The 72,089-nt window shown below is 41.8% G+C and overlaps 1 protein-coding gene across 3 annotated transcripts; it reads right to left on the reverse strand.

Moving 5' to 3' along the window:
- Positions 1–5,861: 5,861 nt before the first annotated feature.
- Positions 5,862–42,486, reverse strand: SPIB (Spi-B transcription factor). Of its 3 annotated transcripts, none has more exons than XM_040327562.1 (6): positions 42,328–42,486; positions 30,520–30,547; positions 26,488–26,575; positions 17,565–17,737; positions 13,514–13,658; positions 5,862–8,438 (listed from the first exon to the last, which is right to left on the reverse strand). In XM_040327562.1, the coding sequence occupies exons 1-6, from the start codon at positions 42,348–42,350 to the stop codon at positions 8,110–8,112; spliced, it is 786 nt and encodes a 261-aa protein (XP_040183496.1). In that variant the 5' UTR covers positions 42,351–42,486; the 3' UTR covers positions 5,862–8,109. The 3 variants fall into 3 exon arrangements, with proteins under 3 accessions (XP_040183496.1, XP_040183497.1, XP_040183495.1); XM_040327563.1 differs by having other exon boundaries at positions 13,514–13,637; positions 26,488–26,578; XM_040327561.1 differs by having other exon boundaries at positions 26,488–26,578; positions 42,328–42,485.
- Between the last annotated feature and the right edge of the window lie 29,603 nt (positions 42,487–72,089).

The following is a 72,089-nucleotide window of genomic DNA, read 5'->3' on the forward strand; positions in this document are numbered from 1 at the left end:
TATAGACCTGGCGCACAGCATTTAGAAATAAAATGAAAGGGTTTGGGAGGGAGTTTATTAGGGGGGGATGTGGGGTGATGTGGGCGGGAGCAGAAATTACGGTGATTCACGCACGCTGCTTCACTACGTCGGCAAAATCTTGGTAAATACCAAGCTGCGTAGCTGCCTTTGTGCGGCTTGAAGCAGCGCACGTGAATTCCCGAATCGTTTTCAGCTTACGCTAACATTGAAGGGGAACTCCTTGCCGTTGGTTGTCGGGGTATGCGGGCGGGGGCTTATAGGAATCTGGGAGCCTCCTTTAATAAGGTGGTCCCCAGATGCCGGCCCCCCACCCTATGTGAATGAGTATGGGGTACATCGTACCCCTACCCATTCACCGGGAGAAAAAATGTAAAGTTAAAAAAAAACACTACACAGATTTTTGTAGTAATTTATTAGTCAAATTTATAAGTCAGCTGGGGAGTCTTCTTTAAGCTCTTTTGCAAGGGGGGGTAGGCCCAGTCTTCGCCGTTTTCTGCGGGGGGGAGCCGGTCTTCTCTCTTCTGCCGGGCCCCCAGGCTTCTCCTCCGCTGTCTTCTCTCTTCCCTCTTCTGCCGGGCCCCGCGTGGGCCCGGTCTTCTCTCTTCCCTCTTCTGCCGGGCCGTCCGGGCTTCTCTCCACTGTCTTCTCTGTTCCCTCTTCTGCCTGGCTCCACCGCGGTTGCCGGGGCTTCTCCGCTATCTTGTTCCTTCTTCTCTTCGAGCGATGTTGACACGACAAGCTTTCCCGCTGTAATGCCGTCTGAGCGTTGCGCAACGACTTATATAGGCATAGGGCGTGGTCACCGGGTGATGCCCCGGGAATGTGATGTCACAAAGGGTGGGGTCACCGGGTGGCATCACCCGGTGACCACGACGCCCTATGCCTATATAAGTCGTTGCGCAACGCTCAGACGGCATTACAGCGGGAGAGCTCGTCGTGTCAACATCGCTGAAAGAGAAGAAGGAACAAGACAGCGGAGAGGCCCCGGCCCCCGCGGTGGAGCCAGGCAGAAGAGGGAAGAGAGAAGACAGCAGAGAGAAGCCTGAGTGCGGCCCGGCAGAAGAGGGAAGAGAGAAGACAGCGGAGAGAAGCCTGGGCGGCCCGGCAGAAGAGGGAAGAGAGAAGACATTGGAGGAGAAGACCGGACCCCGCGGTGGAGCCCGGCGGAAGACAGTGGAGAAGACCCGCCAAATGTAAAAGAGCTTAAAGGGGGGTGGGGGCCCCGGCGGAAGACAGCTGAAAAGCCCGGGGGGGGGGTGGCACACCCCCCAGCAGTAAGCGACGAAGACCGGGTGCACCCCAAATGTAAAAGAGCTTAAAGGGGGTGGGGGCCCCGGCAAAAGACTGACTAATACATTATTTAAAAAATCTGTGTAGTGTGTTTTTTTAACTTTACATTTTTCCGCCAGGTGAATGGGTAGGGGTGTACCCCATACTCATTCACATAGGGTGGGGGGACGGTATCTGGGGGCCACCTTATTAAAGGGGGCTCCCAGATTCTGATAAGCCCCCCACCCGCAGACTCCGACAACCAACGGCCAGGGTTGTCAGGAAGAGGCCCTTGTCCCCATCGACATGGGGACAAGAGTACTTTGGGGTGGGGGGTGCAGTGCCCCTCCTGCCCCAAAGCACACACTCCCCCATGTTGAGGGCATGCAGTCTGGTACGGCTCAGGAGGGGGGGGCGCTCGTTCATCCCCACCCCCCATTCCTGACCGGCCAGACGGCGTGCTTGGATAAGGGTTTGGTATGGGGGGAGCCACCACGCCATTTTTTCGGCGTAGGTTTTCCCCCTTACAATCCATTCCAAACCTAAGGGCCTGGTATGCTCCTGGAGGGGAACCCACGCCATTTTTTTGTTTTAAATTTGGTGTGGAGTTTCCCTTCATGATCAGCGTCCCCCACTCTCCCCTGGTCCCGACGCGGGTGCCTGGCGGGTGAGATCATTGCCGTGCACCCGCGATTGCTCTTTACAGAGCGAGAACCGTGAGTTGTGTGTGTAAACACACAGCTCCCGGTCCTGTCAGGGGGACAAATGCCTGATCGTCTGTTCATAAAATGTCTTATTGACCCTGCCTCTCTCCATAAAGAGGACCTGTCACACACTAGTCCTATTACAAGGGATGTTTACATTCCTTGAAATAGGAATAAAAGTGATCAAAAAAAAAAAACGGCCAAAAAAGTGCAAAAAGAAAATCAGTTTGTAGTAATGATGTGCAGTAACCTCTAGCAACTAATTAGTAAGCAATAATAATGTGTGTAGTGGACAGTGTAGGAATCAGGTGGGTCAGTGTAGTGGTCAGTATAGGAATCAGGTAAGAATCAGGTAGGTCAGTGTAGTGGTTAGTGTAGAAATCAGATTGGTCAGTTTAGTGGTGAGTGTCGGAATCAGGCAGGTCAGTATAGGAATCCAGTAGGTTATTATAGTGGTCAGGTAGGTCGGTATAGGAATCAGGTTGATCAGTACTACTGTACTAGCAGAAGGGACTGCTAAAAGTCCGCAGGTTAGGGGCGCAAATCTCTTGCCCTGCCCTGGGTGCTGACAACCCACGCTACGCCACTGTGTACACCCCAAATGATTAGTTAGTTTGGGGTTTAGTAAAGGCAAAGCCACTCTACAGTACAAGCGTAGTCTCTGAAAATCAGAGGGGAAGCACTGATGATTTTAACATCCAATCCGGTAGAAGCAAAGTTTTTTTTTTGTTTGTTTTCTTCCTTGCTTGTCGACTTGTAGTGCAAAGTGGATTTGCCTTTAGTAAATGGACCCCAAAGTCCAAGATCCATAATAATTTGGGGTGTACACAGCAAAATGCTAGAGTGCAATTTACATAATGGGAAACTATTTAGATTGATCTGTGTGTCCCCAAGAAAATACATTAGTAAGGTTTTACCCTCACTTCCTGTTTGGCTATGTTACAGGAAGGGAATGAATTTGAAGTAGAAAGTGACACAATTTGTGAGGTGTCTTCACCCTATCAGGGGTGCAGACATCCCCAAAAAATTAGCAGATGATACTTATTTGCAAATGAAGAATATTGTTTATTTAAACATTGGGTGGTGTTTGTGGGGGTCCCTAACACACATTCATACATATTAGCAATGCTGTATCCTGGCATATTGACATGGTTATATTTTTTTAGTCCTCGCAATAAAATTATCAGAAATTTGTGCTTAAAGTAGAACTATAATCAACATTTCATTTTGGATAGAGTGAGGGAGGGAGGGTTATAGCCCCTGTCAGTTTATTTTGTACCATCCCTGTCCAATTGCGGAGATTTGCCTTCACTTCCTGCCCCATAGCCAAACAGGAAGTGAGAGAAAAACTATGCAAATTAAGGGAATCCAGTGCCCCCCTCCCCCCCAGAACTAGTGTGTGTGTGTGTTCCCCCCCCCCCCCCGAAAATTTCTGGGCGGGTCATAAAAAAACAGGGTGTGGCCTTGACAGGAAGGGGTGGATCATGTTTCTATAAGGAGGCGCAGAAGTTTAGTTTAGTCAGGCCTAGGGCAGCACAAAACCTAAATATACTACTGCATATTAGGGCTTATTTAGACAGGATCTGATTTACAGCATGTTTTTAGATTGTGGGAGGAAACCCACGCAGGCACAGGAAGAACATGCAAACTCCAGGCAGATGGTGTCACGGGCGGGATTCAAACCAGCAACCCTTTTTGCTGCTAGGTGAAAGTGCTATCCACTACACCACTGTGCTGAACGAACATGATTGCGGCTGAAAGCATGAAATCAGTGTTTTTTTTTTCCGATCTCATGCTTTCCAGCCTGGAGGACAGATGTGGGGTCTTATTGACCCTGCCTCTCTCCATAAAGAGGACCTGTCACACACTAGTCCTATTACAAGGGATGTTTACATTCCTTGTAATAGGAATAAAAGTGATCAAAAAAAGGGCCAAAAAAGTGCAAGAAAAAAAAATATTACGTAAAAAAAAAAATTAAAACGCCCCTGTCCCTAGTAGCTCGCACTCAGAAGCGAACACGCATGTAAGTCCCGCCCACATATGTAAACGCCGTTTAAACCACACATGTGAGGTATTGACGCGTGCGTTAGAGCGCAAGCAATAATTGTAGCACTAGACCTCATCTGTAACTCTAAACTGGTAACCTGTAAAAAAAAAAAAAAAGCGTTGCCTATGGAGATTTTTAAGCCCCAAAGTTTGGTGCCATTCCATGAGTGTGTGCAATATTAAAGCGTGACAAGTTAGGTATCTATTTACTCGGTGTAACATCGTCTTTCACATTATCCCTAAAAATTGGGCTAACTTTACTGCTTTGTTATTTTTTAATTCATGAAACCGTTTTTTTGGCAAAAAAAAAAGGCGTTTGAAAAATTATTGCGCAACTACCGTTGGAAATAAAAAAAGTTAATGACCGCCACTTTATTCCCTAGGGTGTCTACTAAAAAAAATATATATAATGTTTGGGGGTCCTGAGTAATTTTCCAGGAACAAAATATAATTTTTACATGAAGGAGAGAAGTGCCAGAATAGGCAGGGTATGGAAGTGGTTAAAGTGAAACAATAAAAGTGAAATATTCCTTTACATTTCATAGGGGGGGGGGGGTATAGCATGCCTGTGAAGTAGCGCATGTTTTCCATGCTTAGAACTGTCCCTGTACAAGATGTAATTTCTGAAGGGGAAAAAAAGTAATTTAAAAGTACTCATGGCTATAAAGAATACCGTCATTGCTCATAAAAAAAAACACGTGGGGGTCCCCCCAAATCCAATTACCAGGCCCTTCAGGTCTGGTATGGATATTAAGGGTCCACAACATTTTTTTTTACATTTTGGGTGGAGTTCCCCTTAAAATACATACCAGACCTTAAGGGCCTGGTATGGATATTTGGGGGGAACCCCCAAGTCATTTTTTTTTACGACGGGGTTCCCCTTAATATCCATACCAGACCTGGTAATGGAGTTTGGGGGAACCCCACACTTTTTTTTTTTTTTTTTTAGGGGTGAATTCTCTCAGAATTGCACAGAGCCGACAATTCATTATAGCCGCGAGTGATTTTTTTTAATTACTTTTTTTCCTTCAGAATGTCATTTTGTGCAGGGACAGTTCTAAGTACGGGAAACATGCGCCTTTTCACATGCTTACTTTACACCCCCCCTAGGTACGAAATTTTAAAGAAATATTTCACTTTTATTGTTGCACTTTAAGCATTATTAAATTCACTGCTCCCGAAAAAACGGCCATTTAAAAAAATAAAAAAAGCATTGATACATGTCCCCTGGGGCAGGACTCTTTTTAGGACAAAAACTAGCATATTAACCTTTAAAATTAACACTTTTGATTTCTCCCATAGACTTCTAAAGGGAGTTTGGCGGCTTTATATATTACTTGCATTGCACTGGCTGCTGCGCAGGTGCATGCACCTAATTAAGGATTCATCCGGCGCACTCATTTAGCCATGAACCAGCGCAGCGCACTGTTAATAGTAAATCAGCCACATAGTGTTCAGCAACAGGAGGTAATGGAGAAGGAAGGAGGGAGGGTAGTGTTGTTTACCACTTTGTGTACGCCTACAAGTGTGGCTCTATAGTCATGTGGGCTGCAAAGATAAGAAAAAGGAGGAAATAGCTTAGAAGGAAACTGAAAATGAGCATGCTCCGTAGAGCACTACAGCTGGTCTATACAATCTTAATCTGCAGTGGGGACACAGAGAAGATGGCAGGGACAGCTGAAGGCAGGATCAACCGGATATATTTTGCTCTACACAAAACAAATGCTTTAGTGGCTATGTGAGTATGAACACTCTTTTATATAGCATATAATGAGAATTTTTCATAATCTGGGTTTAACAACACCTTAAAGGACACGTATATTTAACACACACTCACTCAATTTATTTGGAAAAATGGATGACAATTTACATCTATTTATATATTAACATACTTTTTTCACAAATATATACATAAAACCTATAACAATGTTCATATTATAAGGCAGTATAGCAAATTAAGTTTGTAAATATCAATCATTGCTTGTATTCCATTGTGACTAAGGAAACAATAAAATGTTGCTGATTGTAGAGAAAGAAATAGGACAATCTACTCTGACATAGTCACCCTTCTTTGTTCCACTGCAACAGCACTCCTCAAGGGAGCTACACTCTTCTTTAAAAATTTGAATGAAGTTTTATAAATTTTCTGAACTCTTGGCCTGTGATAGCACATCTTCTTAGGGCAGCTTCACACTGTCCCACTGCGCTTTGGCCACAGGGCAGGTGTAGCATTGCGTACCTGCAGTTTTGGTGCAGGTAAGTCTCACTTTGCCATAGACTTTTTTATTTTTATTCACAGATTTGGCACATTTTATGATAGTGCACCAAAAATCCTGCATGCCAAAGCGCAGTAGCTCAGGGTGATGTTGCCATTACTGATGGGCACCACCAATTCTTATTAGAGTTACAGATTGTGCGCCCTATTGCATGACAAATACCTTACATATAGCGCAAGGGTAGGAATGTATTTATACAAGCCCCCAGGGCTTATGTGTAAAAAGTGTGTTAGAAAAAAATGAATCCTTGTTTAATTTTCAACTCTGGACTGTTGAAATAACAGTTGGAAGCTGAATGGTTGCTATGTACTATTTTTCATTTAGCACACTGCTCATAAATAAGACCTTTCAGGTTTTGTTGGTTTGAATGTCTGTCTACAGTTTGACTTCAATGCAAGTTGTTTTAAAAAATAAAATCAATTTAAAAGGCTGCACCTTAGTGGGCTCCATACAAAGATTGATCAAATTTAATCATACATTTATTAATTTTAATATATATACTCTTGAAGAATAGCAAATGCACTCATAGTAGCAGCAGCCATATTTTAGACTTAATCAACATTCATGAAAATGTGACCTATCTGTTCAACAGAAAGTGATAGCAGTGAAGATTTTATTACCAAAATGGCTTCAGTAATGTCACTTTCCTAGTCCATCATAATTTGATTAAAACTTATGGCCGTCTTGTCTCATTGATTTTATAAAAATTAAAAAATTGACAAGCTATTGGTTTATGAATTAAAATGACCCATGCTCTGTTTAAAATAATATTACTTGTACAGACAGTCTAAATGATTAGTATTTGTTTACGACTTATCCCTAATCTATCCAATATGGAAGAAAGGAAATGAGAAAGATATGTGAAGAATTAAATGGCATCACCCGAAAAGCCAAACCTGTACACAATAATAAGATAAGGAAGAACATGGTTAGTGGCAGGGCTAGTCTTCAACTCTGCACCTTAGAAGCCACCATTAAAAAAAAAAGTTGTGGCGGATCCATATGATCCATTCAATTCTTGGCAAATTCCTATGGGGTTGATGAAGATTTGTTTTAACAAAGTCACACTATCAGTAATATCCACATAAATAACTGGTAGTTTAAAGACTTAAAAGAGGTTTCCACCTTCAGATGACTATAGATGGTACATGTTTTGTTTTGTAACATCTACTGAACACATTGCTATTACTCTAGCTACATTGTGTTATCATAGTAACTTTCTAAAGACAAGAAAATGTGTTTTTTGTACATGCCATAAAATAACACATTTATGCTGGAGAGCATACTGGGACTGTGTTGTATCCTACTGTAACAAAACTACTATCTCTAAAAATGTATGTAGCTTAAAAAAAAGCTTAAAAAAGAAGGAATATATTTAGTTACCATTATTCAATAGCACATAGAAGCCAGATGATTAAAAAGCACTGGCAGTTATAGATGGCACAGAACATTTTGTTTGCATAAAAATATCCAATGATATCATGCATCTATTTATTTGTGGTCAAATCTCCGTAAAGAGTTTATTTTCTTGTACAAGTCATTGCTTTGCTTTTGGTTTTTCTATACAGAGTCCTTCAGAAAGCCATACACCACAAGTGAAGAAGATCGATTGCCAAAGCTTGCTCCTTCCCTTCCATCCAGCCATTAGTTAGTGAATATGCCCCTGTGGACTGCCATTCAGCGATGCTACTGATAATGTAGTTAGTCAAATTTACTTGATAGCATAATGCCCGCTAAACTTTTCAGATACAAAAAAAGCTGCAAGAACAGAGTCTTGGGAAGTGCTGGATGGCTTACAAGTGTGAATGGATGGTGGTCTCTGTCTTCCTGTCACCGAGCAACACACTGTCAAACTGATAAGTCAGCTTCTTCTTGACTTTCCTGATCTCTCCAGTCTTGCCATAGTTCCTCAGAGCACGTGCCATCTTCTGGTAAGTCATTTTTTTGCGATTTCCTTTTTGCTGACCCCATCGATGAGCAAGCACTTCTTTGTGCTTGGATGAAAATTGGAAGGTCCCCCTCTCACGGTCCAACCACCATATGCAATCTCGCATGTCGCCATTCTGTAGGAGTTCCAGAAGAAATTTGTACAATCGAACCTTCTTACGAACACCTTCAACACCTTCAACAAAACAAAGATATTACATAAAAAATGTAATTTAATTTAATTAAAAAAGGAAATTAAACATTTTTCAGATGGCACCAAAAGAAACGTGCATGTTTAGACCAATGGCATATTACAGCTGGGGTTCGGCTTTATGCCAGGGTAGTAAGTGGGCCTTGCCAAGTCAGTAGTACAAATAGAGGCTTTACAAAGGGAAAAAGGAGGGTGTAAGGGATCTAGATTTAAATAATAATAAAAAAAAAAACATGTAGCTTTAGGAATATTCTCTGTATGTAAGTAAATGAAGAATGATAATTTTCCCAGTGGTTTTTAATGGTTGCTTCCCCAGAAATAAAAAAAATAAGAAATATACAGTATTTCACAAAAGTGAGTAAACCCCTCACATTTTTGTAAATATTTGATTACCGTATTTGCCGGCGTATAAGACAACCCCCTAATTTTCCAGCTAAAAGGTTGGTTTTGGGATTTACAGTACTCGCCGTATAAGATGACCCCCTTCTGACTAGTCTGTCTAGAAGCTGAGGGGTAGCCGGAACAACCGCTGACAGGAACAGGCTTTACTTTTTTCAAACCTCACTGTGCCCATTGCATGCCTCACCTCACTGTGCCCAATGCAGGCCTCACCTCACTGTGCACTGCATTGCGGGGTGGGGGGTCAGCCTGTCAGTGCTCAGACCATACGACGCACACTGCATCAAATTGATCTGCATTGCTGTCATCCCAAAAGAAAGCCTCTAATAAAGATGAAGCACAAGAAAGCTTGCAAACAGTTTGCTGAAGACAAGCAGACTAAGGACATGGATTACTGGAACCATGTCCTGTGGTCTGATGAGACCAAGATAAACTTATTTGGTTCAGATGATGTCAAACGTGTGTGGCGGCAACCAGGTGAGGAATACAAAGACAAGTATTCCTTGAATACAGTCAAGAATGGGAGTGTCATGGTCTGCGACTACATGAGTGCTGCCGGCACTGGGGAGCTACAGTTCCATGAGGGGAGCCATGAATGCTAACATTTGCTGTTACATACTAAAGCAGAGCATGATCCCCCTCCCTTCAGTGACTGGGCCGCAGGGCAGTATTCCAACATAATGACCCCAAACACACCTTCAAGATGACCACTGTCTTTCTAAAGAACCTGAGGGAAAAGGTGATGGACTGGCCAAGCATGTCTCCAGACCTAAACCCTATTGAGCATCTGTGGGGCATCCTCAAACGGAAGGTGGAGGAACACAAGGTCTCTAACATCGACCAGCTCCCTGATGTCGTCATGGAGGAGTGGAAGAGGACTCCAGCGGGCAACCTCTAAAGCTCTGGTGAACTCCATGCCCAAGAGGGTTAAGGCAGTGCTGGAAAATAATGGTGGTCACATATAATATTGACACTTTGGGCCCAATTTGGACGTTTTCACTTAGGGGTGTACTCACTTTTGTTGCCAGCGGTTTAGACATTAATGGCTGTGTGTTAAGTTATTTTGAGGGGACAGCAAATTTACACTGTTATACAAGCTGTACACTCACTACTTTACATTGTAATTGTACAAAGTGTAATTTCTTCAGTGTTGTCAAATAAAAATATATAATAAAATATTTACAAAAATGTGAGGGGTGTACTCACTTTTGTGAGATACTGTATGTACGTAATGCATTCCAACTTGTTAGTTTTAGTCATGTATTTTATATAGTTATAATTAATATGTTTTGAATGAACAAACTTCTAACATCTGCATTAAGTCCTCTCTGAAGACCAATGACCATTCATAGAAGCAGATATTAGGAAAATAATTGGATTTATGTAGCAAGCTGTATCAACATTTACCCAGAATTACCAAAGAAATGTAAGAATTTTAGTATCCATCTGTCATTTATAATTAAATCTGATAGTTCGGTGGTTCTAACATGGCATGGAGCTACTAGATATAATTTAATTATTTAGGGCCAGATCCACATACATTGCGATCGGCGCAGCGTATCAGAGATACACGACGCCGCCGTACCTTACCTGGCGTATATTCGAATCCTCAGCGAGTTTGCGCCGTAAGTTATAGCGGCGTAGTGTATTTCTGGCGGCGGATTTCAAATTGGGCGGGTTGGGGGCGGGTTTTATTTAAATGAAGCGCGTCCCCGCCCCGAATGAACTGCGCATGCGTCGTCCCGAAATTTCCCGCCGTGCATTGCGCTAAATGACATCGCAAGGACGTAATTTTTTTAACTTAGACGTGAGTTACGTCCATCCCTATTCACGGACGACTTACGCAAAAAATAAAAAAAATTCAAATTTCGACGCGGGAACGACGGCCATACTTAACATGGCAAGTCTATCTATACGCCACAAAATACCAGCTTTAACTATACGCCGGAAAAAGCTGACTACAGACGACGTTAGAAAATGCGACGGCCGCGCGTACGTTTGTGGATCGTCGTAAATTGCTAATTTGCATACCCGACGCGGAAAGCGACGCGAACTCCACCCAGCGGGCGCCGAAGTATTGCATCTAAGATCCGAAGGCGTACGAAGCCGTACGCCTTTTGGATCTTACCCAGATGCCGTCGTATCTTGGTTTGAGGATTCAAACTAAAGATACGATGCGGAGGATCAGTCTCCGAACACTGCAACTGCCAACAGACAGAGGAGGGCTATCGGTCCCGCATCCGTATAGCTATTTTTTGGCGGCGCAGTTGCAGCATTTGGGGGGGTGTAGCATAGAGGGGGGAGGTAATGCAAGTGGGAAAATTATACTAAGAGGGTCTCCTCATAGATCGGTAATAGAGACCTTAGAGGCCAACTCTTTCTCGGTAAAAAGTCCAACAGTAAAGATGATGGTTAGAATATGGCAAGTGGGAAAACTTGCCTTGGGCTATAAAGGATTAACAGAATACTCCCCACTATGGGAAAACAATAACTTAAAAGAAATTTTGGCCATGGGAAAATTAAAAGAATGGGATAAACGTGGGATAACCAGAGTGGCACAACTCTATACAGACTGCACATTAAAACCCTTCTCAGAGCTAAGTCGGGAATATGGCATCCCAAATTCTATGTTTTTTGCCTATTTGCAGGTTAGACACGCATTACAAGCCCAATTTAAATTACAGCCGGTAAGATGGCAAAAGCTCACGCATCTCCAAAGACTAATCAAGACGGGGGTCTTGAAAGGTCTTATATCAGAACTGTACGAACGGATCAGCGATCAGTTAATAGGAAAAGAGAAGCTGAGCAAGAAGAAACAGAGGTGGGAGGAGGATATTGGACTCATAACAAATGACCAATGGGACAGGATACTGGAACTAGGGACAGTGGTTTCATTAGCCCCCTCACAACGGGTTTCTCACTTGTTTCTCCTCCACAGGGTCTACTATACCCCCAAGAAATTATATGGATTTGGATGGAAGTCAGATGACAAATGTCCCAGATGTCAAAATACAGGGGACCTCATCCACATGATGTGGAAATGCCCAAAACTGCATAGATATTGGGCTAAGATTCTGGACATTATAAATGCAACCTTTGGAACCACTCTGGAACCTGAAGCCAGGGTTTGTCTATTAGGATGCATTGAGGAGGGAATGGGGCAGAGGGATATATTAGTAGCAGTTATAAGATGCCTGTTCCAGGCGAGGAAATTGATCGCACTAAAATGGCAAGCACAAAATCCACCCACAGTAGAGGAATGGTTTAACGTAATGAATAGCACAATTGGGAAGGAAAGGGGAACATGGATTAGAAGGGGTAACCTCAAAAAATTTAAAGCAATATGGGAGCACTGGTTATGTAAAATAGGCCGCTCACTTTAATCAGGGAAAGTTAGGTAAAGAATAATTGGTCAAACAGCCACCATTTTCATGCTTAAATCTGATTAAGAGCTAAACCATTTTTTAATTGGATATTAACATTTGGAGGTAATAACACCAGAGATTGGTGATCCAGGAAATATCCAAGATCATTTTTCTGCTGCTGGTGCAAATTGGATCATGCTTCATAGTTTTTTTTTGCCTTCCTCTGGATCGAACAGCTACGTGTATAGAATTCTGTATATGGTGGTTTTCTTTCTTTTTTTTATATTGGTTGAACCAGATGGGCTTGTGTCTTTTTCCAATCTGACTAACTATCTAGCTAGATAATGATCATTCTCAATACTCAATACACATGCTAATACACAAGACCATGTGTGTTAAAGAATGACCCTCTATCATCAGGTTGTTAATTTTTCAAAAATGCTTTCATAATCCCCTAATATACTGCTGGTCTATTGCAGTTTAATTAGTTGGATTAGCTTTAGGCATCAGAATGTGTTTTTTTTATTTATCTCCCCCCAAAAATGTTTTTTTCAATGGCTTGGACAAAGTCCACTGTAAAGGATTTACATAGCTATGTGCTATATTGCTTTATAATAGCCATATATAATACTGATTTATTGGAACATGATGTTGTTCATTAGTCTGTGATTTATGTGACAGCCATATAATCATCACTTTTCTGTTTTATATTTAGTTATCTTGCATGCAGAATATAAATATAAAGACAGCCAATCAGTTATCACTGTCAACTGTTTGTGAGGTCATGATTATCATTTTTGCCCTTTTGAACACTACAGAAATTATGTTAACTGATAAACAAAGGGATTAAAAAGGCTGTAATGTAATTGTTTCCCTGTATTTGTTTCTCACTTTTCAGAAGCTCCAGTAAAGTTTACAGAAATGCAAGTCTGGTTTTCCTATAGATTATTAATAGAATATTGATCGATTAGTATCCCAAAGGGGCACAAGCTTTACAGCTGAATAAAATCAAACTGAAAAATGTGTCCCCCTTCACCCTTCTTTGTACAGCTTCAGCTAAAGTAGAGATAGTCGTAAAGAAAAAAGCTACTGTTGTGCTCTCTTTTCAGAAGACATACCATAGAATACTCTGCAGATCCTGTGTCATGGGTGTACTATGTATCAAATGTTTTAGTTAAAAAAAAAATTAGAAAAACCTTGTAACATAAAAAAATAAAATAATTCAAAGACCAATATATTTATTTATAATAGTTATAGTAGTTTTAAAAGTGTAAAATAATGTAATAGATTAAATACCCGGTTCATAGCATGCTTGCGAATCATCAGTGTCGCTATCTGACACCTCTAGACTTGGTATCTCCCGAAAGTCTTCTTCCTCGGACAGTGATTGGCTGCTGACATTGCACAGTAACTGATAGGCCTGTGGGTATAAGTTGATTATCTGGGGGGAAAAGTAAATATGCGATTGTTTACATGACTTGAGATACAGGACTGTGTTATCTGAATAATAAATCTACAGCAAATATTAAATTCACCCAAAACCATTATAGTTTCTGCATAACAAGTGCAGCTGCAACATATGTGGAAACAGATAGGCAGCATAGTTACTAAGATGTAATAATCACTTGTTTTGTTCTACCATCAAATAACCGAGCGTTCGTAGCATCTGCCCACACTAAAGTCTGCCATAGACGTTTGAATCTCGGCCAGTTCAGCAGGGATGATGTTTGAATCATGCATAGGCAAGCTGATTGTACACACGTCAAGCCAAGTCAATATCCCCTATATACATATCTATACCTCCACTATCTCCTCCATCACAGCATCGCTGACCTAAGACATATTGCCACGGGAAAAAAGTACATGCAAGGGGAAGAGTGATTTAGAGAAAGAGCTTGCTCCTGTTATGGTGGGGGCGAGCAATAACAGCCAGGAGTGCCTTAGCTACATTATATAGCAAGGCAGGACAGGATAGTGCCTAAGTAAAGTATTAACAGTGAGAAAATGTTCTATCCAACTCTGATTGCAAAACAAAAGCAACAGATTCCTTCCTTTAGTTAAAAAAACAAATATTCCAGTTGCCCAAACCACTCCACTCATGGTAAAATCTGATGCCAGTAAAATTAGACGCTAAATATAGGCAAAGATCATCACTCAATCCATATAAATGGCCATATAAATACGTCTCATGTATAGTATCTCACATTTTTGTAAATATTTTGTGACAACACTGAAGAAATTACACATTGTTACAATGTTAAAGTAGTGAGTGCACAGCTTGCATAACAGTGTAAATTTGCTGTCCCCTCAAAATAACTCAACACACTCCCTGGTGGTATGATTATGTCTGATTTTTTATGCCTAAAGCGGTACATAATTCACTTAAATCTGTCCAAACAAGAGTCTAGTAGACTTTGTGTTTCAAACTTTATCATACCCGGGATGTATGATAAAGTTTGAAACACAAAATCATAAAGTATAATATAATAACTATAAATAATTATAACAAATAATAATATAATAATAATAATAAAATGTATTCAATAATGTAATCAAATCAAAAACACTGAAATTTGCTCAGTTGCAGAATTGTCGCTGTCATTACTTTCAGTGTTTGATGATGAATTTCCCCTAAAATAACTATTACTCAATTCTGCAAGTGATTTTAATTTATTATTGCTGTTTTCTAATTGGTCTAAAAGCACTTTTGACGTTAAGGGACACTATTTGGTTGCAATGGACAATCTCCAGTTTCCAGGCAGAAAGAACAGTATATATATATATATATATATATATATATATATATATATATATAGATATATATATAATATATATATTATAAAACTGCATGCAGGGCACTGGACAACTAGGGATGTGAAACTATTTGATACAGTAATGTAATATATAATATGTATTGTGTTTTTTTTTTTACTTTTTTTATTTGGCGCCAAGCTCCGTCCCCTGTACATCGCTCCGCCCTCAGGGAACGGAGCTCGGCACTGTGAATCGAGCAGAGACATGGCTCCCAGACACAGCGGGAAGACATTGAAGGATCCAGGGTACAAGGTAAGTAAGCTGTACATGGATCCGGCGATGCAATCCCAAGTGTGGCTCAGGGTTACCGCTTTTGGTACTGAAAATGCACCCAGAGCCACACTCTGGAATACCGCCAGGGAGGTTAATGTCTAAACCGCTGGCAACAAAAGTGAGTACACCCCTAAGTGAAAACTTCCAAATTGGGCCCAATTAGCCATTTTTTACTCCCCGGTGTCATGTGTGTTACAAGCAGTGTTAATTTTGGCAGCAAATTTCGATTTAGTTTTAGTCTTAGTCTAAGGACTAAAATGGCATTTTAGTTTTAGTCCCATTTTAGTCTTCTGCAATTGTTTTAGTTTTAGTTGTATTTAGTCAACTAAATCTTTAGTACATTTTAGTCGACTAAAACGAATTTTTGTCGATTAAAATCTAATGGGTATAATTAAATTGTAATTACAATTAGTGAACATTTCTGTACAATTTCCAAACTCATTATATACTGCTGGAGTGAAACATCTCATATGTTATTATTAATGGTATTGTGGTATAAACATGCACTACAGACCAGTGTAAATTTTGATGTAAAATTTCACTTTAGTTTTAGTCTTTTGACTAAAATGGCATTTTAGTTTTAGTCCCATTTTAGTCTTTTGACTAAAATGCCATTTTAGTTTTAGTCATATTTTAGTCATCTCAATTGTTTTCGTTTAAGTCGTATTTTAGTCTACTAAAATAGTATTCATTTTGTTGACTAAAATGTTTTAGTCGACAAAATTAACATTGGTTACAAGGTCTCAGGTGTGAATGGGAAGCAGGTGTGTTACATTTTGGTGTTATCACTCTCAGTCTCTCATACTAGTCACTAGAAGTTCAACATGGCACCTCATGGTAATGAAAACTCTGAGGATCTGAAAGAAAGAATTGTTGCTCTACATGAAGATGACCTAGGCTATAAGAAGATTGCCAAGACTCTGAAACTAAGCTTCACCATACAGCAGTTTGACAGGACAGGTTCCACTAAGAACAGGCCTCACCCTGGTCGACCAAAGAAGTTGAGTGCACATGCTCAGTGTCATATCCATAGGTTGTCTTTGGGAAATAGACATATTAGTGCTATGAGCATTGCTGCAGAGGTTGAAGGGGTGGGGAGTCAGCCTGTCAGTGCTCAGACCATATGCCACACACTGCATCAAATTGGTCTGCATGGCTGTCATCCCAGAAAGAAGCCTCTTCTAAAGATGATGCACAAGAAAGCCTGCAAACAGTTTGCTAAAGACAAGCAGACTAGGGACATGGATTACAGATGGTGTCAAGCGTGTGTGGTGGCAACCAGGTAAGGAGTACACTGACAAGTGTGTCTTGAATACAGTCAAGCATGGTGGTGGGAGTGTCAGGGTCTGGAAGTGCATGAGTGCTGCCGACACTGGGGAGCTACAGTTCATTGAGGGAAACATGAATTCCAACATAACGACCCCAAAAACACCTCTAAAATGAGCTATGGTGAGCTCCATGCCCAAGAGGGTTAGGGCAGCGCTGGAAAATATTGTTGGCCACACAAAATATTGACACTTCGGGCCCAATTTGGGCACTTTGGAAATTTTAACTTAGGGGGTGTACTCACCTTTGTTGCCAGCAGTTTACACATTAATGGCTGTGTGTTGAGTTATTTTGAGGGGACAGTCATTTTACACTGTTATACAAGCTGCACACTCACTACTTTACATTGTAGCAGTGTAATTTCTTCAGTGTTGTCACATGAAAAGATATAATAAAATATTTACAAAAATGTGAGGGGTGTACTCACTTTTGTAAGATACTGTATATCCATACACATTTGTCAAATCACTGTGTGATTTTGGGCTTGTATTAAGTAATCAGATGATTTTCTATTTAATGTACTTTTTGCAGAAGGATAGCTAGATTTTCTTGTTACAGGCAATAGATTATTTTTATTATTTTTTTTATAATTAAAAAATTAAAAAGACACGAGTACAGAACATAGTAAAGTCATACAATTGGGATTTTATGACTCAACTCATATTTGTACATAAGGTAGATAGTCAGGTGTACTTCTCAGATTTTGAAAATTCATAGATATCTTCAAATAAGTCTCCTACACGTGGTATCTTAATTTGCCAATTTCCATACATCTAATATTACCCTGCTGTTGCTTGATTAGAGTTCTACTATGCAACTTCACATATACTGTTGCCTACTAATTATAGATAGGCATCTTCACAGGCAACAAATTCTTATACCAATCAATTAGGACATTGAAACCTGGAACTAGTGTATTTATCGCCATCCTTACCTCAGTGTTGTACAGCTCTTCTGGCATTGGGCATGGTGTTGGACAAGGTGCTGTGCCATCTAGATTTTGGCCGTAGTGGGGGTAGGCTTCCTGGGGATAAGGCATCTGGACGTTCCAGAGTGATGTAAGTTGATCACTCTCAATAACTTGTGGCTCAATCCAGTTCACAAAGTCTGAAAGAAAAAAATTGAAAGAGTCAGCAAACAAACATACTTGGCAGTAGAATTTCATTTGAACGTTCATACAGAAATTCAGAAAATTTGTTTTCAGAATATTTGATCTTGCCATCATCGAGTCAACTAGATTCGCTCAAAATCCTTTAAATGTTTGTCCAGTCTTGCTACTTGAATTGAATTCACAGGTTTCTTTGTGCATTCAAATATATACAGTAGATGCTCATCACAATATGTACAATTTTTCCTGAACAAAAACCACATTGACAGTTAAAATTTTGTTCATTCAAGAAAGATTTTTTTATTCTTGTTCTTTGAACTTACTCATCCCTATGCTCAAAAATAATTATTGATTTGAGCCCACTAACCATAACAAGGATGGATAAAAGCAAAAAATGTCAATTTCAACCAAAATTCTACTTTAAGTTGCAAACTTAAAGTCAAATTCAGGACAAAGCAGGGGCGGACTGACCATTGAGTCACTCTGGCACTGCCCGAGGGCCCCATGCCACTAGGGGACCCCATCAGGGTTGCCAGGCTCAGTAAAACCAGGGACAGGATGTAAAAATCTATGTTTTTTTTACATCTGTCCCTGATATGTCCGAAACCGACATGCTTTTGATGTGAAAATCCCAAGATTTTAGCTTCCCCGCCTCTGCACTGCCTCCTGGCGTGGTGGCCATCTGTAAGCCCAGGGGCCCCAAAATCTTCTATTGCCCGGGGGCCCCATGAGTTGTCAGTCCGCCCCTGGGACAAAGCTTTTTTTATTATCTTGGATAGAGTAAAGGAGGGTTATAACCCAACTTTTTTGCCATCTGTGTCTAATTGGGGAGATTTCCCTTCCCTTTCTGTTCCATAACAACAACAAGAAGTGAGAGAAGATTCCTCCAAAGTGAACGAAACACCTGTCACTGGAACTAGTGTCCACATTGGAAGATTTCCCCTCTTCTTGGGACAACTTGGGATTTTCTTTACTTTACAGTAAACATGACAAATAGAGAAAGTGAATCCCCTAACGGGGGCACAGACAGCAATAAAAGCTGACAGGTGTTCTAATCCCTCTCCGTTCTATCCAAAACTAAAAAAAAAAAGACTTTAGTCATACCTTAACCGATTGACGACAGGCTCACGCCGATATACGTTGGCAGAATGGCACAGATGGGCAGATTGACATATTTATACGTTGCATATAAGATGTGGCATCGTGGCCGTGCACGCCCTGCAAGCTCCGTGACTCCGACCGTGGTCCCGCGGACTCGATGTCCGCAAAGATACCCGCGATCATCTCACGGAGAGGAAGAACAGGGAAATGCTCATGTAAACAAGCATTTCCCCATTCTTCCTAGTGACACTGATCACAGCTCCCTGTAATCGGGAGTGGTGATCAGTGTTGTGTCACACACAGCCCATCCCCCTTACAGTTAGAAGCACTCCCTAGAACACACCTAACCCCTTTCAGTGGCCCTTACTGGTTAACACATTCCTTGCCAGTGTCATTTTTACAGTAATCAGTGCATTTGTATAGCACTGTTCGCTGTATCAATGACAATGGTCCCAAAATGCCGTCAAAAGTGTCCGCTATAATGTCGCAGTCAAGATAAAAGTCGCTGATCACCGTCATTACTAGTAAAAAAAAAATATTAATAAAAATGCCATAAAGCTATCCCCTATTTTGTAGACGCTATAACTTTTGCGCAAACCAATCGATAAACGCTTATTGCGATTTTTTTTATCAAAAATATGTAGAAGAATACGTATCGGCCTAAACTGAGGGGAAAACAAATTGTTATATATATTTTTGGGGGATATTTATTATAGCAACAAGTAAAAAATTTTGAATTTTTTTCAAAATGTATAGCACAAAAAATAAAAACCACAGAGGTGATCAAATACCACAAAAAGAAAGCTCTATTTGTGGGGGGAAAAGGTGACATCAATTTTGTTTGGGAGCCACGTCGCACGACCGCGCAATTGTCAGTTAAAGCGACGCAGTGCCGAATCGCAAAAAGTGCTCTGGTCTTTGGCCAGCCAAATGGCCCGGGGCTTAAGTGGTTAACTAATCACCCTATTGCATTGCTTACAGTCCATGCAATGGGGTCTTTCTGAGTGCTGCTGAAGCCATGTTTAAAAGAAAATGTAAACCGTGCCTTGTTCATGTGTTAAATACAATAACCGATTCCCTGATTTACATTTGACAATCGTGTATTTTAAAGAACTGCAGCAATTTAAATCTAGCCTGTTGTGTATGTTTTCTATGTGACAGGTAGCTTAGAAGTTCTCCCAAATGTATATTTATAAAAGAACAAATCATAATTTATCATTTGTTAAACTTTGACACAGCAAACCAGAACTTGTAAATAATAATAATAAAAAAAAAATACCTACAGGTATTTAAAAAGTGCTGAGGCTCACAGATGTCACTTTATAGCTGCCTATATGGCACTCCTACAGCAATTTGCATAAAAACTGCTGAGTGATGATTTTACAGGCAGGTCTGTTTGGTGGGAAGCTGGTGCTAATAAGCATACAGCTGCTGCTGGGCAGAGCAGTCAAACAATGGCGTGACCCTGAGACAGTTACATTCAAAATATAAATAATGTACTTTTAGGAGAGGTCATTGACTGACAAATAGCTGTTACCTATACTGTGTCAAAAATGTAAAATGTACAAAGGAACCAAACACCATTGGATTTATTTAGGAATCTGCATGTTCATTCTGAAAGCACAACTTCAGATTTTTTTTCATTGTTCCCCATCAAAAAAATAAAAATAAAAACACCAACACCATCCTCCACAGTTCCTGGCTATGTCTCATCTTTTGGGTTGAATGACGCCCAGTATCATTCAACCCACACCATGTATGCCTAGGCTGTCATAGGCACACTCTCTGGAGCTGTGCAACCTGCGGTCACAGAAGAATACAGCAGAGAATGGAAAAAAAGAATAGAAGTAGAAATTCTAAAAACTAAGGGCCAAATCCACAAAGACCCGGCGTAACGGCGAAATTCTAATTTAAGTTACACTGCCTTAAAATTTCTACCTAAGTGCCCGATCCACAAAGCACTTACCTAGAAATTTCTGGCCGTGTAACTTAAATTCCGCCGGCGCAAGGCGTTCCTCATTTCATGGGGGCGATTCCCATTTAAATGAGGCGCGCTCCCGCGCCGGCCGTACTGCGCATGCTCGTGACGTCATTTTCCCGACGTGCATAGCGCGAAATTACGTTACGCCGGGCTTTGTGGATTGCGACTTAATACTTACGGAGAAAAAACGAAGCAGAAAAGCTTCGTGGATCTCCGTAAGTGCTCATTTGCATACCCGAGGCGGCATTTCGACACGAAATGCCCCCAGCGGCGGATGCGGTTTCCACCTAAGATCCGGCAGTGTAATTCAATTACACATGCCGGATCTTCTCCCTAACTATGGAAAACTGATTCTGTGGATCAGTTCCATAGTTAGGACCAGGGATACGACGGAGTAACAGCAGTTACTCCGTCGTATCTCTTTTGAGGATTTGGCCCTAAGGACTAGATTCAGAGAGAATTTACGCCGGCGTATCTTCTTTCTGTATTCAGAAAGCAAGATACGCCGACATTAGCCTAAGATGTGACTGGCGTAAGTCTCTTACACCGTCGTATCTTAGGGTGCATATTTAGGCTGGCCGCTAGGTGGCGCTTCCGTCGTTTTCGGCGTAGAATATGCAAATGACCTAGATACGCCGATTCACAAATTTACGTACGCCCGGCGCTATTTTTTTACGTCGTTTACGTTAGGCTTTTTCGGCGTAAGGTTACTCCTGCTATTAGGAGGCGCACGCAATGTTAAGTATGGCCGTCGTTCCCGAGTCGAAATTTGAATTTTTTACGTCGTTTGCGCAAGTCGTTCGCGAATAGGGCTGGACGTAATTTACGTTCACGTCGAAACCAATGACGTCCTTGCGGCGTACTTTGGAGCAATGCACACTGGGAAATTCCACAGACGGCGCATGTGCCGTTCTGGAAAAACGTCAATCACTTCAGGTCACCAAGAATTAACATAAAACACGCCCCCTCATCCACATTTGAATTACGCGCGCTTACGCCGGCCCCATTTACGCTACGCCGCCGCAACTTAGAAGGCAAGTGCTTTGTGAATACAGCACTTGCCTCTCTAACTTATGGCGGCGTAGCGTAAATACGATACGCTGCGCCGCCGTAACAATGCGCGCCCCTACCTGAATCTAGCCCTAACTGTGGCAGATTGTTTGCCAGGGTAGATGAAGAAGGGCTGCTCAACGTTTAATTGTACAAGGGATTTATTTCCTCCTTTTTTTTTGCTTTGCTTCCTTTGTTGATGCCTTTAAAACTGCCTTTAAGTGGACTTTCACTTTTTTTTACATATTTATTTTTATTTTACTTATCCTCTCACCTTTTTTTTTGAATGGAGGGATCACATTTTCTGGGATACTAATGTCAGGCATCCCAGGAGGCATTGGGACTACGGTATGTAGAATATACTGCATATTAGCAGTGGCCCGTTATCAAGTGCTGGCTTCTAGGACCTGGAACAAACAGCCAGCCTCCTGCTGACGTCAGCAAAGAAGATGGGTACATTGGCCCAGATTCTCATAGAATCGCCTATCTTTAGGCGGGCGTAGCGCATCTGAGATACACTACGCCGCCGTAACTTAGAGCGGCATGTCCCGTATTCTCAAAGAACTTGCGCTTTAAGTTACGCCAGCGTAGTGTAACTGGGCCGACGTAAGCCCGCCTAATTCAAATGTGGAAGTGGTGGGCGTGTTTTATTGAAATTAATCTTGACCCCACGTAATTCACGCTTTTTTCGAACGGCGCATGCTCAGTTTCACTTCGAATTTTCAAATTAAATTGCGCCCGCTCAATGACTAGTCGACGGGAACGTAACTTACGTCCAGCCCCAATCACGGACGACTTACGCAAACGACGTAAAACGTAAAAAATTTGACGCTGTTCCGACGTCCATACCTAACATTGGTACGCCTCATAGAGCAGGGGTAACTATACGCCGACAAAAGCCTTACGCAAATGACGTAAAAAAATGCGCCGGTCGCACGTACGTTTTGAGAATCGGCGTATCTAGCTCATTACCATATTCGATGCGTAAATCGACGGAAGCGCCACCTAGCGGCCAGCGTAAATATGCAACTTAGATACGACGGCGTAAGAGACTTACGCCGGTCGGATCTAATAGAAATCTATGCGTAACTGATTCTAAGAATCAGGCGCATAGATACGACGCCACAAACTCAGAGTTACGACGGCGTATCTGAAGATACGCCGGTGTAACTCGTACAAGAATCTGGGCCATTATGTACAGTGGCTTTCAGTGGATTACGGCAAAAGTAGTGTGTCCTTTGGCCTAGAAATGTTTTGCTAAAGGGTGTCCTTGTTAGCCACCTCCGAACGTTGGGTATTCTCATAGACATAAGATAAAAATTGGTCCATCTATTTGTCAGTTGGATAATGTAACAATCTAGTGTCTAGTGGTTATACAGGTGATTATTGCTTTATTTGCCTAGATAAAGTGCTAGCAGTTGTCAGCATGCATCTTTCCTCTACCCAATGCATGCACTAAACATGTCAACTCTCTACCCAATGCATGCACTAAACATGTCAACTCTCTACCCAATGCATGCACTAAACATGTCAACTCTCTACCCAATGCATGCACTAAACATGTCAACTCTCTACCCAATGCATGCACTAAACATGTCAACTCTCTACCCAATGCATGCACTAAACATGTCAACTCTCTACCCAATGCATGCGCTAAACATGTCAACTCTCTACCCAATGCATGAGCTAAACATGTCAACTCTCTACCCAATGCATGCGCTAAACATGTCAACTCTCTACCCAATGCATGCACTAAACATGTCAACTCTCTACCCAATGCATGCACTAAACATGTCAACTCTCTACCCAATGCATGAGCTAAACATGTCAACTCTCTACCCAATGCATGAGCTAAGCATGTCAAGTCAAACATTTGTATTTAGTGATTTACCAGCAGACATAACTGGCTTATGCACCTTGATACCCTTTTTGTGGTTAGGGGAACCTAAAACTCACTTGATCTGGATTATAACCAGAGATATGGGCAAACCAAGGCTGCATATAGCTTGAAAGAGAGTGTAGGCTCCAGTAATGAATGGGTTATCTCAAGTTTATTTCACCTGTTCAGGAGAAGGGGGATGAGATAATAGCAACACACAGAGATAGTGATAACTGGAGTGCTAGTGACAGGGTTCAGGTGCAGGTAGGAGACACTAGTACCTTTGTTTTACCATGTTATTTATCTGCCAGCTACATTTTTCCATACAGCACTCTTGCAAATTTTCTAGAGGGTCATTTGCATGACACCTCAAGTCGTAACAAGGTCTTTGTATTTGTGCCTTAAGCAAGTGAAGAGCTTTTTAGTCATAAGGTAAGGTCAGATATTAAGGACAAAGTAAATAGACACAGGCAAGCCTGTATCTTTATATATACGACCCGTTTTAATGGGCATATGCCACTTGCCTAAAAGCTTACTGCTGCCATGATATTTTAAAGCTGAACTCCAGGCAGATATGAAAGACACAAAAAATAATGTAATCATCAATACACACACTATATATATATATATATATATATATATATATATATATATATATATATATATATATATATATATAAACAATGTTAGTACCTGAACTGTTATCAGCATCATGCAGTCCTTGTACAGCAGAGTACAAAGAGGAGGAGTGAGAAACAGCACAAGGAGCTGATCAGATATGTTGCAGTGCAAGGAGCATGCTGATGGGAGGAGAGAGCAGAGTGACAGACAGTTGAGCCCAACATCTTGTTGCGCTTCCTTTCACTGTCCGCTGTCAGGATAGGAGTGAGTGGAAAAGATTGTGTCCTCTCCCCTGCCAGGTAGGACTTTGCTGTTTGGCAGAGCTGTGTGAGTTTTAGGACTAAATAAACAGAAATACAAATCCTTTGTCAGGTAAAGCAGCTTCCCAATATCTGTGTATTTAGCTGGTTGCCTGGAGTTTAGCGTTAATTCATCTCTGCGCACCAAAGGGGTCCTTGTTTGGCTACAGACAGTGCCATAAGATTAGCATAAAGACTAGTAACAGTCATCCAAAAAGTCCCCGAAAACAGGGTATGGCATGGGATTTTAAGGATGCATGTTGGAATTTTATTACAACATGCATCCTTAAAATCCCATGCCATACCCGGTTTCGGGGACTTTTTTGATTATAATCTCATATAGGGATATAGATGCAGTTGGACGTAACCGTTTATTAGTGCATGCTCTATAATTTACTTATCTTTAGTAACAGTAATATGTAACCCTGAGAGCCCCTTACAGCTTTTATTTCATAAACAAATCTTATTCCACACCAATCCATCAACAATATACTGTATTAGAAAACGATTTACTACCTTTTAGAAAAGCTAGCAGCCATAGTATAGTCCTGAACAGAGCTATTGCTTCCAACCCATTCACCCATAGTGAAGAAATGAAGCCCCATCATCCCACGTAAGCTTCAGGTCAACCTGGTCAGAGCTTACACAGGGTAAAAGATTCTTAGGTGGATTCAGAAAGAGGTAGGCCGACCTAACTCGGAATCTGCACCGTCCTAAGTTTAAGTGTATTCTCAAACTGAGATACACCTAAACCTAGCTAAGATACGACAGCCTGCGCCGTCGTATCTTAGGGTGCAATATTTAGGCTGGCCGCTAGGTGGCGCTTCCATTGAGTTCAGCGTAGAATATGTAAATCACTAGATACGCCTATTCACGAACGTACGTGCGCCCGTCGCAGTAAAGATACGCCGTTTACGTAAGGCATTTTCAGGCGTAAAGTTATTCCATCAAATAGCTGGACTAGTAATGTTAAGTATGGCCGTCGTTCCCGTGTCGAAATTTGAAAGTTTTACGTTGTTTGCGTAAGTCGTCCGTGAATAGGGCTGGACGTAATTTACGTCCACGTCGAAACCAAAACGTCCTTGCGGCGTACTTCACTGGGATGTGTACACGGACGGCGCATGTGCCGTTCGTAAAAAACTTCAATTACGTCAGGTCACTCCCCGTTAACATAAAACACGCCCCTCAGCCTAATTTGAATTAGGCGCGCTTACGCCGGCCACATTTACGCAACGCCGTCGTAAGTTAGGAGGCAAGTACTTTGTGAATACAGTACTTGCCTATCTAACTTAAGGCGGCGTAGCGTAAATACGATACGCTACGCCGCCTTAAAGATGCGGCGGTCTTTATGAATCCACCTATCTCTTTCCAACACTGGTGCCCTGAGATAGGATATTTGATCACCCTACACTCAACACTTGTACCCTGTTGGCTTTCGAAATGAGTTTGTTCATATGCAGAATTAGGATATGAAGCAATAAAGTTTGCTACACATAATAGTATGCTGTCTCCAGATATCATCCTTATTTAACTAACAAATCCTCATGATGTTGGTACTCAAATACTAAAGGCCTTTTTCACATCAGATGCACTGTCATGCCTTTAGCTGCAAACTCCTGCAAAGGCAAAATGCATGGACATAAGAAATGTAATTCTAGTTCTCGTTCACAAAAAGCCTTTGCATTTATAAAAGGCCTGTCGTAGTTTGGAACCTGCATTTTTTTTTTCTCTAGTTAAGAAGCCCTGATGGCTAGGAATGCTGACACGTTGCTATGCAAGTCCTAATGTATGCCTTTTAAAAGATGGATAAATCTTTACCTATGTGAGGATCAGCCTCGTTGGTCTGTGGGAAGTTATTATGGTGTTTAGGAAAAGCTTCCAATTCCTGAAGCATCATATCTGGATACTGCTAAAGAGAAAAGCGAGTAAAAAAAAAAAATGAAAATTAGAATAGCTTTAATTATATTATGAATATTTAAAAAGTGTCACAGAAAAATTATAAAAAAAAAAACAATATATATATAATATATACACACACATCTTTCCTTCCACTTTAGTCTAGGGTGCCAAAGGAAATACCTAGTACAAAAGTACATGGACTATGTCACATGCTCCTTGATACCCATACCCAAAAGTGTTGGGCCAGTCAGCGCTGTCACACGAGGAGCCCTGTGTAAGTTATAACTCCAGTGGCATGTTGTTTACACATTGCATAAATGGAAGCAAAAAGGTATGGACAGCCGCACTCCGATAAATGTAAAAAACAATAAAAGCCTTTAATCCAGTAATATAGCTGACGTGTTTCACATTGTTATACAATGCTTAGTCATAGTCAGCTATGACTAAGCATTGTATAACAATGTGAAACGCGTCAGCTATATTAATCCACCGTTTGCTGTTTCTCTGTTTGTGCAGTGGCTTTTTACTGGATTAAAGGCTTTTATTGTTTTTTACATTTATCGGAGTGCGGCTGTCCATACCTTTTTGCTTCCATTTATGCTTCGTGTATTGCCTGCACCCATTGGATCTCTCTGAGTTCAGACTCACCACCGGAGTGCACTCATCTGGAGCGGCGGTCTCTTTCCCCTACTGGTTTACACATTGCTTTTGCTCATGGTGACTGAACAGAGCAGCAGGGAAACAAAAGGAAGGCAAGTATGATGCCGCGTACACACGACTGTTTTTCATGACGTGAAAAATTTCATTTTTTAAAATGGTCATTAAAAACGTGTAGGCTCCAGAGCATTTTTCTCGACGTGAAAAATGGGCATTAAAAATTTAGAACATGCTCTAATTTTTCACGTCGTTTTTCACGTTGTCGTTTTTCACGTTGTCGTTTTTCACGTCGTGAAAAATGGTCGTGTGCATGCTCAGAAGCAAGTTATGAGACCGGAGCACTCGTTCTGGTAAAACTAGCGTTTGTAATGAAGATAGCACATTCGTCACGCTGTAACAGACTGAAAAGCACAAAGACTGAAAAGCGTGAATCGTCTCTCACCAAACTTTTACTGACTCGAAATCAGCAAAAGCAGCCCAAAGGGTGGCGCCATCTGAATGGAAGTTCCCCTTTATAGTGGCGTCGCGCTTTGCTCGAGCATTTTTTTTTCACGATCGTGTGTATGCAAGGCAGGCTTGACAAGAATTCTAGAACATTAAAAATGGTCGTGTGTACACGGCTTAAGAGTTAGTTCAACCAAAACCAATATTTTAAATTTTGATAGATGTTTGAGTAATAGACTATTGGATAGTTTCTTAGATCACTTGGGCACTCTAATGGTGAGAAACCCAGTCTTGATGTTCTCAGTCTGCTCACATGATATGGCGATTGTTATGGGTTTCAGCCTTCTCAGCTAGCTTTTTTTTTTTATTGTGAAGAATACAACAGGAAGGAGCTGAAACACATACAGGTGGTCAGGTACACCCTAAATCTTAGAAAAACTGATCCCATTGTTTGAAATTCCAAGACATAAGAAACCAGTTTGACTCAGCCCATCATGCTTTACCCATACTTTCAATATTGGATGTGCATGAACTGAACCTTTAAATTCCAAGTACGTTATGGAAGAGTTCATGTTGAAGGATCTGAACTTATAATTTAGTACTTATCATTTGCCATATCTGTTTTGGAAACGGAGTGCTATATTATTCACACAGAAAACTCTGTGTATAGAAGTATGATTTCAAGGTTCAGTGACAATGACAACTGTAGTAATCGGTGGTAATGGATATACAAATATCCCTTTACGTAGGTACATCAAATGTTACATATGCACCAAAATGGCTACAAAAAGATACCAATGCACAACAGTCTGAATATGGCATAGCAAGTATATTAAACAGAGCAGCGGGCACTTTGAAAAATGTTTTGTTGGGTACTCAATACCTCCTATTTCTGGTACCAAATGTCCAAACTTAGGAACCTCTGGGGTCTACTAGCTGTAATATGTTACATGTTTTACTGCAACTTTCTCTTCAAACTCTGCAAGTCTGACCAACTGGTTTAGGATGGATGTCTTGGAGCTAGAAGATGTGAATTGGATTAATGCTGGTCCAAAGGCATGTGCACTTTGCATACTATTTCCCTCGTAGTCCTGACCCTACATTTAAGTCAGTCTAGAAACAATTCCACCACTTGAAGAATTTGAATTCACCCAACATGAAGTTATTATTTGGTGCGTAGCATTCAAACACCCTATGGGCAGTGAATGGGGATGGATACTTACAACCAGGGCTTTTTTTCAGGTGGAACTCAATTTCACCACCTCAGGCTCAGACCCTTTGGTGCCTGTGTTTTGTCAGATATGGCGACCCGTCAGAAATGGTAACGGAAGTGACGTTCCAGCGCTGCCATCTTGCTACACCCCGCACTCATCCATAGTAAGGATACTCTGAGGCCCCGTACACACGACCAAGTTTCTCGGCAGAATTCAGCCAGAAACTCGATCGGAGCCGTATTCTGCAGAGAAACCCGGTCATGTGTACTCTTTTGGCCAAGGAAACCGACGAGGAACTTGTCGAGCCAAATAGAGAACATGTTCTCTATTTCCTCGTTAGTCAATGAGGAAACTTGGCTCGCCGAGATCCTTGGCGGCTTCACAAGGAATTCGACAAGCAAAACGATGTGTTTTGCCCGTCGAGTTTCTCGGACGTGTGTACAGGGCCTCAGAAGGGGTAAGCGGACATCTTGTTACACCTACCGGAGTTTTACATTTTACACTTATATTTAACAGTAAAGTGAGTTTATGTACTGAAATTGAGTACTTAGAACTCCGTCTGACTGTTATGATGTTGAATTTTAAAAGCAGCGGCAAACCTGCTAATCTCATAGGTTTGCTAATCTGACAGAAGTTCGCTGCTTTTAAAATTTAATATCTAACCAGTCAGACAGACTTCTAAGTACTGTATTTCACTATATAAACTCACTTTCCTGTTAAAAATAAGTGTAAAGTGCAAAACTCCGGTGGGTATAACAAGATGTCTGCTTTCCCCCTTCTCAGAGTATCCTTACTATGGAGGAGTGTGGGGTGTATCAAGATGGCGGCGACAGAACGTCACTTCCATTACCAATTCTGACGGGTTGCCGAATCTGATGAAGCACCTGCTCACCATAATCACTTGTAAACACACAAGTCCGGTTTCTGTGTTTACAAGTGACAGCTCTGCACTCTGCTCTGTGTGTAATGCAATCCTGGTATTTAATGCCCCTTTAAGACCCTCCTACTGTTTGTGAAATCTGACCACACCCACAATTTGATGTGATTTGGAGGGTGTGTGTGGGGGAGGGGTTTTGAGGGGGAAACTTGTTTGGGGGAGATTTACTAAAACTGACGCACTCAGAATCTGGTGCAGCTGTACATGGTAGCCAATCAGCTTCTAATGTCAGGTTTTTCAATTAAGCTTTGACATTCAGGCTGGGTTCACACTACTACACTACTTTCATCCTACTTTGCTCTGTGTTCAATGTTTCCCTATGAGAGCGTCTTGTAGCGTCCTACACAAGTCGGTCCGACTTTGAAAATGCTCCCTGTACTACTTTTGGTCCTACATTGATCCTACTTCAGGCCCACTGAATATCATTGAAGTCGGACCAAAGTAGTATCCTGTTCATGAAAGTAGGATGGATGTAGGACCAATGTAGGATAAATGTAGGACCAATGTAGCAGAGCAAAGTAGGATAAAAGTAGTGTAGTAGTGTGAACCCAGCCTAAAACCTGAAAGCTGATTGGTTTCTATGCAAAGCTGCAACAGATTTAGTCAAGTCCAGTTTTAGTAAGCCCCCCTCCCGTTGTGTAACACACTGATAAAGACAACCATAAATAAAATATATAATAAAATAAAAAAAATACTTACTGAGCAATTAAAGGGGAGATTGTCAAATCTGTAGAAAGTAAAACAAATATAAATTGTTAGGTAAACGTTGAACATTTTATTACATGTCTTCATTAAACATTACATTATATGTCTTCTATTATATATCAGGGGCTATTACAGGATAATGCTTACTATACTCACTAAAAAAAGTTTGTGACTTTCTGAAAATTGTATTTTCATGTATTTTGTTGTTTTCTAAAAGGGTTCAGTACTTCCTGATATACCAACTAAAGCATGCGGATTAGGAGTCCTGATTTCCATCACTGCCTCGGTGAGGTCGGTGAGCATTACATCTGAAACCAGAGACAGCCAGACAACTAACATCTTCAGAAGGAAGTCAGATGTGGTAAACCCCCATAATCATAATCACAGGCAGGGCTTTTTTTCAGCGGGAACGCAGGGGAACGCAGTTACGGCACCTCCTGGACTGACTGTATGTAATGGCAAGGGGTGCTGGGGTGTGCTTCAGGGTATTGATGCTCACTGCTGGGGATCTAATTTTGCCGGGGAGGTCTATTGTTGCTGAGGAGGTCTATTGTTGATGGTGGGGGACCTATTGTTGCTGGGGGGTCTTATGTTGCTGGGGAGTCAGTTGTTGCTGAAAGAGATCTACTGTTGGGGGAGGGGTCTATTGTTGATGGCTGCCAGAGAGTCTATTAATGCTGGCTGTGCTGATGCTACCGGGAGTCTATTGTTGCTGAGGGGGGGGGGATTTTGTTGTGGGTGGTCCATTGTTGTTAGGGGGATCTATTGTTACTGGCTGCATGGGGATCTATTTTGCTGCTTTTCCTAATATCATTACCAAATTCCATACAAATTACTTAGCACCACAAATATATACTTGATTCTAGATTGTCTAGAAGGGGCAGTACTGGGAGGTGGGTAGAGGGCGGAGAAAAGGGGTGACCCGGAAAGGGGGAGTTCCTGTACCTATTGTCTGAGGAAAAAAAGCACTGATCACAGGATTCCATTAGGTCAAAATTGCAACTACCTGCTGTATGCCCATGATGGCACAATTTAGTCAGAACATCATAATAATTTTGTAGTGATAGCATTAACTGGTTTCTATTTCAGTTTCTTCTTTGTCTGTTGCTAATTAAATGCTAACAGTATTAATTATTACCATTAAAAATGTAATAGAATTCTGGGCAGAAGGAGCTTTTTTTAAGAGAAACCCCTGTATTTCATTGGTATTTACTTTTTGTTTCCTATGTATCCAGTTACAAACTTCTACATCATGGGTCTTCAAACTTTGGCCCTCCAGTTGTTCAGGAACTACAATTCCCATCATGCCTAGTCATGTCTGTAAATGTCAGTGTGTTACAATGCCTCATGGGATGTGTAGTTCTACAACAGCTGAAGGGCCGTAGTTTGAGGATCCCTGTTCTACATTTTTGGAAAAACACTTTTTAATCTCTGCATCTTCCACAAGCTAATTCTCAGAAGAATTGAAGATGATTGTAGAAAAATAATAATCTCTCAGCAATGTTTTTGGAATTGAGAATACTTAACAAAAAAAAAGATGGACCAACAATAATTACAGTAAAAAATTCTTAGCCAGATTCAGGTAGAGTTACGCCGGCGTATCAGCAGATACGCCGTCGTAACTCTGAATCTGCGCAAATTGAGATACACTTAAATCTAGCTAAGATACAACCACCTGCGCCGTCGTATCTTAGCTGTCTATTTAGGCCGGCCGCTAGGGGCGTGTACGCTGATTTACGCCTAGAATGCGTAAATCAGCGAGATACGCCTATTCACGAACGTACGCTTGCCCGTCGCAGTAAAGATACGCCGTTTACGTAAGGCGTTTCAGGCCTAAAGATATTCCACCAAAAAGATGGTGCAGCCAATGTTACGTATGGACGTCGGAATCGCGTTGATTTTTAAAATTTTTACGTCATTTGCGTAAGTCGTCCGTGAATGGGGCTGGCCGTAATTTAGGTACACGTCGAAAGCAATGAGTCTTTGCGGCGTAAGTTGGAGCATGCGCACTGGGTTACGTCCACGGACGGCGCATGCGTCGTTCGTTAAAAACGTCATTTACGTGGAGTCATGCTTTATTTACTTAAAAACACGCCCACCTCTTCACAATTTAAATTAGGCGCGCTTACGCCGGCACATTTACGCTACGCCGCCGTAACTTAGGACGCAAGTGCTTTGTGAATACAGCACTTGCCTCTCTAACTTACGGTGGCGTAGCGTATATGAGATACGCTATGCCTGCCTAACGTTAGGCACGGCTACCTGAATCCAGCTATCTGTGTATAGCCAGCTTTTCACCTATTGGAGGTATTTCTTTTTTTTGGAACTGCATAAGAATCAAGGAAATGGACAGTCAGAATTCTTGCAAAATGTAAAATTCTGATGCAATCATTCTAATTCTCTAGGTCAACAGACACAAATTCAATTTGTTTTGACTGGATTGATCCCTCCTGCTGTGCTACTTACACTAATTGATACCTAACAAGCTTAATAAGTATTGTGCTATATGGGGAGGGCTGTTCTCTGAAAGCTTGATAGTTGGTTAAAGTTGATCATAGGCATGAGGGTAGTGATCTAGTTATCTAGTTATGATACATCCATATGGAGTTGAAGTTTTATTTTGGACAAACTTTAGGCATAAATTTATAGGCACCCAAGCTATGCTATGTTATAGAGAAGGAAAGCATGAGCAATTACTTACAATGTTGGACCACTTGGGAGAGTATACAAACGTAGGGCCAGATTCACAGAGCAGATATGACAGTGTATCTCCTGATACGCCATCGTATCTGTTGTTCTATCTATGCGACTGATTCATAGAATCAGTTACGCATAGATAGCCATAAGATCCGACAGGTGTAATTGTTTTACTCGGATATTAAGATGCAATACCGCGGCCGCCGCTGGGGGGAGTTTGCGTCGTAAACCAGTGTCGGGTATGCAAATTAGGAGTTACGGCGATTCCCGACGGTTTTTCGCGTTCACTACGTCGCCGCTAGTCTAGTTTCCCGTCGCAAAGTTGGTCGTCGTTTTTGGTGCCTTAACTTTACACAGCAATCGTATTGCTGTATAAAGTATGGACGTCGTTCCCGCGTCTAAATTTCAAAAATAACGTTGTTTGCGTAAGCCGTCCGGGAATACGGAATTACGCTACGCGCGTCGCCGTTCGAAAAAATGACGTCACTTCGCGCAAAGCACGGCGGGAGTTCGGAAACGGAGCATGCGCGGTAGGTCCGGCGCAGGAGCGCGCCTAATTTAAATGGCACACGCCCATTTGAATTGGCCTGCCTTGCGTAGGTTTTCATCGCAAGTGCTTGGTGAATCAGGCACTTGCGATGAAAAATTGCGGCGGTGTAACGTATCTATGAAACGTTACGCTGCCGCTCTTCTATGTGAATCTGGCCCGTAATTTCTAAATGTTGTTATGTACAACTAGGGAATGCCATAAGCAACAGCAATAATCCTGTTTCCATTTCCTCTGCTCCAGATTTTATAACTCCGCTTTTAAGATTTTTTTCAGTATTTATGTAATATATTTGCCATTGGAAAGTCATTTAGTAAAAAATCTTGGAACGTACTGGAAACTGATTTCAGAGCAATTATTTATATGTCCTCATATGAGAATGTACATAAAGGCATACTCTAATACACATTGCAAACGCATGTTAATTACTCAAAAATGAACACAAAACCACATGTAGTAATGCACATCAATGTCATTTCATGTGTGTAGATTTAAAACAGAGCTCTAATCCAAAAGGAACAAAAAAAAAAAAATGTTTACAGCTTGGACAATATCGAGCACTATTTCTTGTATAATGTATGCTTAAAGTGGTTGTAAACCCTTTACAACCACTTTAACCTACAGGAGAGCCTAGATTAAGGCTAACATGTAGGTGCAAGAAATGGCTCTCAAACCTAAAAGGTTTAGGAGATATTTGCAAAAAATTGCAGCACCGATTTACTATGGCGCATGTGCCGTAGACATTGGGCGCAGGCGCACTGAGCGTTCCGCTACTAATGGCATAATGTCGTTAGTGGCGGCTCCCGCGCGCATGCGTGACGTCATCGCTGCTCCGGCCAGTCACATCGCCGGAGCAGCGATACCCGGAAGTTACTCGGTGTATCATGGCGGCGTCGAAGGAGGCGAACGAGGGTCGCTGCGGGGACTTCGATCTCAGGTAAGTAATTCAGAATGAGCTAGTATGCTATGCATACTAGCTCATTATGCCTTTGTCTTGCAGGTTGTGAAACTTAAATCCGGCCGGCGCAAGGCGTTCCTAATTTAATGGGGCGAGTCCCATTTAAATTAGGCGCGCTCCCGCGCCGGACATACTGCGCATGCTCCCGACGTAATTTTCCCGACGTGCTTTGCACGGTTTTACGTTGCGCCAGGTTTTGAGAATCGCGACGGGCGTAAAAAAAAAATACGAGTTGCGGCAGAAAAAAAAAAAAAAAAAAAGACAGCGACGCGGGATAGAAGGGTCTACTTTTACAAGGTCTAAACAGTTTAGGCCTTGTAAAAGCAGCCCTAATATTGCGACGGCAAACTAATACTTATGGAGAAAAAACGAAGCGTAAAAGCTTCGTCGATCTCCGTAAGTGCTAATTTGCATACCCGAAGCGGCATTTCGACGAGAAATGCCCCCAGTGGCAGCTGCGGTACTGCATCCTTAGATCCGACAGTATAAGTCCCTTACACATGTCAGATCTTCTCCCTATCTATGTGAAACTGATTCTGTGGATCAGTTCCATAGATAGAAACAGGGATACGACTGCGTATCAGTAGATACGCCGTCGTATCCCTTTTGAGGATCAGGCCCAATGTCTGCAAGGTAGACAGACAGAATAGTGTAATGATACTGTTAAAAAACGAGTAAATACCTATTAAATTCCTTCATCTATATCACCTCCGGCATTCTAGTTTATGTTCTCTCATTCACTTCCTGGTTTACATCGCTGGTTCATGTAAGAACTACATTTCCCAGTATGCATTGCGGCACGCCCAGTAATTCAAACCTCCTTGAAGTCTCTAACACGTAGAGAGCGTCCTGCCACACAGATGTAGTTCCCAGGAGGGGGTGAGCACGTTACTGACCACCGCAGTAAAGCCTCCCTTCACGGTGGTCAGTAAAATCAGACAAGCAGGAAGTGAACAGAACAGAGAAGAAATAGAGCAACTTCTGAGCAAAAACGAACAATGAGGAAGTGGAAAGAGGAATGTCTGCAGGTAAAGGATGCTTATTATGAAAAAAAAAATTCCTTTACAACCCCTTTAAGGAAAGTGGAAATATAGCGGTGGACCCATAAGTTTATCTTATTGGTATCGATATCTTATAAAGTTTTGATGTTGATGTAAGCCAGTTTCTGGGGAGGCAGCTTCTACACCCGAGAGGATTTCTATAGTCTCATTAGCCTGTAGATTAGTGTAAATTATAGCGCCACACCACTGCTAAAAGGTCCAGATATATCAGGGGGGAAATCCTACACATTTCGGTGGTCCAAAAATGCCCCCTTCATCAGGGCCTGATTGAAAACAGTATAAATAGGCTAGAAGTGAACTGGACCTTTGGGTATTCCTTTAGGTGTGACTACAAGCACAAGTCTTGTCAGCAGCGAGAGGTTGATTTACTAAAGGGAAATCCACCTCAAATCCTTGTCCACCTTAGGCCACGTACACACGGTCGGACAAAACCGATGAGAATGGACCGAGGTTCAGTTTCATCGGTCCAAACCGACCGTGTGTATAGCCCATTGGTCTGTTTTCCTTCGGTCCAACATTTTAAAACATGCTTCAAAACCGAACCGATGGACCGCTGCCCGATCGGTCCAAACCGATGGTTAGTACAGAAAGCATCGGTTCAAAACCCGCGCATGCTCAGAATCAAGTCGACGCATGCTTAAAAGCATTGAACTTCGTTTTATTCAGCACGTCGTGTGTTTGACGTCACCGCGTTCTGACCCGATCGGTTTTTGGAACGATGGTGTGTACACACATCAGACCATCAGGCCACTTCAGCGGTGAACCGATGAAAACGGTCCGTCGGACCATTCTCATCGGTTTGGTCCGACCGTGTGTACAAGGCCTAAGATGAAACTTGTAGAAAGTTCTAGTGTTCCACAGACCTTATGGCTTTGTGGTCATTCTCTGCTGAGCCCTGTTGTTTAGTTTCCTCTTTCTCAGAATACTTATACTTTATAAATGTCAGCATCTTTTGTTTGGTTCTCAAACCTTTTGGGCGCCATTACCAGTAACTGCTTATGTGTGTGCTTTGTTGGTCCAACATGTACTTCTATAGTCAGAAACTGCATCACTTTGGTTAAACTAGACTAATGCATCATTTATTACGCCTCCTTACTCATGATCTTAAGAAGTAATATTCCACTCACCCACAATGACTCTCTTTCTGTGCGTGTCACTGTCCCAGGGGACACTATTTGCATAACAGGGAAAGGGCAATGCTACGGAAGTCACAGCAAGCAATTCTATTTTAACACAACATTGTACAATAAGAGATGGGTAACATTTATTGTATGTGCCAAAGATGGCAAATTTAAGGCACAAATAGCCTAGGTATTCTGGACCCATAAAAGGCCTTAGTCATCTTTAAAGGGTAAGTCCAGGTTAATTTACAAAAGCCTCTAATACATTTTGCAATCCCCTAAAACATGATCTCTGTACCAGGGTTCACAGCCTTAAAGCGGGAGTTCACCCATTACATTTTTTTTACCCTCATTTTGTCTAGGGGAATCGGCTAGTTGTTTAAAATCGAAGCTGTACTTACCGTTTTAGAGAGCGATCTTCTCCACCGCTTCCGGGTATGGTCTTCGGGACTGGGCGTTCCTATTTTGATTGACAGTCTTCTGACAGGCTTCCGACGGTCGCATCCATCGCGTCACGGATAGCCGAAAGAAGCCGAACGTCGGTGCGGCTCTATACTGCGCCTGCGCACCGACGTTCGGGTACTTTCGGAAAATCGTGACGCGATGGATGCGACCGTCAGAAGCCTGTCGGAAGACTGTCAATCAAAATAGGAACGCCCAGTCCCGTAGCCCATACCCGGAAGCGGCGGAGAAGATCGCTCTCTAAAACGGTAAGTACAGCTTCGATTTAAAAAAAACTAGCCGATTCCCCTTGACAAAATGAGCAGGAATCTAAGGTTAAAATTTTTTATTTCCGGGTGAACCTCCACTTTAAGCATTATTATAAATTTGAACTTTTGCTGCTGCAATTTTTGTATACATTTTTAGGAATGGATCAGAAGTGGGATTTTGGATTTGCAATGAGTTAAGCCATTGAGGGATTCTCCAGTAGCTGCCAATACATGGACTATCGATCAATGAATAACCTAGTGAATCTGTCATTCTGAACAGGAACTTGAATAAATGTGCCATTTGGGATATTTAAGTTAGTTTTCTTCCATGTGGAAACCTTAGACATGCCCTTAAATTGATCTCAGTTTGTACCTGTGTTGAAAAAGATGCTTACACTTACTCCATTTAGAAACTTTTATGAGAACTTGACTGTAAACCTAGTTTGCATGATATCTCTGCGCTCATTTTACAGCAAAGGCATAATTCTAAGCCTAATCTATTTTTAAAGCATGTTTACGCATAAGGAAACAAGGTAGGTAATTAATTTACACAGCTGCTGAATCCACCTTCTTCATTTATCATAAAGGTGAATTGTGCATGAACATAGCATTGAATATTATCACATTGGATTTCAGACAGAAATCGGCTAATTTCTTCTTGCACTTAGCAACTGAGGCCGCGTACACACGACCGGTCCATCCGATGAGAATGATCCGACTGACCGTTTTCATCGGTTCACCGCTGAAGCAGACTGATGGTCTAATGTGCGTACACACCATCGGTTCAAAAACTGATCGGGTCAGAACTCGGTGATGTAAAACACACGACGTGCTGAAAAAAATGAAGTTCAATGCTTCCAAGCATGCGTCGATTCTGAGCATGCGCGGGTTTTGAACCGATGCTTTTGCGTTCTAACCATCGGTTTGGACCGATGGTCAGCCGTCCATCGGTTCGATTTTAAAGCAAGTTCTCGAATTTTTGTCCGAAGGACAACAGACCGATGGGCCGTACACCCGGTCGGTTTGGACCGATAAAACTGGACTTCAGGCCGTTTTCATCAGTTTGGACCGACCGTGTGTACGCGGCCTGACTGGCTTTTAACCATTGGTCCTGCTTTTTAAAATAAAAAAATAAAAAAACATAAGTCCTGCAACTTGTGATTTGAAAGCTAATTGCTAGTTGCTTTGACCACAAAGACATCTTTTTTGTCGGTGCATCTTTTGAAGCACACAACCAACAAATGTTTAGAGTTAAAGCGGGGGTTCACCCAAAACATTTTTTTTAACATTACATTCAGCCGAGTTGTCCTAATGACAATCGGCTGGTTTTTTTTTAATTTTATCCCCGTACATACCGTATTTTCAACGGACTGGGCGTTCCTAATTGATTGACAGGCTTCCGACCGTCGCATACAGCGCGTCACGAGTTGCCAAAAGAAGCTGGACTGCGAGTCGGCTCTATAGGGCGCATGCGACGGTCGGAAGCCTGTCAATCCATTAGGAACGCCCAGTCCCACAGAAGACATACCCGGAAGCGGCGGTGAAAATATGGTATGTACGGGGATAAAATAAAAAAAAAAACTGCCGATTGTCATTAGGACAACTCGGCTGAATGTAATGTTAAAAAAATGTTTTTGGGGTGAACCTCCGCTTTAACAGTTATCAATGAATTGGCTAAAAGCCATGTTAGAGTGCCTATGCATAAGCCTACTAGGAAGGTCATTTACAATAAAAAAAATAAAAAATCCCAGCACTCATTGCAGACTTATCTAATCAATTTTGGTTCATGAATATACAACTTGTTTTAGTGGTCTTTGGGTCTTGTAAACTTGATATAAGATTATTTAATGATCAAATATACAGAATGATTCATTGCTGGTACTCATGTAGGTTAGATACAAAGATGCCAACATGCAGCTTTCGGGTATATTTATAAGCATCTAAGACCTCTGTTTTCATTTAATTTAGGAAATAGAGGACGAGTTCTGTGTACTCACAGCTGGGGCTATGCAATTTTGCACTGTATTGTGCAATTAGTGAATTATCTCTCCCATTGTACACTATACATAATAGGTTTAGCTGAGTAACTGCTGAGTGAGTTGCTGGACTCAGATCTAAACTCCCATCAGCTAGAGGATGATAGAATTAACTTTGGCCACTTAGACATACAAAACGGGGGGGGGGGGGGTGTCCCACAATGTAGGGGCCATCCGAATGGACACTGAATGGCATGATTATGTTCATCTTGGACTATCTTTACTGATAAATTACTGATCTTTACTGATAAATTACTACTTGTTGTAGATGCTAACACCACTGTACAAGGGTCACATCAACATCTGTGTGTGTGTGTGTATAGGATTCCATTTGATCTGCTTGTGTGATCACTCACAATTGCAATTTGGTGGCACCAGCAACCAAGGTAATGGAGTGTTGGGGAATCGGATCTGCCTATGTATGGCTTTAGCTAAATAACCCACTACTAATTTAGTTACATTTTTTATTTAATATTCATCTCTAAACTTTGGGCCTCCCACCAATGATAAAAGAGTGTAGGTGTCCCCTACATGTGTAAACTAGAAACCAATATCTCACCACATCCCTGAATATAAGCCAATTGCTGTACCCCCCGAAAGGGTGTGTTTTCTCAGTGGGATTTTAAACGTGGGAGATTGGTTTTAGAGTCTAGGACTAAATTAGTCAACAAATATGTATCAAAAATATCAAATTTTATTTAAATGGGTGTTGTTCGTAGACAACATGTCAAAATAAATGTTAACAGCATGAAATATAAAGCCCCCAAATGACCAGTTAAGGAAAGAGGGCACGACCTAGGGCGAGCAACTATCAACGACACCTTGCATCATTTAGGATAGGACATACACTGAAATTCATCCCACCAATGATATAACATTATTCATTTTACTGGATGTCAATAGCAGTTAGTGCATTTTGGATGCTCTAGTATATTACAGAAATCGAACACCTTAATTACAAAGGATAATGGATATTCAGTACTGCATAGTTTTACTTGTATATTAAGATTTTTACATCTGCCCAGACTTTGACTGGAATAAGAATATAGCAGATAGGAGCATAACTTGCATTATAATATTTTCTGTGCATCGGTACAAAGCATGCTGCCATATCAGTTGACATTTTAGCCAAATACTTTCCTATCCTCCCCAACCCAAACACAATTTGTCTTTGTTTGAAAATCAATATTTTAGGAATGATTAATGAGTCCTATAAAACTGTGTTATCTGTTTAAAATAAATACTGTACAAAGAGCAATTATTACAATCCAGGTGCAAGAACCATACTCGTTTCAGCAAATACTCTATATCTGACGGAGTTGTAGGAAGTTAATATGATAACACATGATGTTATGGTCTGTCGCCATTGGTGGAAGCTTTCCCTTTAAAACTTATCCCTGAAGCTTTAGTACAATTTGATCGATCCAAGGCAAAAGGAAGCATATTGTCAGCGTTACCCAATGACGACTGGAAGCACAACGTCTTATTTGTTTATGGCTAATAGGTTTTTGAATCAAGAGAATATTTACTAAAACAAGTAATCCTAAAGCTGAATCTGGTGAAAAAAAGCTGAAATTATCTGGAACCTACAATCAAAGTTTTTTTTTTTTGTTGCTAAGAAGTAAAGGGTCAGTCTGCCTAATGCTGATAAATGTGTGGGGAACCTAAATCCGGTATCTCTTAGAAACACCAAGGGAGAGACCCTTTCACCAGCGTCTGGCATCTATAGCCAGAAATCATGACATGAAGGTTTCACTCATCCTGTTGGATTTTCAGTTTATTTTACATAATAGAGAATACAGCAGAAGGAGTGAGACTCCATGAGAATATGGGACCAGAAAGGAAGAATTTGCTGCTGAGGTTGCTGAGACCTATGAGGTGACCTATAAAATATCAGATCAAAAAAATACTGATTTTATCTGAAATAACCTTTTAAAATAAAAATACTACTGAAAATAATATGTATTCATTGACTAATTTAAAAAGGGTTACAAAATTGTGTGTGTATGTGTGTATATATATATATATATATATATATATATATATATATATATAGATAGATAGATAGATAGATAGATAGATAGATAGATAGATAGATAGATAGATAGATAGATAGATAGATAGATAGATAGATAGATAGATAGAGATATCTATCTATCTATCTATCTATATATATATCTCTAAAGATATATATATATATATATATATATATATATATCTTTAGAGATAGATATATAGATCTATCTATCTATCTATCTATCTATCTATCTATCTATCTATCTATCTATATATATATATTGTAGGAGATTATGTATCTATTTACAGCAGTATAGTAAATCAGTAGGGGTAACGGCAAAAAATTGTACAAAGATCAAAGTGTAAATTTCGCCAAATCTTACACCTAGAAGTAAACCCTGAGAGTTGTCATGTATGCATATCACTATCTATCAAGTTCTAATTGCAAGAACGTTTTTATATATACATCAGTGATATTCACAACTACAGTTATTAAATGTTAAAAAGACAATTTCTACATTTGTTATTCATTATTTCTACGGTTAATTTTCTTTAAAGTGCACTTAGATTTTAGGACTTTTTCATCTTTGCTTAAAAAAAAAAGAAAAAAAGTCACAAAACAAAAAAACAACTATGACTAACAAGCATTAACCTACCTTAGTGAGTCCAAACTGAGCATCTTGGGACAGGACTGGTAAGCCTTCTCGATGACGGATGCCTCCTTCTACAGAATGTTTTACAACTGTGGTACCAATGATCACTTTGTGGAAACCCTTTCAGCTTTAATGTGAACATCTCCAACTGCAACTGTTTTAAAGTTTGCCTTGGAGGGAGGGGAACATGAGCTAATGTTAGAACTTCCCCATGACAGTTACATGGGAGGGGACAGATTTCACAACATCAGCAATTGCAATACACTATACTGGGCTGCACAGCTGTTTTAAGTGTTTCAAAAAGTTTTCATTCTAACTATTTTTTCTTCGGCATAACTAAAAATTTTAGAGAACATGTAGACTTTGAAACAATGAGCGCTGTGTAATCAATAAATGTAAAGGCACATTCAACCCAAAACTGATATTTCATATCTGGCACAGCACCATTGGGTTGAAGTGTGTTTTCTCAGGTCTTTCGGAGTCTCCGGTGGTACGTCCTGTGGCAGTTTTTTTATAATCACAATATTAAAGCCACATTGAAGGGGCCATGTTCTGTGGTAATCGGTTATTTATGCTACATTATGGATTATCACTCAGGATCCTGACAACAATTTTTTCTTTTTTAAAGATCGTGGCAGCATTGTAAAAAAAAATCATTTGGGTTGGAATAGTCAATGCTGCACTCCTCAAAGGGTATCAGTTTTGGGTGGAGTTGGCTATTAACACATCAGGCCACCTAAAACTGATTTCAGGTATAGATGGCAATCTTTTACTGGCTTTCCACTTCTCCATGGGCTTTTATTAGTAAGCTCCTTTTACCAGAGTGCCCATGTCTGCTATCATGATTCACTAGGCAGGGGAGATTTCCCTATTATGGGAAATGACTGAGACTTTAGGTTGCTATTTTGTCAGAAATATCTGGACTGCTCTTAAATCATTTGTTTGGCTGTCTGAAAATGGGAAACAAATGTAAAACTTAAAAGATGGCTGAGGTTAAATGCTAATGGGAAGCCATTTATTAATGTAGCCCTGATAAGAGAGGAACAAGACCTTAATTTGGTCAAGACCATAATTTGGTTTCCCCATGGTCAAATATGCATGCACAGATTATGGTTGGACATGCGTGGTGGTTTATGGTTGAACATGCATGCACAGATTATGGTTGGACATGTGTGGTGGTTTTATGGTTAAACATACATGCACAGATTATGGTTGGACATGTGTGGTGGTTTATGGTTGAACATGCATGCACAGATTATGGTTGGACATGTGTAGTGGTTTGTGGTTGAACATGCATGCACAGATTATGGTTGGACATGTGTGGTGGTTTATGGTTGAAAATGCATGCACAGATTATGGTTGGACATGTGTGGTGGTTTATGGTTGAACATGCATGCACAGATTATGGTTGGACATGTGTAGTGGTTTATGGTTGAACATGCATGCACAGATTATGGTTGGACATGTGTGGTGGTTTATGGTTGAACATGCATGCACAGATTATGGTTGGACATGTGTGGTGGTTTATGGTTGAAAATGCATGCACAGATTATGGTTGGACATGTGTGGTGGTTTATGGTTAAACATACATGCACAGATTATGGTTGGACATGTGTGGTGGTTTATGGTTGAAAATGCATGCACAGATTATGGTTGGACATGTGTAGTGGTTTATGGTTGAACATGCATGCACAGATTATGGTTGGACATGCGTGGTGGTTTATAGTTGAACATGCATGCACAGATTATGATTGGACATGTGTGGTGGTTTATGGTTGGACATGTGTAGTGGTTTATGGTTGAACATGCATGCACAGATTATGGTTGGACATGTGTGGTGGTTTATGGTTGAAAATGCATGCACAGATTATGGTTGGAGATGTGTGGTGGTTTATGGTTGAAAATGCATGCACAGATTATGGTTGGAGATGTGTGGTGGTTTATGGTTGAATATGTGTGCACAGATAATGGTTGCACACATGTGCACAATCCCCCAAGCCACAATATTTTCTGGTTAAGATTCGAACATAAACATGAGCAGTCATTCTATCTCTATAATCCTCAATGCATATCTAAACCTAAAACAATAATTTCATACATTGCACTTTACCAGTCTTTAGATGAGGTAGCTGCAGTCGTTTTATTTTTTTAGGCTTTTCTTTCTTTTCACCTCATAACGCACTTCAGGTCCTTGGGTGGTTACGCTCACACACTCCACTGTATCTATGGAGAGAGTCACAGTTGTCACTCAGGCTGGACTTTAAACATAAATTATTTTCTTCATTAACATTACATGGGGAAGGGAAGGATTAGTAGTTTACAGAAGATAACATTGTTTTTGCTTTACTTTCAGCTCGCACAAAGTGACAAAGACACTGCATTTCTGGCAAATATTCCTGCCTGAAAAATGAAAACAAATGCTGCCACCACATCTAAGGGCCGCTAAGGTGCAATATATGAAATTATTGTTTTTGGGTTTACAGGTCCTTTAAAATACAATAGCTTTGTTCGCAGGACAGGTTTTCAGGGCTTTCCACATGCTTGTCTTTTTCCAGAACAAGATAAAATCAACATAGACAATTTGTGTTATTTAGAATTAAACTCCAGGCAGTGTAATTCAGTTATCATGAAATAGTTCAGAATAGTTAAAGGGGTTGTAAAGGTACAATTTGTTTTCCTAAATAGCTTCCTTTACCTTAGTGCAGTCCTCCTTCACTTACCTCATTCTTTCGATTTTGCTTTTAAATGTCCTTATTTCTTCTAAGAAATCCTCACTTCCTGTTCTTCTGTCTGTAACTCCACACAGTAATGCAAGGCTTTCTCCCTGGTGTGGAGTGTCGTGCTCGCTCCCTCCCTTGGACTACAGGAGAGTCAGACAGCTCTCTACGTTGCAGATACAGAAAGGAGCTGAGTGTTAGTGGGCGTCCTGACTCTCCTGATTGCCGCCATTAGTATTAAAAAATGCAATAAAACTATCCACAATTTTGTAAACGCTATAAATGTTGCGCAAACCAACCGATAAATGCTTATTTTACCAAAAATAGATAGAAGAATACGTATCGGCCTAAACTGGGGAATTTTTTTTTATATATATATTTTTGGGGGATATTTATTATAGCAAAAAGTAAAAAATATAGAATTTTTTTCAAAATTGTCGCTCTATTTTTGTTTATAGCGCAAAAAATTAAAACCGCAGAGGTGATCAAATACTTCCAAAAGAAAGCTCCTATTTGTGGGAAAAAAAGGATGCCAATTTTGTTTGGGAGCCACGTCGCAAGACCGCGCAATTGTCTGTTAACCACTTAAGCCCCGGACCAATATGCAGCCTAAAGACCCAAGGTGTTTTTACAGTTCGGGACTGCGTCGCTTTAACAGACAATTGCGCGGTCGTGCGACGTGGCTCCCAAACAAAATTGGCGTCCTTTTTTCCCCACAAATAGAGCTTTCTTTTGGTGGTATTTGATCACATCTGCGGTTTTTAGTTTTTGCGCTATAAACAAAAATAGAGCGACAATTTTGAAAAAAAAGCAATATTTTTTACTTTTTGCTGTAATAAATATCCCCCAAAAACATATATAAAAACATTTTTTTTCCTCAGTTTAGGCCGATACGTATTCTTCTACCTATTTTTAGTAAAAAAAATCGCAATAAGCGTTTATCGATTGGTTTGCGCAAAATTTATAGTGTTTACAAAATAGGGGATAGTTTTATTGCATTTTTATTTTTTATTTTTTTTTTACTACTAATGGCGGCGATCAGCAATTTTTTTCGTGACTGCGACATTATGGCGGACACTTCGGACAATTTTGACACATTTTTGGGACCATTGTCATTTTCACAGCAAAAAATGCATTTAAATTGCATTCTTTATTGTGAAAATGACAGTTGCAGTTTGGGAGTTAACCACAGGTGGCGCTGTAGGAGTTAGGGTGCACCTAGTATGTGTTTACAACTGTTTGGGGGTGTGGCTGTAGGAATGACGTCATCGATCGTGTCTTCCCTATAAAGGGAATGACGCGATCGATGCGCCGCCATAGTGAAGGACGGGGAAGCCGTGTTTACACACGGCTCTCCCCGTTCTTCAGCTCCGGGGAGCGATCGCGACGGAGCGGCTATAAACAAATAGCCGCGCCGTGGTCCCGGATCGCTCCCCGAGCGGACCCGACCTCCGCATGTAGCGGGGGGGGTCCCGATCGGACCCCCCACCCGCTAATAGGCGAGGACGTACGTGTACGCCCATGTGCCTGTACGTGCCATATTGTGGACGTATATGTACATGCGGGGGTCGGGAACTGGTTAAAGCGACGCAGTGCCGAATCGCAAAACCTGGCCGGGTCCTTTAGCTGCCTAAAGGTCCGGGTCTTAAGTGGTTAAAGTATACAGTATGTCAATCAAAAAAATATTTTAGGTAGGTGAAGAGTGACAACGTTTTACCAGACAGGAAAGTCTGATGCTTTCCATGCTGATGTCTGTGAACATGCTTCCATGTGAGGTGAGTAGAGGAATAATCTATTCAGTGTCTTGCAGCACCTTCATGCTCCAATCACAGACTGGAGTGGATCTTGGACCGTGCTGCAGGGTAGTCTGGAGATAGATCCCTGGACCATGTTGTCAGAGTTACAAATGCTATAACAGTTTAGATTCATTTCATTTGTGTATTTAGCTGTTTGCATGAAGGATTTTGGGGTAACCAATGACAAAGGATGCCGGGATACCAAAAATCCATCAAAATTCCGATATATTGTAAAGACAATTTCTTACTCCGGTAAATGGCAGTGTAGTACCAAGTGGCATAAATTAGGCACACACCACAAGATAATGGTACATAGCAGTGGCTTTTTAAATTCATTCTCTGTATAACTCAATAGTGACCAATACAATATGCAAATCCTGATTTTACTCAAACCTGGAGCTCAGGTACGCTCCCCCCACCCCCCACGACACAATGTGCACAACTTTCAATAGGTTGCTAAGACAACTTCTATGAATTGTGGGATGAGCTCCAAGTTTGAGTTTAGGATTTGCATGATATGTGCATACAAACAATATATCATCTAAGACGGTCTTGAATCTAAAACCCCCTAAAACTCTATGTTGGTCATAATTGAATTTTTTTATATGTAAATATAATATATGCAGTATATACTGTATCTAAAACTCAATAATATATATTTATATTTATGTAAAATATTTGTTTTTCAAATACACAAGTAAACATGTGAAGAGAAAACTATGGCTCCACCTGCTGGTTACATGTGAAAATATAAAGTATACTTGCCTACAGTGGGCCAGATTCTTGTAGAATCCGCGGCGGCGTAGCGTAAGCCATTTACACTACGCCGCCGCAAATTACTGGAGCAAGTGCCTTATTCTCCAAGCACTTGCTCCGTCATTTGCGTCGGCGTAGTGTAAATGGCCCGGCGTAAGGCTGCGTAATTCAAAGGGGGCAGCTTGTATTTAAATTAAGCGCGCCCCCGCACCGATCGAACTGCGCATGCGCCGGGCGTTAAAATAGCCCAGTGCGCATGCTCCAGCTCACGACGGAAAACGTCAATGACGCCGACGAGAGCGTCATTGACGTAAAGTCCTATTCGTGAACGACTTAGGAAAACGACGGAAACGACGGAAAAAGACGACGCTGACCCGATGCCATACTTAACATGGCATACGACGGACCTTCGTAAACTTACCCCTCATATAGCAGGGGTAAATTTACGCTTACGGAAACGTCGTAAATTCACTGCGTCGACCGCGCGTACGTTCGGAAATCTCGCGTAAATAGCTAATTTGCATAGACGACGGGGGAAACTACGTCGGCGACACCTAGCGGCGGGAAAAAAAAATTACATCTAAGATCTGACAGCGTAAGAGCCTTACGTCTGTCAGATCTAATGGATATCTATGCGTAACTGATTCTAAAAATCAGTCGCATAGATACGCCGGGCCAGATTAGGACTTACGACGGCGCAAATGGCGTTGCGCCGTCGTAAGGCCTTTGAGAATATGGCCCAGTGTTATGAATTTTTTTTGTTCTTTTTATAATGGAGAAATAATATACAAATGATGTGCAAAGGTAAAAAAAAAAAAATCCATTCCTCTTTTAACCACTTGACTACCCGCCTGTATTTTCCCCTTCATTATTGGGACATTTTTAGTTTTCAGTGCTGTGAAAGTTAAATGAAAATCACTTAGTCATGCAACACTGTACTTAAATTAACCACTTCAATACCAGGCATTTTCACCCTCTTCCTGCCCAGGCCAATTTTCAGCTTTCAACACTGTCATGTTTTAAATGACAATTGTGCGGTCATGCGACGTGTCTCCCAAACAAAATTGATGTCCTTTTTTTCCCTACAAATAGAGATTTCTTTTGGTGATATTTCATCATCTCTGCATTTTTTTTTTTTTTTTTTGCGCTATAAACAATAAAAGACTGACAATTTTGGAAAAAATATATTTTTTACTTTTTGCTATAATAAATATCCCAATTTAAAAAAAAAATGCTCAGTTTAGGCCGATACGTATTCTTCTACATATTTTTGGTAAAAAAAATCGCAATAAGCGTATATTGATTGGTTTGCGCAAAAGTTATAGCGCCTACAAAATAGGGGATAGATTTATGAAATGTATTTTTATTTTTTACTAGTAATGGCGGTTATCTGCGATTTTTGTCAGGACTGCAATATTGTGGCGGACAGATCGGACACTTCTGACACTATTTTGGGACCATTCACATTTATACAGTGAACAGTGCTATAAATATGCACTGATTGCTGTATAAATGTGACTGGCAGGGAAGGGGTTAACACTATGGGGGTGATCAAGAGGTTAAATGTGTTCCCTAGGGAGTGGTTCTAACTGTAGGGGGAGGGGACTGACTGGGGGAGGTGACCGATCGGTGTTCCTATGTACAAGGGACACACCATCAGTCTCCTCTCCCCGACAGGACGTGGATCTCTGTGTCTACACACAGAGATCCACGTCCCTGGCTCTGTGACAAGCAATCGCGGGTGCCCAGCAGACATCGCGGCCGCCGGGCACGCACATCAGGTCCTCAGTGATGCGGCGCGAGCGAGTGCGCTCTCCGCACTGCAGGAATCCCAGGACATCACATGACGGCCGCCCGGAGGGACGAAGGGTCCTTGCGGCCGTCATTTGACTATGCGCTGGGTGGGAAGTGGTTAATATATATATATATATATATATATATATATATATATATATATTATTTTTTTTCAGACATAAAGAGCTTTCTTTTGGTGGTATTGGCTTGTATTTTACTTGTTTTAATATTATATAGTGTAATATATATTTATTTATATTTTAAGTTATATATCATGTGGTATATAAAGGAAAAAAAGACAAAAGCGGAAAGCCCAGGGTAATCTAACTTTTTGCCAAAAAATTGGGAAAATGAACAAAGATGCTGGTATTGAAGTGGTTAAACATGGAGTCTTGTAATAGTGCACTACAGCACATCAATAATGTACAGGGCACATATAATGGGAAGCTGGAGATGGAGGGGTTAATGTGCAGAATAAGAGCAATTAAGGGGTTAATATACAGGCACTGCATCGACAGGATGCAGATTTATAGTGGAGGAGGGGGGTTAAAAAAAAAAATCGCACATAAAAAAAAAAAACGAATATATGATATCTGCATACTGCAGCTTACCAATTCTAATGCCGCGTACACACCATCACTTTATGTGATGAAAAAAAACAACGTTTTAAATCATGAAATAAAACAACGTTTTTGAAACTTCATTTTCAAAAACGACGTTGCCTACACACCATCGTTTTTTTAAAATGCTCTAGCAAAGCGCGGTTACGTTCAGCACGTACGACGGCACTCTGTTCCATTCAAGCTCGCGTCATAACTTGCTTCTGAGCATGCGCGGGTTTATAAAAAAAAATTTTAAACGTCGTTTTGCCCACACACTATCATTTTAATTGACACAAAAAACGACGTTTTGAAAAACGACACAAAAAATTGAAGCATGCTTCAATTTTTTTTGTCGTTTTTCACAAGACATAAAACGACGTTTTCCCCACACACGGTCATTTTAATTGACGTTTTTCAAAACGTCGTTTTTTTTCATCACATAAATTGATGGTGTGTACGCGGCATAAGATGTGGTGTCTGCACTAGTTTTCTATTTTTCTTTTATTTTCACCTGTTAATCTGGCCAGTAAGTCTGTTATCACTTCCTCCATCATGAAAGTGATCACAGGTCACAAAGCCACTCTGATTGGCTGTGTGCATTTTGCCTGTGATCTAATGACAGCCCAACTCAAACACAGGGCCATTTTAAAGCAGCACTCTAGAACGATAATAGGACGATAATGAAGTGGTTAAGGACATCATGCAGATTTGCAAGAACTGCTGGTATACAGAGAGATACAGCCTTAGGCCCCGTACACACGACCGGATCTGTCCGCTGGGATTTATCCGCGGATCAGTTCCAGCAGACAAATCCGGTCGTGTGTACGACCTAGCGGACATTTTTCGGCGGACATTTGTCCAGCCCACCGTTTTCAAGCGGATAAAAATTTCTTAGCATGCTAAGAAATCTATCCGCTGGAAACCTGTCCGTTGGACTGATCCAGTCGTCTGTACAGACTCACCGGATAAGTCCGTCCGATCCCCATCCCTCGCATGCGTCGAAGTGATTCGACGCATGCGTGGAAGTATTTTCCTTCCAGGGTTGCGCACGTCGCCGCGTCATCGTCGCGGCGACGGCGCGGCCACATCACCGCGTATGTTTTCCGCTGGGATTTTGATCTGATGGTGTGTACAGCCATCAGATCAAAATCCGGAGCAGAAATGTCCGAGTGAAACGGTCCGGCGGACCGTTTTAATCGGATATCCGCTCGTGTGTACGAGGCCTAATACTTGTTTTACAGAGCCAGGTATGCCAACTTGTCCAAGCTGTCTCAAGCTCGTTAGTCTTCATCAGTACCAGATTTGAAAGCTATGGCTCTTGTGGAATGATGTCTGGGCAGTGGCAGCAGAATTGGCATTTTTTCAAACAGAATGGATTTATATGTCCTCACTAAAATAAATCCAAGGGAATTTCCAGGACCGCTCACAATGAGATGTAAAACACACTACAATGAACTGAAAAGCATCATATTATTTTGCATTATTTAATTGCTGTGCGAAGCACCACCAGGGAAGGAATAATTCTTCTTCTTTACACCAGGTCAGCTTTGACATGCTAAGACGGAGGTTTGTCCACATGCAGCATTGGAGATTCATATCACCACATGCGTCGATGGCAGTTGGAGTCAAAAGGCGGATCATAAACAGTATTTCTTTTGTTTTAAAAGTATTTTTTTTAGTGGATACGGTTACTGACAGTAGTTCTTTAAACTGGGTAGACATTCTAAAGTAATAAAAGTTAATGGTGGTACAAATATAAACGTATAAATAGGGAGGAGCTTAATAGAAAACCCAACCAAACACCAAAACAAGAAGCAAAAAAAAGGATATAAAAATCCTGACTCCAAAGTGAAAAAGTAACACCTGCCACATCTCCTGAACAGAACTATTCACTTTTTCAGAATCATTCAGGTCCAGGCACCCCTGCCAGAGAATATAGTGAAGTTGATAACCTCACTTTTTTTTGCAGTTAAGCAACGCAGCTTGATAGGTGACCTGCCTGTAGCCAACTGCCTGGACAGTGAGGCTCCGTTCAGATCCCGCAAACAGAATCGCGGGACACCTGTCACCGAACTTCTTTTGGACAACAGGCATCCCGCGATTCTGTTTGCTCTAGTTTACCACAATTCGTCAGGCGTCAATCGTGGGAAACTGACGCCGTGATCAGGGTGCCATTGGAAGTGACAAGGATCCCACGATTTACTGTGATTCGGGGGAGCAGGCAGAATCGCAGCAATACTGCCCGTGATCCAGGACACCTAGATGTGAACAGAGCCTTAGGGGCAATTCACACCAGGTGCAGTGAGACTGTGGGGTTGATTTATTAAAACTCCAGAGTGCAAACTCCAGTAAAGCTGTGCATGGTAGCCAGGGCCGTCTATAGGGAGGGCAAAAGAGGCAGCTGCCCTGTGCCCTGTCATTGTTGCGGGGCCCAAAGAAGCTGCCTCATACTGGTTTAAATTCCCTTGCCCCTTAAAGTTTTTTGCCTCGTACACACAACCTTTTTTCTCAGCAGGAAAAAAAAACGGTTAAAACCGGTCGTGTGTATGCTTCCTAGCAGTTTTCTCGACAAAAAAACTGCTAGGGAGCATACACACGACCGGTTTTCACGACCAATATAAAAAGGCATTAGTCCCATGCTGTGTCCCAATATCTCAGTGTGAAGTGCTGCTACTAATGTTGCAGAGCTCTGCCCGATTGTTGTGGACAGATGCAGTGGTGGCTGGTGCTCAAATTTTTTTTGGGGGGGCGAAAACAAACAAAAAAAAAGGAACATCAATTGCAGCCTCACTGTGCCTATCAAACGCCGCTACTGTGCCAATCAATTGCCACCACTGTGCCCATCAATTGCCGCCACTGTGCCCATCAAACACAGCCACTGTGCCCATCAATTGTCGCCACTGTGCCATCAAAAGCAGCAACTGTGCTCATTTTTGGTCACCACTGTGCCATCAAACGCAGCCACTGTGCCATGCCACCAAACGCAGCCGCTGTGCAATGCCATCAAATGCAGCCACTGTGCCTTGCTATCAGTTGTCGCCACTGTGCCCATCAATTGTCACCACTGTGCCCATCAATTGTCACCACTGTGCCCATCAATTGCCGCTGGCTCTGATAGACACTTCCAAAAACCAACAAACTGCTGTTATTTAGATGCATGAATCTATGTATTGTAGACTTGAGTAACGGCGCAGGGGAGAGAGAGGGCGGCGCTCCTGCGCCCACTATGGACGCACCGCCGCTGGACAGATGACTCGCCTCAGACCCTGTGTTTACATGTAAATAACCAGCATTAATATGTAACTAGCAGCGACATTCATATGTAAATAGCTGTGGCTGGCAGCATTAATATGTAAATAAAGGCGGCATTCATATGTATATCATGCCTCCCTGAGGTCATATCCACCATCACTTCTGCTGAATGCTGCCCACTGGGGAGACAAAGGGGCATGCTTGAAAGTCCTGCCTGCAACTGTGGTCATTAAGCCTAATATCATGCTGTTCTGCAAAGGTAAGCAAATTGGGGGGGGGGGGGGGTAGTATGGGGTGCGTAGAGGTAGACAGAGAAGGAATTACAGTTTGGGGCACACAGGTGAGCAAGAAGGGGATGTATAGAGATACGGAAGGTGGGTGCCAAGATGAGCAGAGGAGGTAGGTAGAGTTAATGGGGAGGGGGATTGGAGTGGAGCGGAGCGGATGGGGGAGGTTTGGGGTGCAGAGGTTAGCAGGGGTTTTAGGATGCAAGGGTGTACTGACAGGGTGGATAAAGATTTAGGTAGCGTGTAGGGCAGCCCAATAATTTCAATGGGCTGCTCTTAGTGCTAGAAATGCAGAAAGAAAGTCCCTAACCCTTTTTCAAAATCACACGGTGCCAAGGCACACGCCAGCAGATGCGCGGGGGTGTCATTAACAATTAATGGCACCGCTGTGTATCTGCTAAAGGGCATGCGTTCCCGACAAACAAATGTGAACGCAGTGTAATTGTCTCAGTGGTCAGTGTAAATCTTGACATTACATTGGGGCTTGGTGTAGAATCCTTTCATTCACACTAGTGGTCAGTGTGGATGTTCCCCTTACATTAACCTCCCTGGCGGTATGATTCTTTCAGAAAAAAGATGCTGAAAGCGGTACCATTATTTGCAAGGAAATTTGGTGTTTTATACTATAGGTCTGTAATTTTTAGGAATAACTCACTTAAATCTGACCAAACAAGAGACTAGTAGGCATCCCGGGGTATGACATTTTTTTAAAAACAAAATTATAAATTATAATATAATAAATAATTATAACAAATAATAATATAATTCTAATACAAATTATTCAATAATGTAATCAACTCAAAATCACTGAAATTTGCTCAGTTGCAGAATTGTTGCTGTCATAATTTTTTTTTTTTAATGACGAATTTCCCCACAAATCGCTATCGCACAATTCTGGAAGTGATTATAATTTATTATCGCTGTTTTCTAGCTGATCTAAAACTATTTTTGACATAAAGGGACACTTTTGGTTGCTATGGACAATATACAGTTTGCAGGGAGAAAGAACCGTTTTTATTATATAAAAGTACATGTAGGGCACTGGGCAGACCACTAGGGACAAGGGGGTGTGTATTTTTTACATACAGTACTGTAATCTATAAGATTACAGTATACTGTATGTAAGGTGTTTGTTTACGTTTTTGAATTTGGCGCCGTTCTCCGCTCCCGTGTGTCGTAACGTCGCAGGGAACGGAGATCGGCGGCACACAGAGGCACTGTGTGAATCGAGCGAGGTCCCGCTCACTCACACTCGGGGTTACCGCTTTTGGTATGAAAATCTCACCCCGAGTCTGACTCGCGAATACCGCCAGGGGGGTTAATGGGCAGTGTAAATCCCTCCTTACATTGGTGGTCGGTGTAAATCTTCTCATTACATTGGTGGTTACTGTGAATGCCTCTATTACATTAGTTATCAGTGTAAACCCCTACTTTATTGGTGGCCAGCGTTGAAACTCCTATTTATATTGGTAGTCGGTAAAAAAAAAAAAAAAAAATCAGCACTGCCACTGATCCCAGGAGTTCTAGGATCTCTAGAAGTTTTCTGTCTATTGATGGGTCCGCTCACCTCCCCAGTCAGTAAGCAGTAATTATATGCTGTAATCACTGGCAAACAATTGCAATCGCTAACTGATCTGATACAGTAAACTGATTTTGAGTCTAGCTGCTATTTATTGTATGTCTCAGAGCAGGTACAGTAGAGAGCTAAATTGGGATTGAGATGCTTTGTTCTTGAATTTGATCGTATTTCCATCAATCAGATCAATTAGATCATGAGCTTGCACAGTGACAACAGAGATGCGATTGATAACTTCTGACCATATCTTTCAACGATTGATCAAAATTCACTTCCTTGTATATGGCATATGCATTGATTGATTGAATTGTCAGCGATAGGTCAATTATTCCTATCATGAGAGATCAAATCTAAAAGAAATTGCTTATTTATGAAAGCATATATGGCCATTATAATGATGGTTATATACTATTTGGCTTTATTATCCATTCAATGTTTGATTTCATCAGAATGGTTGAATAGACAAATAATTGAATTAGCATGGCTTCCATTTCGACTGATTGATTGAGACTGGATGTGAGCAAACTGAGTTGATCGACCAGGGTGAACAATTATTGATCATTTTGCATTTATCAACAGCAGCATTGAGATGCTTTATCATGAATATAATCATATTTCCATCAATCAGGTTATGAAATAACCTTATATAAAATAATAAAACATATGGAAGGGTTCTTTAACACCAGCGTTCGGTGGGTGGTTAAAACAGATGGCTGAGCCACTGGTTTACCGCTGCCCCAGCCATTTGACATGTGCCACCGTATGCCAATCTTGCCCATTGATATTAGTAGGGTTGCACCATAACTGTGAGCCAAATGTTAATGTAAAATTGGCATGCAATGTAAATGTGTCAATTAAACAAAAAAAAAAAAAAAACAGGCTAGGAAGCGGCAGTAGTGGCTTTTAAATGCCTGCCAGCTACTTCTATACTGCTTTTTTTAGGGTGGTAAGCATTACTCATTTTGGCCTGTCTGGCTGATTATTTTTTTTAAGATGGAAAAAAAATGATCTTTGAAAAAAAAAAGAGGTGGAAAACCTCCAGTCATGTGTAGATTGATCATATTGTAATGTATGCAGACACATGACCTTTGCCAACTTGAATGCCAGCATGACATCGGGTTAACCCATGTTAATGACACTGATTCAGTCCACATCATAGTTGTATTTACCATCAAATTTAAATTCTTTCAACCAAAACTGTTGATTTGAATGTAAAAAATGTAAGCAAACCAAAAATTGTTTATTTACGACATATATGCTACAGGATTTATTGAAAGCAATCCAAAATATCTCAGTCCTGCCCTTTTTTATTTTATTTTTTTTGTGACTGAAGGCTGTTGCAAATGCACAGGTAAGGTTCATTTTCTTGCAGATGCAATCAAAATTCTAACCATGATTACCGAATGGTTAGAAATAAATATTAATAATGATAGTGTCTACAAGAAGTATGTGGATTAATTTCCATGAAGCTTTACTGGTACTGTATGGGAATGCGAAGACTGGAATTCTGCAGTGTAATGTGTAACAGGTGTATTGATAGGGAAGTTTCTCTGTTTGCTCTTCTAACTGCTGCAGCTGAAAATTTGATTTTCTAAAGCAATGGCACTGACAGTTTTATCCTCCTATATGTCAGCTTTAATATGTCTCCTACCAAGATACCAAGTTATTTCCTTTTGTATACCTTCCAACAGCTTACATTGACAAACAGAACATTTACAACATAATCCTTGCACATTGACTCTAGCCTGTTCATATCTAAAGAAAAACCTGTACTGAGGGAAACATGGAGGCCACCACCTGTACTGAGGGAAACATGGAGGCCACCACCTGCACTGAGGGAAACATGGAGGGCACCACCTGTACTGAGGGAAACATGGAGGCCACCACCTGTACTGAGGGAAACATGGAGGCCACCACCTGTACTGAGGGAAACATGGAGGCCACCACCTGTACTGAGGGAAATATAGAGACCACCTGTGTGCTCAGGTCCCTATGAATGTCCATATTACTGTAAATTGTTTTTCACTGAGAAACGCATGTAATATTTTTTTAAAGATATTTACACTGCTCTAACAGTAACCCCTTTGCAGTTTAAGATTGAACAGCTTCTCATCCAACTTAATTGTGTGACTGGCTACATTTCCTCCTCAGAGTCCTTATATTAAACAGTTTTTCCTAATACAACACTCACCATTTAAGGGTTTAATTTATTGTTTTTAGTCTTCCTTATAGTTGAGTATCCCCCTAGATGGCATACTCAAGATGTGGCTGAACCAGGTTTTTTGCAAAGTGGTATAAATCTAGTTTTATCTTTCAAGTGAAAACCCTTTTTAATGCATGCCAGTAGTGTGCTAGCCTTGTTTGCAGCTTGGCATTGCATGCATACTAAGTCTTTCATCTGCTGGGATCCCCAGATAATTTCCCTTTCTTGATTCCCCCCAGGATAAGTATTTTGCATGCATATTTTTAGCTATCATTGCATAACTGCAATGTAGCTGCCCATTCTTTTATTTTATCAAAGTGCTTTTGTAAAGTTGCTATTTCCTGTGGTGAAGATATTGTCCTGCATATATTGGTATCATTAGTGAACATTGAGATTGAAATATGTATTGCAACCTCTATCAGTGTTGCCAACCGCCTGTATTTTTACAGGCAGCCTGAAAAAACAGGGCACTTTTCTCACTGCCCGTAAATGCCCGTAATAGGTAAAGTGCCAGTAAAAAATAGTAGTGACAGGGTCGGCTTGGAACTGCGCATGCATGCTGAGCCAATCCTGTACTCGGCAGGTGGGCAGGGCCGCCCGGGCCCAGAGGGTTGGATTTCAAAGAGGCTCTGTGGTGCGCTACTGGCTCAGGCTAGTGATATCATGGTGCATCCCACCAGGCGTGCCAGCCTTTAAAAACAGTAACCTGGAGGCTGAACACACGGAACGGAGGAGCCCTCACTATGGTCTGTCCAGGCAATTCAGTGTCCATGGGGACAGAGTGATAGCCCAGCCAAAGGTGACAGGAAGTGATGGTTGCAGCAGGTGATGGTGACAGATGATGGTTGCAGCAGGGGGTGATGGCAGCAGGTGATGGTGGCGGGGGTGATGGTTGCAGCAGGTGATGGTGACAGAGGGTGATGGTTGTGGCAGGGGGTAAAGTGGCAGCCAGCAGGTGATGGTGGTAGGGGGTGTTGGTTGTGGCAGGTGGGTGATGGTGGCAGCCAGCAGGTGATGGTGGCAGGGGGTGATGCTAGCAGGTGATGGTGGCAGGGGTGATGGTTGCAGCAGGTGATGGTGGCAGGTGGTGATTGTTGTGGAAGGTGATGGCGGCAGGGGCTGATGACTGCAGCAGGTGTTGGTGGCAGGGGGTAATTGTTGCAGCAGGTGATGGTGGCAGGGGGTGATGGTTGCACCAGGTGATGGTGGCAGGGGATGATGGTGGCAGTGGGTGATAGTTGTGGAACCAGGTGATGGTTGCAGCAGGTGATGGGGGCAAGGGGTGATGGATGCAGCAAGTGATGGTTGCAGCAGATAATGGTTGCAGGGGGTGATGGTTGAAGCAGGTGATGGTGGCAGGGGGTGATGGTTGCAGCAGGTGATGGTGGCAGGTGATGGAGGCAGGGGGCAATGGTTATGGCGGGTTATGATGGCAGGGAGTGATGGTTGCAGCAGGTGATGGTGGCCGGTGATGGAGGCAGTGGGTGATGGTTGTGGAAGCAGGTGATGGTTGCAGCAGGTGATGAGTGCAAGGGGTGATGGTTGCAGCAAATGATGGTTGCAGGGGGTGATGGTTGAAGCAGGTGATGGTGGCAGGGGGTGATGGTTGCAGCAGGTGATGGAGGCAGGGGGCAATAGTTATGAAGGGTTATGATGGCAGGGAGTGATGGTTGCAGCAGGTGATGGTGGCAGGTGATGGAGGCAGGGGGTAATGGTTATAGCAGGTTATGATGGCAGGGAGTGATGGTTGCAGTAGGTGATGGTGGCAGGGGTGATGGTTGCAGCGGGTGATGGTTGCACCAAGTGATGGTGGCAGGGTGTGATGGTTGTAGCAGGTGATGGTAGTTATGTAACAAAAGTGAAGGGGAAATCTCTCCAGTTGGATATTGGTGACAAAAACTGATGGACTAAATACTCTGCCCTTATTAAATCGAAAATAACAAAAATATGTTTTTTTTTACCTTAATATCTACCTTAAATCACATTGCTATTTGCCTAGTGTACTTGTTTGTAGCCTAAATACTGAAACTTGCACTTAATGTAATTTTGTAAAATGCCAGTAAAAACATGGCGGTGACAGTAAATTTTGGGTGTCATGCCAGTAAATTTCAACAGGTTAGTGGTCTGGTCAACAGAGGAACCTGATCGCCAGCTTTAATGAACATCAAATTAATTTATTTCACCAACTAAGATATGTTTCATTGCTTTAAATTGCCACTTCCTAAATTCAGTGTGATAACACTAATGTTGCGTATGAGGAGGTGATGTCATCAGGTAAGGGTGGGTGACCCTTATTGGAGGAAGTGGCAATTTAAAGCCATGAAACACATTTTTATTTGGTGAAATATGAAATGTGGTGTTTATTAAAGCAGATGACTCCTACCCATTCTTAGACATATACAATAAATTTGAGTGTCTCTGATAATCGTACCTCTGACAAAAATCTCTGAGGCATATAGAGTGACCACATTTATCCTGCCTGAAGACAGTTTTTTTCCATCTGCACAGGTTGTATGTTTCCCACTCCTTGGGGTGATCAGATTTAAAAGATTCTTTTCCCACTGTGAAGTCACTTATCAAGTCATTTATCTTTTTTTAAGCAATTTATCATTTTCAAAGCAATACTACACTTTAAGGGCTCTTCCTCCTCCCTCTTTCCTTTTCCAGGGGACACATGAGCTACACCAGAGAACACTGGCCATCTCCTCAGGACATAATCCTTTGGGCCATAGTTGACCAGCACAGTCTGGGCTCTATATCAGGTTGAACTGGACGGACTGATGTCTTTATTCAACCTTACCAACTATGTAACTATGTATATCATTTATAGGCTGGTTAAGCAGACTTGATCCCTGCGGAACACAGCTCACAACTCTATTTGAATGATAACAGACCATTTAGCAAATAAGTCATTTATCAGGATATGTTCCTGTGACCAGTTTTCTATCCATGTACATACAATTTCTTCAATGCCAATAGATCTTAATTTATAAATTCGATATTTGTTGGGAACTGTATTGAATGCCTTAGCAAAATCCAGATAACTATATCTATTGGTCGGTCTTCTTCTATCTAAATTACTGCTCATTTCTTCATAGAATGTTAACCACTTATGGACCCCTTCACGACGATATACTGTACCTGTACGTTGCCTTTAAGAGCCCAGCCGTGGGGTCTGAAGCTCCGTGACCGCGCCCGCGGGACCCGATCGCCGCCGGTGTCCCGCGAACGGTCACAGGAGCTGAAGAACGGGGAGAGGTGTGTGTAAACACACCTTCCCAGTTCTTCTGTGTGGCAGTGACACTGATATATGATATAGGGAACGACGATCCGTGACGTCGCACCTACAGCTACGCCCCCCTACAGTAAGAATCACTCCCTTAGGGCACACTTAACCCCTTAGCGCCCCCTAGTGGTTAACCCCTTCACTGCCGTTGTCATTTTCACAGTAATCGGTGCATTTTTATAGCACTTTTTTGCTGTGAAAATGACAATGGTCCCAAAAATGTGTCAAAAGTGTCCAATGTGTCCGCCATAATGTCGCAGTCACGAAAAAAATCGCTGATCGCCGCCATTACTAGTAAAAAAAAATTATTAATAAAAATGCCATAAAGAAAATACCCCTATTTTGTAAACGCTATAAATTTTGCGCAAACCAATCGATAAACGCTTATTGAGGAATTTTTTTTTTATTTTTATATCTTTTTGGGGATATTTATTATAGCAAAAAGTAAAAAATACAGATTTTTTTTCAAAATTGTCGCTTTATTTTTGTTTACAGCGCAAAAAATAAAAACCGCAGAGGTGATCAAATACCACCAAAAGAAAGCTCTATTTATGGGGAAAAAAGGACGCCAAATTTGTTTGGGAGCCACATCGCGTGACCACGCAATTGTCAGTTAAAGCGACGCAGTGCCGAATCGCAAAAAAGGGCAAGGTCCTTAACCCGCAATAATAGTCTTACGTGGTTAAAAGGTTGATGTGACAAGAATGGTCCTTCATAAATCCATGTTTTTTTTGTATTCAATCATTTTTTTATTCGTTTTCAAAAGAAGACATCATTACAGACTTTTATATAAATGAAATACAGGGAGTGCAGAATTATTAGGCAAATGAGTATTTTGACCACATCATCCTCTTTATGCATGTTGTCTTACTCCAAGCTGTATAGGCTCGAAAGCCTACTACCAATTAAGCATATTAGGTGATGTACATCTCTGTAATGAGAAGGTGTGTGGTCTAATGACATCAACACCCTATATCAGGTGTGCAGAATTATTAGTCAACTTCCTTTCCTTTGGCAAAATGGGTCAAAAGAAGGACTTGACAGGCTCAGAAAAGTCAAAAATAGTGAGATATCTTGCAGAGGGATGCAGCACTCTTAAAATTGCAAAGCTTCTGAAGCGTGATCATCGAACAATCAAGCGTTTCATTCAAAATAGTGAACAGGGTCGCAAGAACCTTTTATAAAAACCAAGGCGCAAAATAACTGCCCATGAACTGAGAAAAGTCAAGCGTGCAACTGCCAAGATGCCACTTGCCACCAGTTTGGCCATATTTCAGAGCTGCAACATCACTGGAGTGCCCAAAAGCACAAGGTGTGCAATACTCAGAGACATGGCCAAGGTAAGAAAGGCTGAAAGACGACCACCACTGAACAAGACACACAAGCTGAAACGTCAAGACTGGGCCAAGAAATATCTCAAGACTGATTTTTTAAAGGTTTTATGGACTGATGAAATGAGAGTGAGTCTTGATGGGCCAGATGGATGGGCCCGTGGCTGGATTGGTAAAGGGCAGAGAGCTCCAGTCCGACTCAGACGCCAGCAAGGTGGAGGTGGAGTACTGGTTTGGGCTGGTATCATCAAAGATGAGCTTGTGGGGCCTTTTCGGATTGAGGATGGAGTCAAGCTCAACTCCCAGTCCTACTGCCAGTTTCTGGAAGACACCTTCTTCAAGCAGTGGTACAGGAAGAAGTCTGCATCCTTCAAGAAAAACATGATTTTCATGCAGGACAATGCTCCATCACACGCGTCCAAGTACTCCACAGCGTGGCTGGCAAGAAAGGGTATAAAAGAAGAAAAACTAATGACATGGCCTCCTTGTTCACCTGATCTGAACCCCATTGAGAACCTGTGGTCCATCATCAAATGTGAGATTTACAAGAAGGGAAAACAGTACACCTCTCTGAACAGTGTCTGGGAGGCTGCGGTTGCTGCTGCACGAAATGTTGATGGTGAACAGATCAAAACACTCACAGAATCCATGGATGGCAGGCTTTTTTAGTGTCCATGCAAAGAAAGGTGGCTATATTGGTCACTGATTTGTTTTTGTTTTGTTTTTGAATGTCATAAATGTATATTTGTGAATGTTCAGATGTTATATTGGTTTCACTGGTAAAAATAAATAATTGAAATGGGTATATATTTTTTTTTGTTAAGTTGCCTAATAATTATGCACAGTAATAGTCACCTGCACACACAGATATCCCCCTAAAATAGCTAGAATTAAAAAAAAAACAAAGAACTACTTCCAAAAATATTCAGCTTTGATATTAATGAGTTTTTTGGGTTCATTGAGAACATGTTTGTTGTTCTATAATAAAATGAATCCTCAAAAATACAACTTGCCTAATAATTCTGCACTACCTGTATTTAATTATATTAAATATACCATCTATAGTCTTAATGTTAAAATTTTCAGCCCTCCTCCCCTGCTCCCCTCTAACCTCCCTCTTCTTCTCCTCTTATTCTTCCACAACTAGTCAATTCTAAACATGCTCAAAATATCAATATTCCCATATATTCTCAATCTTCTGTATCACACGTTTCCATATACTTTCCCGATTTCTTGAATTTCCAGCCATTTTCCCCAGATTTTGTTATATCTTTCTATTAGATCTTCCCCTTGATGTATAGTCCCTTCAATGGAACAAATCTGGTAAATTTTTAGTATCCATTTCTTCATACTTGGAGTTTTTGCTGCATTTAACAGGTGTGGTACTAAGGATTTCCTGTATTTTTCTATAAGCTTAACCGTTTTATGAAATAAACATCCCCAGGGTTCGGCCTGCATGTACCCTGTTATTTCCTGAATAACCTTGATGATCTCCCTCCAGAAGGTCTGTATCTTCCCACCATAGGTGTGCAAAGGTCCCTGGCGAACCGCACTCCCTCCATCAGAGAGGGGATGCGTCTGCCCCAACGCTCTGAGCTCTCATCAGGGTCACATACCATCTAGCCATGAATTTGAAACTAGTTTCTGTCGTCTTAGGCCCAGATTCTCAAAGGAGATACGACGGCGTATCTCTGAGTCTGAGCCGTCGTATCTATGCGCCTGATTCTTAGAATCAGTTACGCATAGATTTGTATTAGATCCGACCGGCGTAAGTCTCTTACGCCGTCGGATCTTGACTGCATATTTACGCTGGCTAGGGGCGTGTACGCTGATTTACGCCTAGAAATATGTAAATCAGCTAGATACACAAATTCACGAACGTACGCCCGGCCGACGCAGTACAGATACGCCGTTTACGTTAGGCTTTTCCCGGCGTAAAGTTACCCCTGCTATATGAGGCGTACATGCGGCGTACCATCGTTTGCGTAAGTCGTTCGTGAATAGGGCTGGGCGTCATTTACGTTCACGTCGAAAGCATTGGATTTAATTTGGAGCATGCGCACTGGGATACTTTCAAGGACGGCACATGCGCCGTTCGAAAAAAGTGTCATTTACGTGGGGTCACATAAAATTTACATAACACACGCCCACCACATTTTAATTAGGCGGGCTTATGCCGGCCTATTTACACTACGCCGCCGCAACTTTCTTTTGAGAATACGGCACTTGCCTGTAAAAGTTGCAGAGGCGTAATGTAAATAAAAAAGGATACGTTACGTCCGCACAAAGATACGCCGCTGTACGTGAATCTGGGCCTTAATGTCCCTTGGGGTACAGCATGCTAATTTTAATATTCCCCTCTTCTGGTGCTCATTTAGTCTTACCCCTAGTTCCTGCTAGCACTTCCCAAGATAAGGTGGAAATTCAGGTTCTATTTCTTTCACTAGTACCTTATATATTTTTGAAATGCTATGATGAACACTAGACGGGGAACTAAACAATTTTTTGGCTTAAGTCTATCTTTTCCACGTAGTGGCTGTGGTAACATTTGTGTAAAGTGTTGTATTTGTGCATATCTCCATTTATCTAGTGGCATACTACCCCATTTTTGCTTTAATTCAATAAATGTGCAAATCCTATCTCTTAACATCACATCTTGTAACTGTATAGTCTCCTTTTTTACCCATCTAACAAAATATAAGTAATCCTCTTTCCCAGATAAAAAAAAAAGTCAGCAGCTACTGTAGCTGTGACTTTTAATAAAGGCACTTACATGTCCAGAGAGCCCGCGATGTCACCCCCCCAGGCCGATCCATCTATCAGACCGGGTGTAGGAATTGCCATTCCAACTAAGGGAAACCGGCAGTGGAGCCTTCAGGCTTCACTGCCGGTTTCCTACTGCGCATGTGCGAGTTACGCTGCACTCTCTGAATGGCCCCATCGTCTTCTGGGACACACACAGGGTGAAAAGAGGAAATGATGCCCTGGGCTGCGGCCATGCCAGGACAGAAGTTCACTCATTACTGCAGAAAAGGTAAGCAAGAATTTTTTTTTATCCAAAATCGAGTGGTGGATTTCCTTTAAAGGGGTTGTAAAGGTAAAAAATGTTTTCCCTAAATAGCTTCCTTTACCTTAGTGCAGTCCTCCTTCAATTACCTCATCCTTCGATTTTGCTTTTAAATGTCCTTATTTCTTCTGAGAAATCCTCACTTCCTGTTCTTCTGTCTGTAACTACACACAGTAATGTGAGGCTTTCTCCCTGGTGTGGAGAAAGCCTCTTGAGGGGGGAGGGGGCGAGCAGGAGTGTCAGGACGCCCACTAACACACAGCTCCTTTCTCTATCTGCAAAGTAGAGAGCGTCCTGACTTGCCTGCTCGCCCCTTTCCCTCTCAAGAGGCTTTCTCCACACCAGGGAGAAAGCCTTGCATTACGGTGTGTAGTTACAGATAGAAGAACAGAAAGTGAGGATTTCTCAGAAGAAATAAGGACATTTAAAAGTAAAATGGAAGGATGAGGTAAGTGAAGGAGGACTGCACTAAGGTAAAGGAAGCTATTTAGGGAACATTTTTTTACCTTTACAACCCCTTTAAGACAAGATAGTAAAAATGCGTGGAACTCCGTTTTAATGAAATCAGTTAAATTGTGCTCCCATTGATAATACCTACATAAATTATCCCATATTCTAAAAACATTCTCTGTCAGTGGGTTTGTGCTTTTTGCTAAATGTCAATATGGAATCCAAACCATCTTACCTAAATCTACTTTAATTTGTGCAAGCTCTATCTTAACCCAACTTTTATTTTTATTATTATGAATCCGATCTTGTTAATCATGAAATAATAACCGCCTGATAATATTTTTAAGGATCAGGCAATGCCAGCCCACCTGCTTTCTTCTCCTTAGCCCGCACAGCATATGAAATTCTAGGGCGTCTGTGTGCCCAAATATATTTCAATATTAGAGTTTAAGTTTCTTAAAATATTCTTGCAGAAGGGAAATTGGGAGTATTTGAAATTTGTACAACACTTGGTATGTTTCTCATTTTAAATGCATTTATTCTGCCAGACCACGAGATGGGTCTATATTTAAGGGAGTTATGTTTTTCTTTGATTACATTAAAGGGTTTGTAAAGGATTTTTTTTTTTTTATCTTAATAGCTTCCTTTACCTTAATTCAGTGCTGTTTTCATGTCCTCATTGTTCGTTTTTGCTCTCAAGTTGCTGTAATTCTTCTCTGATCTCCACACTTTCTGGTTGTCTGCTGTTTCCTGATAACCACAGTGCTGGGAGCTTTCTCTCTGTGGTCACTAACTTCAAGGAGGTGTGATTACTGTGTGTCTAAAACCCTTCAGCACCAATCAGTTTAGTTTTCCAAGCCATCACTGCCCTGTATTGGCTCTGTGTCTCTGTACAGTAGAGAGGCAGGAAACAACATGCAAAAACGAAACTGCAGGTACATTATATGATTGTTTTTTATCTATTTGTAATCGTTTTTAAAAGGAATCAGTTAACTATTATGTCTCTATACCTTGTAAACAGTCACTTCAGCATAAAAATGTTTTTTATTTACAACTCCTTTAAGTAAGGTAATGTAGTTAGCCTTATACAGTCACCTCAATGATGTTGTCAATTTGATTCCAAGATACCCCAGTTCTTCCTTACGCCACACAAATGGAAACATGGGCTAAATTGACAACTTCTCTCTCAACGGGACTGTAATATTCAGAATCTCTGATTTGGATGTATTTTATTTTAAAGTTTGATAGTGACCCATTTATGCTTATTTCCTCCATTAGATTTGGTAGTGTCAGCCTGGGGTTCAAAATGTAAAAGAATATCGTCTGCATATGCAGCCACCTTGTGTTCCCTCTCCCTGATACCAACTCCCGGATTGTCATCAGCAGGGGCTCCAAGGCAAGTACAAACAAGATCGGTGAGGGGGGACACCCTTGCCTAGTTCCATTGAATAATTCCAGGGGTGGGATTACGTTTTTATTTATCCTTATTTTTACTGTTGATATAATGTCCTAATCCACTGCATCATCTTATTCCCTATTCCTAAGTGTCTTAAGGTTGCAAAGGTACCCCTGATAAGGTCAAGTGGGCGTGACGATACACAATGGGATTGAGCTCAATCCCATTGTGTATCGTCACGCCCACTTGACTTCATCAGGGGTACCTTTGCAAGCTTGCTGCTCGTGGATTGTGTTTATGTGAGCTTTTTTTTAAAAGTATTCATATAGGAGGCTGTATACATCATAAGGAACCACTACTAGCCCCATTGGAGAGAGACCCCCAGAGGACCCACGGAGGCTGTCTGGGGTACCTGACCTAGTTATATGCTGTTACCTTACAGCAGTAAGGTGAGAGGCTAGTGCACTGCACACTGAAGTCACATTGGATTGGCTAGGCATCAGCCGTTTATTCACTGTCCACGGTGAAGGGAATCATCACTTATTCATCCTCTTTAGATTACCGTATTTAACGGCGTATAACACGCACAGGCGTATAACACGCACTGTAACTTTAAGAGGGAAGTTTCAGGAAAAAAACTTTCCACAGCCCCCTGTGTATAACACGCAGGTACAGTTTGCCCTCTATTTTCAGGGTAAAAAAGTGAGTGTTATACGCCAATAAATACAGTAATTTATGCATTTTCATTTGTTGTTTGGTATTTGTGCCTAGGTTGGCACATCAAACATTTTTTGCATTTTCACTTTTTGATGGTTATTTGTGCCACTGCTCAGCTTCTGTGTTTTTACTATGTGGCCCTGCAATTATCTGGCCTAACTTTGTGAGCTCCTCCTGGATCTCTCTCCCCTTCCCCTCTCCTGACTTCAATGTTGGGAGTCTATTCCCAAATACATATTACAATATATATATATATATATATATATATATACAGCCGGGGAGCCACTAGTATGGGGCGGGACTCACAGGCTAAGTTTTTGTTTTGTTTTTTTAGGCTTGCCTCCTGACATCAGGCTATTTATTTGCCTCGCCTGTCAGGATAAACACACCCCATACACACAACTGGTTGGCATTGGCTGCCAATCTTTATTCCTTCCACCTCTCCAGGTACCTAATACTGACATGTGCAGCTCATTATTATATCAACGCCATTGCATGAACCTGAGAGGAACCAGAGGCGTTGCTAGGGGGTGCGGCCCGGACCGGGTGACACCCACTAGAGGGGTGACACCATCCCGATTTTTTTTTTTTAACTGACATGTGGGGGGGAGGGGGTGTAATTTTAAAGAAGGGGTCCAGTGATGCAGGGGGCTGTGTAATGTAAAGGGGTCCAGTGATGCAGGGGGCTGTGTAATGTAAAGGGGTCCAGTGATGCAGGGGGCTGTGTAATGTAAAGGGGTCCAGTGATGCAGGGGGCTGTGTAATGTAAAGGGGTCCAGTGATGCAGGGGGCTGTGTAATGTAAAGGGGTCCAGTGATGCAGGGGGCTGTGTAATGTAAAGGGGTCCAGTGATGCAGGGGGCTGTGTAATGTAAAGGGGTCCAGTGATGCAGGGGGCTGTGTAATGTAAAGGGGTCCAGTGATGCAGGGTGCTGTGTAATGTAAAGTGGTCCAGAGGTGCAGTTGTGGAGAGGGGTACACAGTAGTAACAAAAAGATATTGAAGGATGCAGAGGTATGCAGGGGGCACAGTGGGGTGTTTTTACATTTTAACGTGGGGGGGGGGTGCCAGATATTGGATCCGCCCCGGGTGCCAAATGCTCTAGGTACGCCCCTGGCCTATAGGCTCCTGAGATGTGAATTCCGGTTCTGGAGAAAGAGAGGTGGGGGGAGGGGACAAAGAAAAATGGAGAGAAAGAAGAAGGGATAGAACAAACAAGAAAGATGGATTGGGAGAGAGAGAACAGGGGAAGAAAGGAGAACAGAGAGCAAACAGTAGGTTAAAAAATATTTAAAAAATGTTATTAGGGGGGAGGGGACGGGTGACACCATATTTTACCGCACCAGGTGACACCAACCCTAGTGACGCCACTGAGAGGAACAACCTGAAAGAGTGAGAGATGAATATGCTTTTTACCTATATACTTTCCAGTCACTGCATTATCTTCTGTTTTTTTACTATGTGGCCCTGCAATTATCTGGCCTAACTTTGTGAGATCCTCCTGGATCTCTCCCCCCCCCCCCCCCCCTCTCCTGACTTCAATGTTGGGAGACTATTCCCAAATACATATTACATTAGATATATTTTCATACATACCAAATTGTACAACAAGTACCTTTTCTTTTCTTTTGCCTGTTAGATCTGCACCCTTTCTTTTCTGGTTCCTGTGAGCCCTGACTTGCCGCTCCACTTTATTTTCATATCATATCACGGTTAAGTGATTGTTACGGACCAGATTGGACCCCTAGACGTGCGACACCATCTATAGGAACATATGACTTGTGAGTACTTACCTGTATAAATAATACATGTGTCTGCCTTTCTGTAATTCATGATTGCATGTAAAATTACTGTTTTGTTTGCTTATACACTCATACATATATACAGGCCCGTCGGAACAGGACAGGCAAAACAAGCAACTGCTTGGGGCCCCGAGCTGGCCTGGGGCCCCAGCAGAGCGCCGCCGCTTCCTATAAATGCTGCAGCCTGTAGCGTGGCTGAGCTCCTTTCCTAATTCCTCCTGCAGTCCGGCCGTGTACCGTAACCACGTGGTACAGGAGATTCAGTTTCCTGTTCCCGGCCGGACTGACAGGAAGTGCACACACTCAGTGCTCATTTCCTTTCAGTCCGGCCGGGAACAGCAAACTGAATCTTCTGCAGCGCGGTATGCGGTTAGGGGGGGCTAAAAAAACATAGGGGGGAGCCGGGGAGGCAGTCAGAAGAAGTACTAGCTGACGTTCGGCAGCAGCAGCTGTATGCGGCGGTATGCGGTAGGGAGGGGGGCAGCAGCTGTATGCAGCGGCATGTGGTAGGGAGGGGAGGGGGGGTTAAAAAGAACATGGGGGGGAGGCAGTGAGAAGAAGTACTATCCGACGTTCGGCAGCAGCAGCCCCCCCCCCCCCCCCGCTTATCTGGTTTATAGCAGAATAATTTTTTACACTTCTTAACTTGAAACTCAGCAACACCCCCTCCCCCGCTTCTTGCTTGGGGCCCCCAAATTCCTTAAAACGGCCCTGCATGGATGTACAGGTACGTCCCCTTTAAGATGCCCAGCCGTGGGTCTTGTCCTTTGTGACCGCACCCACGAAAACAATCGCCGACAGTGTCCCGCGATCGGGTCACAGAGAGGAAGAAAGGGGAGAGGTGAGTGTAAACAAACCTTCCCCGTTCTTCCTAGTGTGGCTGTCAGTGATCGTCTGTTCCCTGTGTTAGGGAACGACGATCAGTGACGTCACACGCACAGCCACGCCCCCCACAGTAAGAACACTCCCTTAGAACACACTTAACCCCTACAGCGCCCCCTCCTGGCTAACCCCTTTACTGCCAGTGTCATTTTCACAGTAATCAGTGTATTTTTATAGCACTTTTCGCTGTGAAAATTACAATGGTCCCAAAAATGTGTCAAAAGTGTCCGATATGTCCGCCATAATGTCGCAGTTACGGAAAAAATCGCTGATCGCCGCCATTAGTAGTAAAAAATATAAATAAAAATGCCATAAAACTATCCCCTATTTTGTAAACGCTATACATTTTGTGCAAACCAATTAATAAACGCTTATTGCGATTAATTTTTTACCAAAAATATGTAGAAGAACATGTATCGGCCTAAACTGAGGGAAAAAATATGTTTTTTTTATATATTTTTGGGGATATTTATTATAGCAAAAAGTAAAAAATATTTTTTTTTTTTTTTTTAATTGTCGCTCTATTTTTGTTTATAGCGCAAAAAAATAAAAGCCGCAGAGGTGATCAAATACCACCAAAAGAAAGCTCTATTTGTGGGGGGGGGGAAAAGGACACCAATTTTGTTTGGGAGCCCTGTCGCACGACCGCGCAATTGTCAGTTAAAGCGACGCAGTGCCGAATCGCAAAAAGGCTGTAATTAAAGCAAAAGGTGGTTCAACAAAATACTGGCATAAGGGTGTGATCCTTTTTCCAACTCCGTGATTCTGTTTCTCAATTTTTTTTATTTTTTTTATGACATGTTGTTTTTATACTTGGATGTTATAAGTTGCACTGAGTAAATACAGCTGGATAAAACAAAAACTGTGTCTGGCTTTATTTCAGGCTGAAAAGCAACAATATGTGATTATTTTAAGGGGGGTGATTATTTTTTATAAACACTGTATATACCATAGATTGTGGACTCTATGGCCCGGATTCACAAAGGAGTTACGACGGCGCATCTCCGTGCCTGATTCATAGAATCAGATACGCCTCACAGTTGCCTAGATGCGAGCGGCGTAAGTTTCTTACGCCATCGTATCTTAGGGTGCATATTTACACTGGCCGCTAGGGGCGCTTCCGTATATTTCCGTGTAGAATATGCAAATTAGCTAGATAAGCCGATTCACGAACGTACGTGCGCCCGGCGTATCAAGATACGTCGTTTACGTAAGGCGTCGGACCGGCGTAAAGTTACCCCTCATAAAGCAGGGGTAAGTCATGTTGGGTATGGACGTCGGAAACGTCCGAACAGTAAAAGTGTTCGAAATTGCAGTAACTTTACTTTTATTAAGAAAAAAACATTCCCTTTTGTGTGATTAATGTACATGTAGGGACCCAGGGCTGCCATCAGGAATTTTGGGGACCCTTACAGCTTTGATGAAGAGGCCCCCTGGAGAGCATCGCCTGCCATTTGAGTTGTTGAGCGGGGGGGGGGGGGCTGGGGGGATTTGCTACCGATGGACCCCGAGAATTTCTTCTGCCATCAGAGTTGGTGACTGGGGGGTACTACCACTGGACGCCTAAAATTCCGGCCATGATCCGTAGTTGTTATGCGGGGGGGGGGGTGGGTTGGCCTGCTACCTCGGGACGCCGAAATTTACGCCCACCATTCATAGTTGTTGAGCGCGGGGGGGGGGGGTTGGCTATCGCGGGATGCCAAAAATTACTGCCACAATCCGAATTTGTTGAGTGAGGCCACCGGCTGCTGCCACCAGACACTGTTAAGTGCTGTTATACTTGATAAGCGGGGGGGGGGGGGCTGGCTTCTTTCCTCCACAACTTCATGGGTCTTTCTCGATCGTCCTCCCG

This window comes from Rana temporaria, chromosome 10 (assembly GCF_905171775.1).
Source record: "Rana temporaria chromosome 10, aRanTem1.1, whole genome shotgun sequence".
In the NCBI taxonomy this organism is placed as follows: domain Eukaryota; kingdom Metazoa; phylum Chordata; class Amphibia; order Anura; family Ranidae; genus Rana; species Rana temporaria.

What these genes read in the sequence shown, in the direction of transcription:
- SPIB (XM_040327561.1), bottom strand. Translation starts at nt 42,350, where the DNA reads ATGCTCAGTTTGGACTCACTAAG. An exon ending in CTCAGTTTGGACTCACTAAG is followed by an intron (nt 30,548 to 42,327) that starts GTAGGTTAATGC and finishes TACTTTCTACAG; the next exon opens with ATTTGACAATCTCCCCTTTA. An exon ending in GCAAGCATGCTATGAACCGG is followed by an intron (nt 8,439 to 13,513) that starts GTATTTAATCTA and finishes GTTTTGTTGAAG; the next exon opens with GTGTTGAAGGTGTTCGTAAG.